Source organism: Uloborus diversus, unplaced genomic scaffold (assembly GCF_026930045.1).
Source record: "Uloborus diversus isolate 005 unplaced genomic scaffold, Udiv.v.3.1 scaffold_1194, whole genome shotgun sequence".
Classification (NCBI taxonomy): domain Eukaryota; kingdom Metazoa; phylum Arthropoda; class Arachnida; order Araneae; family Uloboridae; genus Uloborus; species Uloborus diversus.
This window is the reverse complement of record NW_026557870.1, coordinates 1-58,552: the sequence shown is the minus strand read 5'-3', so window position 1 is coordinate 58,552 and position 58,552 is coordinate 1. Positions and strand designations below refer to the sequence as shown.

At 34.9% G+C, this 58,552-nt stretch overlaps 1 long non-coding RNA gene across 1 annotated transcript; it reads left to right on the top strand.

Moving 5' to 3' along the window:
• Positions 1–16,782: 16,782 nt before the first annotated feature.
• On the top strand, positions 16,783–48,540 carry LOC129232355 (uncharacterized). The gene is made up of 3 exons (XR_008581341.1): positions 16,783–16,933; positions 17,069–17,165; positions 48,443–48,540. It is a non-coding gene; the product is annotated as an uncharacterized LOC129232355 (long non-coding RNA).
• The last annotated feature ends 10,012 nt before the right edge of the window (positions 48,541–58,552 follow it).

The following is a 58,552-nucleotide window of genomic DNA, read 5'->3' as shown; positions in this document are numbered from 1 at the left end:
TAGATGTTTAATGCAAGATTGCAAAGTGTAAAGGTAGATTACAATAATCACATAAAATTAACCAACCTGTGTGATGACTATTCCAGATTCCATAAACTGTAATCATACCTGAAAATTTTCTCACATATTCTGAATTATTGTGTGCAAAATTATTTTGTGACTTTATAGTTACTAATTTTAATATTTTATACAGTTCAAATTTTTATTTCCAACTTCTTGTGTGGAAGGATATATAAAATACTTGATATGATTCATGGTTATGGTTCATGCGGCTCTTTTTAACGCAAAATTTAGTCAGAGGTTTTTTTTTTTAAACAAACTGAAGAAATAAAATACTACTAAATGCCTTTTGGGACTAAAAGGAAGGCTTTTCTCAAAATGTGACATACTTGCTTCTGTATGGATGAATCTGTTTTCTTTTTATGGTGTGGTCATGTTTCAGAAAAATTAATTTTGATAATATTTCACCTAAATGCTAAATATTTTCAGTAAGTTTTTCAGAAGATAGCTAGCGGTGTATTTTATGTATTTTATGTAAATGCACATGGTTTTCAAATTCATTTTTTTCTTCAATTTTGACGATTTTTGTAATAAATTTGAGTAGAAATAAATTCAGGATTTAAAATTATTCATATCTCTATGAAAAAAAAAGTAACAAAGTAGTACAGTTTAAACAATGTTAAAATAGTGATCAAGATTAATTTTTTTTCTTGTCCGCAAAAGTCCGTAATTTTCAACAATGACCAGGGTACTTCATAAAAAAAAAATCCAGGGTAACTAAGGTTTTTTAAATTACCCCGGTTTTTCTTCAAACCCTGTTCATGTACTCATGGGGAAATTACTTTTAAAGTTATGTTGTAATACACCTTGAATAGGCCCAAGAGTCGAACCTCGAAATTGTGGTGTGGCTGCAAGACGCACTGCTATAAACTGCTCTAGGGAGTTGCATTTCAGGACAGTAAAGCCTCTACAAGTGTTCATTTCAACAAAATCTGTAAATTAATCGATATTTTTGTAAATTTTGTGTTATTATTTAGTCTGCAGAACAAAAAATATAAAACCCTAATTTACAAAAACTGTACACATTTAGCAGATATTGTAAACAAAAGGTTAAAAAAAAACTACTTTTAGTAAAAAGTGCACAAAATCTGAGTATTGTAATTCAAGGTAGTATTTACGGGAGGAATCGAAATACCTTGTCTCCTCTCAATGTGCCAAAATTTTGCAAAACGTTAAATTTATGTGTGCTAAATTTGGCTAAGCTTTGATATTACCTGGATTTTGTATAAGATATTTTTGCATTTTACTAGAGAAGCGAAAACTCCTCTACTTGAGTTTTCGAGCATCAAAACACTTATGTACTAAATTTGGAAAAGATCCGTCGTGAACTTGAATTGTCAGAGGAAAAACCCTTTATGAAGGGAGGCCAAACTCCCCCCCCCCCTTTGTAAATTTTTGCGCATCAAAGGAACTGTGCCAAATTTGGCAAAGATCATAAACTCGATTTATTAAAAGAATAACACTCTATGGGGTTTTTCTTCCCTCAGGGTTGGGGAGAAAACTCCCCTATGTGAATTCCTGAACATCAAAGGATCTCTTAAACGATCCAACATAAACTGAATTTTGCATAAGGGCAAATCTTCTTTGGGGGAATTTCCACCCCCATAGGGAGGCGAAAACTCCCCCATGTGGATTTTTCAGCATCAAAGAAAGTTATGTGCAAATTCTATCAAAGGCCCAGTGTAAACTAGATTTTTGTAAGAAGGAAAACCCTCTATGGAGAGTTTCGCCCCTATAGAGAGGGGCGAAAGCCTCTATGTGAATTATTGAGCATCAAAAGACCTATGAGCCAAATTTGGCAAAGATCCGACGTAAACTGAATGTGTACAAGGAAAAACCCCTCTATACATCGTTTCCCATTGGCAGGGGGCGAAAACCCCAAGGGAATTCTTGAACATCAAAGTATCTACGGGTCAGATTTGGTAAACTCACTTTGTAAAAGGAAAAGTCCTGAATGTGAGCATCTGCACACCATAGAAGGGGGGCGAAGACTCCCCTATGACACTTCTCGACCATCAAATGATTTAACAAAATTGACTGTGCCAAGTTTGTCAAACATCCCACATAAACTGGATTTATTTTTGTAAAGAAAAATCCTCATTGTGGTGTTCTTTGGAGGGGGGGGGGGTCTTTCTATGAGGAATTTTCGATCATCAAAAGGCTTCAGCTCGAAATTCGGCAGAGATCTGACGAAAACTGAATTTGTCAATGGAAAATCCTCTTATGAGGTACACAAGTATTTTTTTCAATTTTTTTTTACCTGTGAAAGCAGAATATTCAGTATTGTTTTGCTAACACCAAAATGAAACGTCATCCTACCACTTTAACATAACGTAATATTCCACGTTCAAAATTGGTGCAAAAGTGGTGGTACAACATCATATTTCGACGTGCTGTACGACATCGATCGACGAGACACATAGACGCTTTTTAGACCGTTCTGAGAGAACGTAATTTGAACGTGTCGGCTGGTGTGCTCTGAACGTGTTATAGAACGAGCTTTGAACTCCTTTGTGCTGCTTGGGTGGTTATTAAAGATAACAGATTTTACTTATTGTATTGAGGTAAATCAATGAAGTTTCGTCTTTTGAAATTCCTTTTTGATAAATTCTAGTGAAGCATATGGTCTTGAAGTCACTTTCTAACAACGCATAAAATATTCATCCTTTATACGTGTATTTTTCCCCTTAAAACACAGACAAGAAAGACAATATGGTGCACAATCATCCATAATTTGTATTGGACAATAAATGAGAGGATTCTATTGTACCTAAAAATCGCGAGTGGTGCGACAGTCAATTTCAATATTTTTCGTATTTTGCTCTTAATAATAATACAAAACCAATGAAGAACCTAGACGCAAAGGGGTGTAGGTGCCAGATTAAACAATTTGGAGGTAGTTAGTAGAAATAGTAAAAGAAACTCATATCTGTTTCGGGGCAAGATATACTAGCAACCCTGGTGCTGCTATACATGATATAAGAAAACACTTCAGTGAAAGCTTATCTAGGATTTAAACTTTGCATGCATTTTATTCAAAGCTTTAAGGTCCATTTACAAGGTGTCCTGAAAAAGACTGACTATTTTCAAAACATTTTAACAATAAAATGGTTAATGATACAAAAATAATTTTTGAAGAAAATTCATATGGTTGGACGTAAGTTTCGTCCCCCAAAGTTCCAAAATTTAGTTCAAGAATTTTCCAATAGATGGCGCTGCAGATTGTAAAACCGTAAATCAAAGAAAGACGGAAAATTACCATAGTTTTTCGAAAAAAAAAATTAATGAACAAAATTACGCAACAGAATTTTCAAAATGCCTGCCGCCGGATGTAACCACATGTTGCTATCGGAGGAAAAATTGGTGAAATCCAATAATTATTTTTTGACTTTAGAGGCCTACTATCTGCAACGCCATCTATTGAAAAAATTTTGAACTAAAATTTGGAACTCAGAGGGACAAAATTTACGGCCCACCACATGAATTTTCTGCAAAGATTATTTTTTTATCATTAACCATTTTCTTGTTATAAATTTTGGAAAACAGTCAGTCTTTTCAGGACACCCTGTACATTCCCTTTGCTCCTCACTGCCTCAAATGTATTGAACTTAATACTCACGTAATCTATGAATGCTTGCAACTGCTCAACAGTTGAAGAAGATAGGTCCCCACATGTGATGACATCTCTGATATTTTCAGCTGTAGCGGCGACTCCCGGTGTCTTGACGAAGAAGACAGCTTTCTGGTGTTTGGCAGGGAGGAATGGTAGGTTCGCTGACGATGTGTACAGTGCCAAGGAACCGCCGGTCAACTCAGCGACGAATATTGCTTCCGCCTCCGGATTGTCCAGGAAATTCGTGGTGAGCAGTGTCCGGTTGTCTTCGGATTGCAAAAGCTTCAGCCATTTCTCCTCCGACACGCGGAGAATGATTTGTGCGAGGCCACCCAGGTAATCCAGACGAGGATCCTTGATGGTCGTTGGCACGTGGTGCGGTTCTTCTGCTGACATTCTGGTGGGGATGGCATTGTGGTTAAGATTCTATTTTTGAAATTATGGATGTATACTTATACTGATGTTATACCCGCATGCTTTAATTAACTACCACCTGCAAAGTTACCTTTTTTTTTTTATTGACTACAAAACTTCTATTATTAACTACTGTTAAAAATTCTGTAAGTTTTTAAGGAAAATTACTACAAAATGGTACGTTTACGGTACAGAAAAATTTTACGGCAAATTTATCTGAAAAAAGTAACCGATAACAGCGCATATTGATACTCCACGGGCTTTTGGTGAGAAGCGCGTAATGGAATTGTTTCCGAAATTTTAAAACTGTTTTTTTCTGAAAGAGCACGCTTAAAACATAGGATTTAACCATTTTTAAAATAATTTTTCAAAGTTTAATATGTTTTAAAAATAAAATTAATCGGTGTTTAGGTTCAATTACATTTTACTCTTCTGCACATGACATCACAGATGATGAAATGCCACTCACTGATGCCATTAGCGCAGAGCGCAATATTAATTCCCTTCTTAACTCACATGTACTGGCAACGATATGGTTCATAGCAAGCGTAGAGCGCAATGCATAATTCGCTTTTTAATTATCATAAGTTGGAAACGCGGTAGATAGCAAAGGTAGGCATTCAGCGAGCTTATGGAGTAACGCGCTAAAGTACATCACATATGACGTCATAAAAAGAACGCCTTATTTCCAAAATCGGACAGTTAAAAAAAATAATTAAAATTAAATGTTTGAAAAAGAATTTTTTTTTCAACTTCAGTGACTAAAGAAGAAAACAACTCCATTCTATCTCTCTTCTTTCTCTTGAACAAAGGCTAGCGCGCAGCTCTGAAAACAATAAAATCAGCGCAAATTAATCAGAGCAACCAGCCACAGAGTTTTCATTTTTTCTAACTTAAAATTTTGTAGTAAAATTGGATCTAACGGTAAAACGTACTGGCTAGTGTAGCGTTACCCGTCATGGTTTTTCTAAAGGAAAACTTTAGCAGAAATTACTTGTGAACCTATTATCGTTGCACTCCCAGCGAGGGAAATGTTACATCATTTACTAGATAATAGACGTAAAGTCTAAAGCACAGAGCATAAAAAGTAAAGAATAAGATCAGCTAATAGCTTCCTAAACTGCAGTAGGTACAAAGAAGAAAACGGATAAAATCGAAACACAATTTAAATTTATAGCTGCTTTTTTTAATTATTTATTTATGTGTTTATTAATTAATTAGTATGTACGTATTTTTCATTAAATTCTAGTCAACAATTTATTGATAAAGAACAATTGCAGGAAGTAAAAAGATACAAAATATTTGTATTTGATCAAAAAAGTAAGGTAAAGATCGTTACTAAATACATTATCTTACTGCATAAAAGCTTAAAAGCAATGTATAACAAGAAAAATCTTTACGAAATAACATATTTTTTGTCATATGCAGTCTTGCAGGTTTTTTTCTTGTCTATTCCGTGATCAGAGCATGCGACGGAAATCTGAAATTTGATAGTGAGCTTCGTAAAAACAGGGGTTCCGGTTTTACCTGCAAGACCTTTATTTTCGCAACCGTTAGTTCTAGATGCATACTGCCAATGGGGTCGTTTCCGAAATTTTAAAAGTTTTTTTTTCTGAAAGAGCATGCTTAAAAACATAGGATCTGACCATTTTTTAAATAATTTTTTTAAGTTTAATATTTAAAAAAAAATACTTAAATCGGAGCGCTTTCATTGTTTACAGTTTCTGCCGATGACATCACAAATGATGAAATGCCATTTTTTTTTTGCCATTCACAGTGCAAAATATTTAATTCGCATCTTTACTCAAGTGTATTGGCAACGTTATGGTTGATAGCAAGCGTAGATCGCAATTTTAATTCGCTTCTTGATTATCATAAAGTGGAAACATGGTAGAAAGATGCGACAAAGTGCATCATTTGTGACGTCATCAAGATCACGCCTTGTTTGAAAAATCGGACATTTAAAAAAATTAATTTAAAAAAAGCTATTAGGAAAATGAAAGTATTTTCTGGGTCCACGTTATTTTTTTTGCTCATTCTATCCATTTCAGTGACGAAAAGCAGTACTTTTGACTGAAGGAAACCGCCCCATCGCAGAAATGTTCATAATCACGTGCAGAGTTAAGATATTGAAAGTTTGAAGCGAAAAAAAACTCGAAAAATACAAAATTTAACATATTATACAGGCCCTACGTCCCCTCACTTATATTTAGGGAAATATTCTCCATTGAAAAATATTACTGATAGAAAGAACTTGACATTTGAGCGATCAAAACTCAAGGAGATATTACTATTCAAAGTTTTAAGGGACCATGCAAAAAGACGAGATTGGAACTTATCGCACTTTCTGAAGAATGACGGTTGTCAAAGAAAAAAAACCAATTTTTATATTTTTGTCATTACTATTCAAAAATAAATGCAAATGGCATACCATGGTATGCCATTTGCATTTCCCTAAATATAAGTAAAGAGACCTAGGACCCGAATACAAAGTTACATTTTGTATTTTTTGCCTCTTTTTTTGTTTCGCTTAACTCTGCATCTGATTTTGAACATTTTGCAATGGGAAGTTATGTAGGATTAACAATTGCAAAAATCAAGTTCTTGTAGGTTAAACGGGAACACCCTGTATATTATATATATATATATATATATATATATATATATATATTAAAATGGACACAATATTGGTTCCAAAATCTTCAACGAAATTGGTACGCATAAGTACAGTGGCTCCCAAAAGTGTTCGTACACCTACGACTTTCAATGAAATAGGACCCTATCAGTTGGTTAGAATTAATATTTCGGGATAGGTATTTAATTATAAGATCTATGATCAATTTTCAACAAAATTACGTGATTTTTTTTAAATATTACAACTTCATTTTTTAAAAATAAAAAATCAAGAAGTGCCGGAAATTTTTTCTCACAAAAGTCTTCGTACACTTTAAAAAATGTCTATACATTATTGAATAATCTAACTTTTTATTAAGTTATTATTTAGTAGAATATCATGCAGTATCAACAACACCTTTTAAACGTCTGGGAATAGATTTCATTCTCTCTCTCTCTTTTTTTTTTTGCGTAATTTCTGAGTAAGTGCTGAACCACCACTTCGAATCTTACTGTTTCTAGCTCTATTTTCGTTTCACAGCCGTATTTTCGTAATCTAGCCTCCAGATATCTCTAAATATGTTACATTAAGTTCAAATCTGGTGATTGAAGGGGTATTTTCTAACTTTTTTTAGGATAATTTTTGAGGCACTAGACGACAACGTTGAAAACCGTGTGCTTCGTATCGATATCTTGATAAAAAACAAAGTTGTTTCCGATAACCAAATTGTTGGCTAAGAGTTTAAAATTGGTTTTTAAAATATTTAAATGAACAGCATGATTCATTATTTCATCAAAATGTTCCAAAGTACCAAGTTCTGATGCTGATATGCACTCTCACACAAGAACACCTTCACCGTCCTGATTAACTGGTCCAACTAAGTTCTTAAGATTAAGTTCCTATTTTTTTCTTCTATTTACAATTACACAACAATTTAAGCAAAAATGATGAATTTATTTTTATCAGTAATCAAGACGTAATTCCAAAACGTTTTGAGCTTATTTATCTTTGATTTTGCGACGAAAAGCGTAAGCTTTCTGTTTTTCGCACGGCCAAGAAAATTTCTGCGTGAAGAGGTCCCATTTAGTCCAGCTAATCAGAGAACTTGGTGAACAGTTTGAGGTAAAAATTAATTGAAAAAATTTTCATTTAACACTGCAGAAACTTTTACAGCACTCAAATGTGTATTTTTTATAATTTTTTTAACAGTAAATCTCCGATCACGCTTTGTCAACTTTGCCGGTTGACCTTTTCTTACCTTGTTTTCGGTCCGATTCTTCTCTTTAAAGCTTTTCATCAAGCATTTTACTATAGAATGGAATAAATTAACTAATTTAGAGACATTTCAAACCAATTTACCGCTATTGTGAAGAAAAAATTCCAATTCCAAATGGTGTTTGGGGGTTTTTACGAATACCGGCCATTTTAAAGTAATAAGCACAATATTAAGGAATGAATTAACAAAAAAATTAAAACCAAATGACTTTTAAGGGTCAATACAATGCAAAAATAATAAAAAAACGACATATGATAATTTTAATCATGAATTTATTCGAAAATATTTGAGTGTACAGTGACTTTTTTGGCGTATTATTTCTCTGTCTCTTCTTTTTTTGACCAATTTTAAAAAGAAGATCTTTCAATATTTTGAAAAAACTACAGGGTTTTATTTAGCACTAGTGGTACCCGCACGGCTTTGCCTGTAATAAAAAAATTAAAAGACCTTTTGGTTCGCCTGTACATTTACAAATAATGTATGGTGAATTTTCTCGCCAATTGGCTCGTACCCATGTTACGGTTCCACGTTATGATAATTTCGTGCCTCGCTAATTGGCTTGTGCCCATGTTACGGTTCCACATTATGATAATTTCGTAATTTACTCGTCCATCTTATGAAAATTTTGTTCTTAAAATTGGAATAGAAGAAGAACCACATCGAATTTTCGAAAAATCGCTTCGAGGAGCACACCCCCATGCTACAAACTAACTTTGTGCCAAATTTCATGAAAATCGGCAGAACGGCCTAGGCGCTATGCGCGTCACAGAGATCCTGACAGACAGACAGAGATCCGGACAGAGAGAGATCCTGACAGCCAGAGAGACTTTCAGCTTCATTATTAGTAAAGAAAAGATGACACAGGAATAATGTGAAAATATATTGGACTTCTTATTCAAATTCAGTTTCGCGTTATTTTAGTTTTACTAAAAAATTTCAAAGTGTACGAACACTTTTGGGAGCCCTGTATATGTTTCATATTAAAGAGCTCTTCTTGGAAATATAATGATTTTCCAGATTTTCAAAGTACCCTAATCTTGTTCACATGTGCCTCTTAAGAGAAACGTGTGAACAGTTAAGGGTTTTTAAATACCAATAAGTAAAGAAATGTGTTTTAAAACAATCTCAAAATCTTCATAGCACAAAGAAAAACTTTTCGATCATAAGTACATTTGTATCTCTGAGGAATTCATTACATGTTTTAAAATATAAGGTAATGAAAAAAATTGTTCACATGCACCTATTTCCACTGCCTAGTATTGATTAAACATATTTTTTAAAATTTTACTTACTTTTATGCCATTTTTAAGAAGTAAAAGAATGCCGAGAAAGGCAAAACGTTCCATTCATTGTCAGCATTATTTCAAAATCGTCTACGAAATATACGCAGGGCTTATGTGGGCTTTGTTACTATGGCAACGGAAATAAGCTTTTCACCTTAACTTGTTCTTTCAGAGGAAAAAGTTTTTCTTTTGTTTTAGGGCACAAAATTGGTTTTTAAGTAGTTTTATTACAATTCGATCATTTTCCTTTCGGTATTTGCAACGCTTAACGTCAAAATTGTTGTTAATCTTTTTTGAAGAGACGACAGAGTGGTGGTTTTCTGGTTAAAATAGAACTCAAGGTTAAAAAAGCTTTTTTTTTTCCTTTAAATACCTGGGCTACGCTCGTTAACGCTATTTGTAACTGGACTGTAGTTGTTTTAAAACTTTAAATTTACTGGTCAAAAACAACGAATTTCAATTCACTGTACTTAGCAACAACAACAACAGCAGCAAAAACTACTTTGGCCAGCTTTCGTATACTTTTTAAATAGAGTAGACCCTCGTTTTACGTGGGGGCTACGTTCCACGGAAATGCCGCGTAAATCGAAACCGCGTAAATTGAGACCTAATACCAATGTTAAAATAGGTGTTTAGTTCCGTACATCAGTGCTTCTCAACCTTTTTTACTTTGCGGCACACTTAAGAAACTTCTAGAACAACGGGGGTATATTGAGGTTGATAATGAACAACAAAACTCCCTATATCAGACTTAAAAGAAAATTATGCTTCATGTGTTTCAAAGCATTTCTGTCAAACATGTCCTTAAAGTGCACACTACAATTAAACGATTTATCAAATGTTTCAAGAAAAAAGCAAGCAAGAAATTAAAACCAAGCATCTATAACTTCCGTTTGAGACTAATAAGACATTCGCAAAGATATGTAGTTGAAAATGGTAGCAGCACATCAATAGCAAAAAAAGAGATGATGGGATACTCATTTATAACCAGCAACCAAAATTCGTCCTGAGCGGCACTTCGCTCAACATTAAGAGTACGGTCGCTCTTGAGGTCCATAAATTCTTCTCGCCGCTTTAAAGAAAGTTCTTTAACTGATGCATCCGCTGATAAAGGGAATGGAACGCGAATCCAATCATACTGTTCTATGTCAGTATTCTTGAAATAGTGCTTAAACTTGTTCTGAAGTATGACTAAATGCTCTGCCACCACATTCAGCAGCTTTTCTTTCATGCCTTTCCTTTCACATACCATGTTGACGGTCCGTTTGAACATCTACAATGAGCCACGATCTACTTCTTCTCTCCACAGCTGAATTTTTTATTTGAACCCGTTTTAGTTCGTCCATACGTTTAACCCAAACTCTCTCCTTGTCCTTGCTTTTCCGATTCAATTCGTTAAGGTGTTCAAAAATGTCAGCCAGTTTGCCAGCCAATATTTGTCTTGCAACAAACTGCCGTACTGCATTTCGTTTTTTAAAATCAAAAACTGTCGTACCTCGTCCCTCAATTCGAAAATTCTTGATAGTACCTTACCACATGAAAGCTAGCGAATCTCTGTATGAAGAAGTAGGGAGTGATGATCTGCCCTCAATTCTTCACAAAGTATACGGAAAAAGGCGAGAATTAAATGGCCTCGATTTTATGAAATTCGAGATTTTCACGACTTCAGCCAAAGCTGACTTCAGCTGATCTGGTAAGTTCTTTGCCATGAGAGCTTCACGATGGCGGAAAACAGTGGATGGTTTTAATTTCTAGTTTGCTAAGTTTCAGAATCGAGCTTTGAAAAACTATTATAAAATGAAAGTAGTATCGGAACTGGAAAAGAGGAAAACAAAAGTTAAAGCTGGGACTAAAATTCTGGGCGGGAGAGCACGATCCCTACCTGGAGGAGGCGGCGATATTCCCGTTTGCGAAAGATTTAGAAAAAATTCTGCATAATTAGTGCATTTCGTGGAAATTAGAATCCGTTTTCACAAACTGAAAGTAATAGGATCACAAGAAGTTTAAAAGAGGTAGGGCAGAAAATCCTGCCTCTCCGATTCTTCTGTATGTCATATTGCACATGATCGACAGGGTGAATTGAGAAATTACAGAAAGATACAAACGCTATTTTGTCGTAACTTTAAAATAAAATACATCAAGGCTCTTTCTTTTTTTAAAACTACGAAAATACCGCGACACACCGGGTTCCTTGTCGCGGCGCACCAGTGTGCCGCGGCACACCGGTTGCGAAGCCCTGCCGTAGATAACATTCATTCCAGTGATGACAAATTGTATAATAAGTTTAATGTGAAGTTATATCGACTTTTATGCACAACATGCATAAAGAACACAAAAATAAATTTCGCGTTCTGTTTATATAAAGAGGCGCTGGCTATGATAGTCTTTTGGCAGTCATTAAGAATTTTTCTCTGTAATTCTTTGCAGAGCATTAACGCATCCATGATCACTTGCGTTATTTCCATGATAGAATCTTCCTTCACTAACAAATCAGAAAGATCATATTTATTGTCTAGGAATGGCTCAATATTTTCAATGTGAACGTTTTTGGTTGTGCGTCTTCGACGTCGGTATCCTCAATGGTTTTGGCCTCCTTTGTCCACCACCGGCGATCGGTCTCTCCCGATGCTGCTCCTATAGCGAAAACCGTCTCCAGGTTACGTCCATATCCTACATACACAAACACGCATACATACACATACGCATGCCTACAAACATGAATGCCTAAATACACACACACATGCCTACACACATGAATGCCTAGGCATATATATACAGACACACGAACGCCTCAGGGGCGGATCTAGAGGGGGGCCATGGGGGACATGGCCCCTCCCAAAGCCTTGTGATTGTTGGAATTTTTTTTAACAAAAAAAAAAAAAAAGAAAAAATATTATGAGAAGATAACAAAATTTAGCACATGTGTTTTACTGAAAAAGAAGTGTAGGCCTTAACTGGGAGATAAATTATATCCCTATCCTCAAAACAAAACTTTTATTTCCAAAATTTTTCTCCATCTTTTACATCATTTCTCGATTCAAACTACAGACACTTGGACGATCTCTAAATGCTGCTGTTCTCAGAGTATACCTATTGTTCACAAGAACAAAGAAAGCCTAAATTTTCGTTTTTATGGCTTTAATTTCGAAACTAGGGAGAGAACTCCCTTTTCCTATGCCCTTTCACAAATGCAGCAAAAAATTGCATTTTAAGTCTTTTATTTGGAAAAAATGTCGACGGAAACTAGCTTATCCAGCCCTTATCACTTAACTTGCTTAAAAGCAACTTAAATGAATTTTTTTGGGACTTCAATTACAAACGATTTTTAATAGGACCCCCTCCCTCCTTAGTTTATATCGTGATGATAGCTTAAAAAGAAGGTTTTTGGAGGAGCTCACGAATCTTCCACCCCTTTCTAAAATATGTATAAATATAGCTAAAAATGGAATTTTTAGAGCCTCAAAGGCAAAATATTTCCAGGAAGGAAGGATTCTAAGAACCTTCACACTTCCTTTAATGTAAGCAAACATTACCTAAAGGTGCATTTTTAGGCTGGACAGCTGAAGAGCAAGAAGAGCACCCCTCCTCTTCTAACTTCTTAACGTATAATGACAGAATATTTTGGTTTCTAAGCTTTATTTTCAAAAAGTATTTTGAGGCCAACGCCCGAAACCTGACCTTTCTCCGTACATCATCAAAAATAGACAAAATGCGTTTTTAGTTTCCTAATTTTCAAAAATTACTCGGAAATTTAAATTTTGAAACATTTTCGAGGGAGATTCCTAAATCCACCCCCTCACCTAATGTCTCCATACTCCGAAAATCGAGTTTTTAAAACTTCATTTTAATAAAATTTCTGGGGAGTTCGGAGTTTGTTCAAAATTTTCGGATGGCCCCTCCCAAAGCAATCGGTTGGATCCGCCACTGGAACGCCTACACACACGCGCGCGTACATACACACACACGCACACGCCTACACTGTTAAGAATTCAGGAAGATTTTCTGGTAATTGTTACTGTAAAATGGCGGACTTACAGCACCGCTGATTTTTACGGTAATTTTTACCTGATAAATAAGCGATCCCAGCTCCAATTGGTTGTTGTGGGCTACCGAGGAAACCGTAAAATTTTACAGTAACATTTTATTTTTACGCTAATAGTTACTGGCATCATGGGTGCCAGTAACAATTACGGTAAATTTTCCGGAAAATTTTTAACAGTGTACACACACGCATATCGCACCCACCTACTTACACACACACGCTCGTGATTACGAAAAACAGAATTTGAATTTAAAATGCCAAAAATTCAAATTTTGTTTCTCTTTTTATTTATTTTTTTCAGCAATCAGGATTCTTATTGTTCTCACTTGACTGTTTTGATGTCGTATGATTTTATTTTCCTCCCGCCTCCCTCTGCAGCACCACCGTCAACCGGCCTCACGATGCTGCTCCTCTAGCGAAAACAGTCTTCAGGTTGCGTCCATATCCTACACACAGGCATACATACACACCTAAACACACGCACACATGCCTGCACACAGACACATACACATACATACACACAGACACAAACACACACGCACACAAACACATACACACACAAACACATACACACACACCCTCATACATACAGATACCTACATATACACAAAGACACAAACACACACGCACACAAACACATACACACACAAACACATACACACACACACTCATACATACAGATACCTACATATACACACATACACACAACTACCCACACACTCATCCCTGCACAGACACAAAAACACACACATACATATACACTCCCCCCCCCCCCCCACACACACAAACACACACTCGTGATTGCGAAAAACATAATAAGAATTCAAGATGTCAATTTTTTTTTGCCCTTAAACTTGTGCGCCTTTGGTGTTTTTTTTTTTTTTTTTTTTCCCCTGCGCTCGAGCGTGCGGATTTTTTTGTACACGCTCGATACTATTCGACTTTGTTTCTGTTTTCTTTTTTTTTTTTTTGCTCCCTCGAATTTTTTTTTTTTTTTTTTTTTTTTGTATTATTATTAATTTATTTTGATTCTGCTTCATTTGCGTCCTCGAGCATGCTCGTTTAATTAATTAATTTATTTTTTGAGCAATCACGATTGCTTATTGTTCTCACTTGACAGTCCTTGATGTTCCGGTTCCTTTTTCAGCTTGGACCAGACCTGCAGCACCACCGTCCACCGGCGGCGGCGCGGCTGGTCCTGAGTACTGTCCCCCGGAATCCACTTTTGCTGGGCTGGTGGCGTCCATGTCCTACACACGCATGCTCATACACAGTCGCCTACGCGCGCACGCCTTTTCACACATACACACGCCTACGTGCACACTCGTAAGCCTACACACACACGCACACAACTATATACACGTAAGCACCCAGGAGGAGGGACATGCTTGGGCGGGGGAGCCATTTCTAGAAACAATAACTCTAATCAGTAGGGTCTCTTGTCGCAACTCGTGATTGCGAAAAACATAATTTGAATTCAAAGTTTCCGAATTCAAATTGGAGTTATTTTTTTTTTTTTTTAGCTTCTCCAAACCTATGCGCCCTTTGGAAGTCTAGGTTGGAGCCCTCTTGCGAGAATCCATCTGCCCTTAGTTCCTGCCACACTGACTCTACTCAACATCAGTGGCGACGATTCAAGAGGGGAGGCAGGGGGGTGACTGCTCCCGCACTTTTTTCATCATCAAACATTGCCTCAGCGCTAAGATTTCAATTTCAAAACATTCTTGGTGAGATTACCTGAACATTAACGTCACCAAATATTGTTTAAAATTTCAGTTTTAAAACTTCAATTTTGAAAAATTTCCGGGAGAAAATCCCCGAGCGCACTATTTTCTCCCTTTAAATTTAAAGATGACCTAAATTTGCGTTCTAAAAACTCCAGTTTGAGGAAAAAAAAAATTCAGCGCCCGTGGACTTGAGCGTCTTAGGTTTTTTTTAATTATTACTATTGTACTCTGCACACCCGTTCGATTTTTTTTTTTTTTTTTTTCATTTGCACTTTTAAACTTGAGTTGCTTCGGTTTTTCTGTTACACACTCGAGCGCGTGCGCCATATTTTTTGGTTTTCTTTGCTCTGCCTATGTGCTTTCGTTTTTCTTTTCATTTCTTTTTTTTTTTTTCATTTTTGCCTTCGTTTTGTTGAGCAATCACGATTGTTTATTGTTTTCACTTGGCTGTTTTGATGTGCTATCATTTTATTTTCTCGCCAGCACCCTCTGCAGCATCACCGTCGACCGGATCCTCACGATGCTGCTCCTATAGCGAAAACGTCTCCAGGTTGCGTCAATATCCTACACTTACACGCATACATAGACGCACGTACACACACACAAACACATATACACAAACACATACACCTACACACATACACAAACACACATACACAAACACACACACACACACAAACACATACACACGTACACCTACACACATACACACAACTACCCACATATTCATGCATGCACACAGATACAAACACATATGTCTACACACACATACCCCGCCCTCACGCACACAAACACTCATACACGCAACTACCCACACATTCATGCCTGCATACAGACACAAACACACATGTCTACACACACATACACACACCCCCTACACACAAACACATATGCCCTCCACACACAAGCACACACGTCTACATACACACACACGCACACTCGTGGTTGCGAAAAACATAATTTGAATTCAAGATGTTAAAATTCAAATTACTTTTTTAATTCATATATTTTTTTCATTTCATCTTAATATTATTTTCATTTATTTATTTATTTTTTTTACCCCTTTCTGTTTTTATTATTTTTTTATAAATTCATTTTTGTTATTCATTTATTTATTTTTGTTGACTTTCGTGTTTTTTCTTCTTTTTTTGTGCCTTTCGATGTTTTTTTTTTTTTTTTGTGCGCCTTTGAGAGTCATTGGCGCCCTCTGGGGGAGACCCAGTCCGCACCCCCCCCCTTCCCTCCAAAGAACAACGACGTCTCGCCTCGTAACCTCCAAAAATCCAGAGCACCCTCCGAAAAAGAGGGAAAAAAAGGCCTGAAATCCCCCCCCCCCCCAGTTGTACGCGTTTTTTTAACGTTAAATGCTCACAGACGAAAAATTAAAGAACCGTGACCGTGCTGTGGATAAAGTCAGCAAGGTCCATTGAAATTAAAAGAATCCAAAAAACCAGCTAATAAAAGGGAGGCTTTATTTTTTTTTCTCAGAGGAAATGTTATTTAAAATGAATTTCCTACAGATTTTGTGAAGTTAGTAAAGAAGACAGCCTGCTGCACTCGTTGCTTACGTTTGACGAGCGAGCTTGATCGGTAGCGACCGGTTAGTTGATCATTTGACAGATAATGATCACCTGCTCATATCAACCAATCAACAGCTTAGAATGGTAACCGGTGCGGTAATTGGTTGATCATAAAACGCTGCGGTTAGTACCGGTTATTCATCGGTCTACCGGTTAAGTTTGTCAAACGCAACCGTTAAATCGCCACCATCATCACAACACGACATGCGATTACAAATTATCAGCTGTGTTTACTAGTTGTTGTCTTGCGGCAAGAATATCTGCGAGATTGTCAGCTTTAAATATAGGTTTTGAATTTCAACCTTAGTCATGATAATGTCAAAAGTAAGTTCAAAATCCTGTAACAATTTGTTTTTATTTCCTAAATTTCTGTTTGGTATTCATACGTAAATGTTTTGTTCCTACTCTTTCCTCCTTCCTTACAGATAAGCGTCTAATCCTCATTTGTCCGATTTTTAGATCATCCGCCCCACAAATTTGAAAAATTTTGCTCGATATTTGTCTTCTGTGCCGCAAGCTGCCACAAATGCCAAAACCAATGGAGGATATAACTTTGGTAAAATTGTTCTATATTCTGTTCGTTTAAAATCTTGTCATTTGTAGAGTTAAAAGTTATGTTATAGTTTAAATTTTATCTCTGAAATCTATGTAGTATTTTTGATGTATAACTGTAACAAGCTTTGGTTGTCAAAGGCAAGGGTTCTCAACATAAGTGGCATAGAGGAATTTCAAGGGAGGCATGAATGTATTCTAAAATTAAGGTAAAAAAGCAGAAGCAACAAAATTTGCCCAATTTAAAGGTCACATGCAAATATTTTCGACATTATCACTGTTTGGTTTTTAGTGCAGTTTATGTCCACATATCCCTGAGAATCTATTAGCTGTGTAGCGTATATCTGTGTTTAGCTGTTATCTGTATGAGCGGCCATTAATAAAAGTATTGAGCTAGGATATACATTAAAAGTGACCAGAGGAGCACTTTTCTCAAGTTAAAACGTAAAATTCAAAAACTTGTCAAGAAAAAATGTTGATCCTATTTTTGATGTTGTGAAAGTGACATATTATATAACATATCAAATTGGCCTAGATTCTAGATTACTTCAGATGCTCTCATAAAAATATGTTCAAAGTCATTTTATATGTCGTAATAGGGGCATTCCAAGGTATTTTTGACATTTATGTAGAGTCCGTAACGTGACCTTTTTTGCCATGACTTCTTAATTTACCGTTTGATTTGCAAATTATTTTAATTTGAGCTGGTGTGTTGATAGGAAAAGATCAAAATAAAATAATATGCTAATCAAACAGTAAATTAAAAAGCTATGGCAAAAAAGGTCATGTTACGGACTCTACATAAATGTGAAAAATACCGTGGAATGCCCCAATATTAAATTTTTTTTGAAATCATCTATATTTCTTTTTAATAACCAGCTTCAGCTATCCCAACTTGTTTCAGTCTTACTTTAGGGGAAGATTGGGGTTTGTTGGTCTTTTTGTCTACTTTTCATTTTTTATCTCATCAAAAAATTTAATTGACAGTTCAATTTATCTACAATGATTTCACTAAACATTTCTTGTCATCTTGGATTTTTTTGAAAATGTCAAATTTATTAGGTAACATATTTATATAATTAATTTTTTAACAAAACCTTGTAAAATGGACTAACGTGGCCCAGCTGCAGGGTACGTTGAACTGCATTACACAAACAACTTTGGTTGTAATTTTAGTGATAAGTTTTATCCAATACTGTAACTAACGAGTCATTCCGAGTTTACTCACAGATTTCCAATTTTTTTCTGTAAAATTTTTTTTTTCCATATTTTTGTCTTAAATAGTTTTATATTAATTTATAAGATTTCAACTTTAGGAAATGGATACCAGCAGAGCTAAATGCTTTGTAGTTAAAACAAAAAGTACGTTTGAAACGACATAAGTGCAAGAATTTGTAACCTCTGTTAGTGGACAAAATGTTGAATTTTAATATTTATAAAAGCAAGTGACAAAAGAAAACTTTTAATTTCTGAGTTAAAATGATGTCTTTAATTAAATTAAAACTGTAAATTTATTGAAATATATTAAAGGAGGAGAGAAAAAAATGAAACTAAGTAGCTCATATTGCTAAGATGCAGTTTTAGACACTAAACTTTTACACTAAATTAAAAAATATGAATTATATTCTAAAAATAATATTTACTCCTTGTCAAGACATTGATTAGGAATATAAATAACTCTATAGAATGCATAATAATCAATATGTAATTTTTTTGGATTTTTTTCCTGCATGGTAACAGGTTACATAAGGTAACAGAGGTTACACGAAGTAACGGACATTACACAGGAACTAAATCTAAGTTTGTTTCTTTTTTTTTTCTAAAGATTATCTAATCACTGTAGGGGGGAGGGGGGAACCTCCTTTTTCAAATTTAAACATATCTTTATCAAATTATTTTTCGAAAACATCAATTGCTTGAGGAAACTTGTACATTATCCGATTACCTTTTTGGAAAAGGGAAGGTGTGTGCAAAATTTTTTTATTTGGTTTAACTCTATAACTGAAACATCATTTTCATTCAATCTGTACAAAGATACAGAGTTTTTGGCTCTCCTCTGATATGCCCCCCTCTTGGCGAGATTTTAATTTTTCGCTCGATACGAAAATCGCCAATAAGGCGATAACTTGGCAACCCTGGTTTTGCAACTTGAACGCTGGAAAGTAGTTTCTCGAAGTTTGTCTTTTTGCACGTGTATGTGTGGTAGGAGGTAGGTGCTCATATGTTTCGCTCTTAGGGAGATTTTAAGTTGAATACTCTAAAATAAAGTTTCAATTCAAACTTTATTTTAGAGTATTCTTTTTCTTGTTGTTTTTTAATGTTAATTTAGTTGAATTTTCTATTTTAATTATGAGTTCGGTTTGTGATGTTGTCCAAATGTATCAATTGAAATTTTTGAATGAATCTTCTTTTTCTTTTTCGTCAGGTCGTCCAACGTTTGGACGTACCAGAGTCCTAAATAGATTTTTTATATTTAAACTAATTGAAAATAAAGAGGTTTTTTTAGAATTTTTAAGGGAAATTGGTTTACTTAAGAATGAAATGTTATGTTCTAGATGTAATTCTGTTATGAAAATTAAAAAAACTAAAAAATGTTCAGATGGGTTAATTTTTTTTTGTAGAAAGGTTATTGGGGGTGTTGTTTGTGGAAAAGAAGCAACGATCAGGAGTGGGTCATGGTTTAGTTCTAGCAAGTTGAAAATAGAGGAGATTTTTTTGATAACATATGAGATTTTAATTGGGACCAAAACTGCTGATATTGAAAGTCAATATTTTTTTTCATCAAACTTTAGCCGATTGGCGAAATTATATTAATGAAGAAATATTAAATTACATTGAATTAAAATCCGAACAAATATTCCTAAGAGCGGAACATATGTGCACTGCCTCACGTGAGGAAGTAAAAGAAAAGTAAAAAAGGTAAGTGAACATATTTTGAATTATTGTGTTTTTAGTGTGTTTCTGGTAGTTTGTATTTTGGTCTGGTTGGCATTTTTGTAGCACAAAAATGGTGTTAATTTCACATAAAATCTGTGACTTTATTGTATACTGAACGGAGGAGATCTGTGACTTATATCCGACTGTGATGTATATTAAAAGTCGGAGGGATAACGGACCGAGCGGCAGCGAGGTCCTGGCGAGCCCGAGGTCTCATAGTACTTTCGTAATGAGACCGAGGCAGGGGTCTCATTACGAAAGTACTATGAGACCGAGGGCTCGTATCCCGGAGAAACAACGGGAAAAAATTAATGTATTAATTTCATTAAATAATTAATGACATAATTTGAATTTTTCCTGTTGGCGCTAAAAAAGCATCGCTAAGAACGATGTATGACATATGACGTCATACATAGTTTTCTTGGCGACGCTTTTTTGGCGCCAACAGGAAAAAGTCGCCAAGAGGGGGGTATATCAGATTTGTTCCGAGTTTTTTTTTTATATATAATACTATTTAAAAAACTCCTTGTGTTCCACACAGTATGCCACGAGGCTTACAAGAGTAAGTATAAAAAAACATAAAAAGTTGAAACTTTAAAAGTTTAGACTGTTAACAAAATCAAACAAGATGACAAAAGTCTCAGATCTTTTAACAAGGTCAAAAGATCCGAGTTCCAAGATCCAAGTTCCAGAGTTGTCATTCACTTTTAAATACATGACCTGTACAAAGCCATCATCTAAATCTTCTTGTGGTACACCAACATATATATATATATATATATATATATACAGTTCCTTTTTTTTTACGAACTCCTCTCAAGAACTCTACTGATAAAAATTTTCCCTTTATAATTTCTGATGCTGTCACTTCAACATGTATTGGCACATTTTCATACAAGGAATTTTTGGCTCTTGTCATTTCACCTTCCGATTCATCTTTGCAAATCTCTTCCATATCCACATCATTACTTTCAGAATTTGAGGCGGATGCTCATTTTCTTTTGTTGTTTTTACGTTTGGGAAATATATTCTCGTGCTTTTGAGAAAAATCAGGGTACAGATGTGATATACCCCCCCATTTGGCGACATTCGATTTTTTTGCACAAAATTAAAATATTTTTCTCGCCAATGAGGCGATAATTTTTTATGCATGGCATCCCTGGCCAAACTAACCTGTGTTTAGCAACCCGAAGGCAATCTTACAGATCTGTTCAAACTTGTTTACTTGGGTTGTTTGGGTTTCACGCAGGAGAGATACGTGGTGTTGTTTCGTGCAATATACCTTACAGGAATGCTTATTTTGTGTTAGTTTAAATTCAGTAGTTGTGTTTTGAAGTAAAAACATTAGAAAATGCCAGTTTCTTCAAACTTGAAGGTTAATTAAAAGTTAACTCCAACGTGGTGTGTATCTGTAACGTGCCATTGTCATATGATGTATTGTTTTAGACTGAGTGTGAATATTTATACCATATAAAAAGGTAAGTTCTTTATTTTAGAATTCAAAAAAAATCTCTCACTTCCAAAATTCTTTGTTTTTACAAATCCTTGAGGGGTTCTTGTAGTTTTTAACTTTATTTTTACTGTATGTAAATTAATTTTACAGAAATAGTACGGTTATTTTGTTCTAAAAGTTAATTCTTATCGATGCCACAAATTATTTAGACATTCTATTAACATGCCTCCTTTAGGTACTGAATTTTATGTTAACAATTGAAAGTTCTTTCGGTTGTACTCTTAAAAATGCTGAATTTTATTAATAAATCTGCACAATAATGGTGCATATTTCACGCTTAAAACTGTGTCATTATTGTACACTGAACGGAAGGAGCCACCCTTGGGTGTCATGAAAATATACATAACTGTGACCATACTCCGACTGTAATGTATATTAACAGTCGGAGGGATAACGGACCGAGCGAAGCGAGGTCCTGGCGAGCCAGAGGTCTCATAGTACTTTCGTAATGAGACCGAGGCAGGGCCGGCGAGCCGAGGTCTCATTACGAAAGTACTATGAGACCGAGGGCTCGTATCCCGGAGAAATGATGAAAAAAAAATTAATGCATTAATTTCGACTTGTAATTAATACAATAATTTATTTCATTGTATTTAAATATGTTTACAAAAAAACCCCGGCCCTATACATTTTTGAAGCATATATTCGTGATGCTTTTTGTTGTGCTTTTATGTTGTTTTTATATATATTGTGTTCTGAAGTGCTTTGATCATGTTTTCTTATCTGATTTTTTCCTGTTGGCGCTAAAAAAGCATCGCTAAGATCGATGTATGACATATGTCGTCATACATCGTTTTCTTGGCGACGCTTTCTTGGCGCCAACAGGAAAAAGTCGCCAAGGGTGGGGTATATCACATCAGTTCCAAAATCAGAATATGGAATACAGTTTGAGTCCTCTTTGTGGAAGGCAAAAGCAACTTACATTACGGTATTTCAGTTGCCCTGAAAATTCAGTACATAGCTGATGCACTTGCAAAAACGGGAATTTTTTGAGCGGTGCAGACTCATCTTGTCAATTTCTTCCGTTGTAATATAGAACATCTTCACTTTTGAGTTGTCATTCTTTAATGATTCGCATAACTGTTTTGCATTCATAAAATCATTGCCATGAGTATTGAGCCTATCTGCGTTCCTTCTAATTGCAGCCGCTGCTCCATCTGCTGCTCCCTTTCCATGGCCAGCCTCAAAAAAAGACCACGTCCCTTATTTAAATTCATAATCAAGCAAGCGCTTGTTAAATAAAAAAAAATTCTTCTTCTCGATATTGGGTTACGGGTCCATCTGGAAAAAAAATGTAGAGTATCAATTGTTGGCATTTTCTCTTTTATTAATCTTAACATAGAATTCAAATGTGCCCATATGGCTGCTTTGTTATGTCTCTTATCGGAAGAAACCGAGCAGAAGGAAAAAGGTTCCTTATTGTGAGCACTATAGGCTACACCTGTGTAAAGAGTCACTTGGTTTCAGTGGCGGGTTGGTTAAAGAAATCGGCCCTTGCATAAAAGGAAAACTCAGCCCCATAGTTTCTATCGATACTATTTTTTACAAAAATGATTGGGAAACAGTATCACTTAAATATGAGGAAATTATTCAAAAAATAAATAATTAATTAAATAAATACTTTCTTTATAAAAAAAAAAACAAATGGGATTCCTTTCTGTGTTTTAATGGTGAACAATTGATACAAGATAAGCTAAACGTTTGTTTGTAAAACAAAACGGGGGTGTGGGGGGGAATTGTAATAATATATTTCAGTATTTTTAAGTGCCTGGTGCTGTATTGATTATTTCCGTAATGATATCTTCTAACATTACTTCAGTTAGAATAGGGAGGTTATTAGGGAGGCGACCCCTTAATTTTGTCAAACACATGTATCAATACAGAGAGAGAGAGATAGGGAGAAGATTGATTTTCTTGCATGTGGGAGTCATTAAATATTAGCATTAGAAAATTAATTGTAAGTTTAACATTGAGTCAGAAATATGGGGCCCTGGGGTCTCTCCCCCGGAAAAATTTTCAAACTGTAGTCCTAAAAACGCAATTTTAGATGATCTCTGTTGATGTTAGGGAGAGCAGAGGTTTGAGGGTCCTCCTCCGGCAATTTTTTGGAAGTGAAACTCCGAACTTGCATTTACACTATATTATCTTCAATTATGTTAGGAAGATGGAGTCTGGAAAATTTTTTAAATATTAGCTCTGAAAACGCAGTTTTAAAACATTTTGGGTGATGCTCGGGAAAGGAGAGATTCGAGCAACAGCCACCAATTTTTTTTTTAAATTGAAATCTTAAAAAGGTGATTGTAAGCTTTTTTTTTTTTGTATAAAAACTTGGACATCGACAGTTATTCAAAAGTTAAGTTCCAAACACAAAACTTTTACCGACCTTCGATGATTTTAGGAGGATGAGTTATGCCGAGGCTCTCCTTTGAATTTTTTCGAAATTGAAGCATTACAAACGAGATTTCTGACGTGCTTTACTGATGATTGCATAAGGGGAGGGAAGGGACAGGACTTTGACATTTTTCGATGATTAGATTCGAAAACATACTTATAAACGATCTTTCATAATGTTACTAAGAAGAGAGGATCGAGGGCTTTCACCCGGTAAACAATCGAACCTTCGGAAAGAGAAATAAGAGGGGTAATATTTAATGTGGAAAGATGAGGTTAGTGGACAATGGAAGATATAAAGGTGTGGTGTACCTGTTAGTCCATGACACCATGACATGGACTTTTACATGATACAGAATCTGAAAGTGAAAAAAGAAGTAGATCGATAGGGAAAGGACTATGGCCAGTTGTAAAAATTGCTTGGTGTGTGGTGTTCAGATATAAATTTGAGGTTCAAATTTAATTTTTTGAATAGGTCAAAAAATCTTCTGTCATGATTTTATGGGGATTTGGAGGTTTTCCTTTTTTTTTTTTTTTGAGATTGAAGTCGAAAAAAAGGTAATTTTAGACAATCTTCGATGATATTATGGGAGGGAGATGCTTCAGGGGCTTCTGAAATTTTTTGGACACTGATTTCTGACGCTCTTTAATGATGGGGTTTGGACGTTTCTAGGTCGATTGCGATGGAAATACTCTCCTCGAAGTTTTTCGAAGCTGAAATCCCAAATACGCTGTTGTAGGCCATCTTTAATGACGTTAAACTAAGGAATGGAATTTGACAATTTTTCCGAAGAATACCTTAAAAAGTTAAGTTTCAAAAACGCACTTTAGGCAAGCTTTGGTGACTAAAAAGGAAGATATAAGCTTTTAGATACCTCTCTTCCCACCTTTTGGCTACGTCCCAATCTTCTTTTATTTATTTTATTGATAAAAGATATGAAACACCCTCCAACAGTGTTCTCCTTCAAAAAAATTTACATTTGGATTTTCCAAAAATTTTTTTAAATTTCCAGCCTTGTATTTTTATTTGCTTGAAATGCAAGCTATCTGCGGAACCAGGTAAAAAAAACTTTCTTGAACTGATCTGGTCCTTTGGTGACCTTAAATACCCTTAATGATCTTTGGTCTTTTTTTCCCTCTATTTTATTTTAAATATCATTCCTTTTTTACCTCTTGATCAAGCTTTGTTTCAATTTTCAATTCATACACGATTTTTACATTGAAACATTTGAAACTACTGTTGTGACTATTAATTTCAATATTTTCAAACTCTCTCGCTATATTTTAATTTTTCTCCTAGTTAAACCATATTTCGGGGGCCTGTGTATTTTTCTATTTACATAACTCTGATTTTCAGGATGCTATTTTTCATTTTAAAAGAATGGAAAAGGTAAATGATAGAAAAGGTTGGTGTGTCGGTCGCCCCTAAGAATCATAGTTTTTATATGCTCATTTTTAAACTGAAGGGTCTTCAACCGTGGGTTTGAACTCTTTGGGGGATATTGAGTGAGAGAAACTGAATATTTTATTTTTCGCAAAAGAAGATGTTAGAAACGTATAGAAGGTCTTTACATAAATAATCTTTATAATACAGAATTTTGGATGCTCCAAATCGTGTTTCAAGATTGCATTTTCTGTTAAAGCTTTATTGAAAAAATACTTTTTGTCACTTTTATTGCAATTGTTATGAAATACAATTCATAACAATTGTGAATTGCCATTCATAAGTAAAGTAAATGTGAATTGCAATTCATAAATAAAAATGAAAAATAGACAAAAGTATTTTAACTTTTAAATACTGCCCTGGTTTTTCTGTTTTTTATTGCATTACTAAAATGAAATTGGTGACCCATTTCTGAAAAACTGGTAGCACCCCCCCCCCCCCCCGACTTTCTTAGCGACGACCTTGCACCTTGCATCCGCGGGCTTGAGCCCATGCGTAAAGAGGGATTGAAGCTGAAGAATTTACATAGCGGTATTTACATTTTACTGTTTGTAGACAGGGCAACTGATCGGCTCGATACATGACCGGCTCACCGGGCAAATGCCCGGTTGCTCGCCATTGCTTGGTTTCTATAGTCGCCGAAGTGAAAACTTTGAATTTCAGCACTCATCTTACAAGAATAATTTTCCAAAAAATCTACATGGATTAACACTTTGTTTTTCTTAAGACTCCCACAACAATCTTTATAAGCATGATACTGTTGATGTATAATAAAAATGTGCTTGCACAGCATCTTCATTTCTTTCTGAAAGCTATTTAAAAGTTCTTCTTTTTGCACCTTCACAGTTTTCTTGAAGTTCCTGGTCTCTTGCTTTTCATTAACAATGATAGTTTTTGTCGCTGAAGTTGTTGTCCACTCCCACTAAGTTGTTTGGGTGTCAGTAATCTGTAGTACGCTGCAAGAACTTACTTGGACTTCCGTGTTCTTGCATTGCATACATTTTACATACATGCACTTTATATTCAGTAAATTACCGCCCATTAACCAGGGCTAAAGCAAAAATACGTGAAATACACCGCCAGCTCAGTCATTTCCAGCCGAGGACTGCAGTTTCGTGCTTATTAGCACACATCAACCCGGCATAGGAAAGTGACTGAGCTGGAGATGGAAAACCTCTTAAGGAAGCCAAGAGTGCGAAACAAACAGGTAGCTAATATAGAATTAGCAGACCTAATTCTATATTAGTTGTGAGTGCTAATAAGCACGAAACTGCAGTCCTCGGCTGGAAATGACTGAGCTGGCGGTGTATTTCATGCACTTTATGTTCACAAACACTGGAATTTGCTAAATCAGTCAGGTTGCTGGAACTAATTAGTTTTAACTGTTTCAATTTATCAGCTTTAAATTGGACATTGGAATGAAGTTTACACATGCAGGTTTGTTTGTCCTTAACAGTAGGAATTACGACATGGAATGGTTGGCAGGATACAAATGAAGAGTACAATATAGTGTTACCTTCATTTATATATTTTTTGTATAAGTTTTTCATGGAATCGCAAAGAAATTGTTTCTGTTTCTTAAATTTACTTCTTGTAATAGTCTCTTTCTTTCATGCTATAGTAAAGCTATTATCATTCCTAAAATAAAATGATTTCACTGATTATTTTTTTCTAATCTCACTTAAATTTTTCGCAAGTGGAACATATTTTCTTACTCTAATTTTAGTACCTAAAAATGATGCTAATGCAGAATGACCAATTCGACTTCTGTTATATAACTTCTGTTACTATTTAATACTCAATGTCAACTTCTGTTACCATTCTGTAACTTCTGTAACCTCTGTTACCATTGTATGGTAACAAAGATTATATTTTTTGAATAAAAATTTAAATTTTTGAGAAATTTATTTTATTCATTTAACAACATATTTATCAGATGGTAGTACAAAATATTTCTTATTTCAATCAATCCTATTTATAAAAACTGTTTTAATAGTGTTTGAAAGTTGGTAACAGAAGTTACCGAGAGAAAAAAACACCCGCTTCTGAAAAATGTAAGAAATTTCACTACTGCTTATGTTTCCCTCTAACATTCCAAAATAGCTATTGAGACTTCTTCTTCACTTACTAACTATGCTTTAATGAGGTTTTGACATCTTTTGACAAATAAAAAAATATATACTTAGTAACAGGGGTTACAAAAACCCCATACAGACTTTTTTTTGCATATAATAATTGAAAAACATTTTCTTATAAATTTAAGCTGTGTTGTACCAAAAACAGTATGATTTACTATCCCAAAGCAATTTTATATGGTAATAAAATTATTAGATAGCTACAAGAACAGCAAGTATCGAAGAAACTTCATTCCGGACAGCCAAAAAGTTCAGTTTTAACTTTTATAATATTTTTTTTCTACCATTAATTTTTTTCAAACTAAGGTTAAATATAGTTTTTTTATGAGCAAATAAATCATATTCAAGCTCAGTAAAGTCACCAATTCAAAACACTTATTACTTTTTTCAAAAGAAAAATCATCATTTTCCGCACATCAACTCTGCGAGTAAATTTCGAATGACTCTAACCTATTTGCCTTTGAATGAAAAGCAAGTTTTTAAGGACAGGGTTGTTGGTTTAAACCCAATAGTTTAAAAAAAAAAAAACCTGTGGTTTTTTTGAAAAACTAACTTGTTTTCCCCCAAATGTTTCCATAAATCTTACATATGATTGGGAGATGTAAAATCCAACTTTTGCAAAGTTACGAGCAAAGCTTTAAAAATATATTACAGATTAATAAATTTGTTTTTTTTTTCTTTAATGTAACACAAATTTGCTAAAGTTTTTCTTTTTTTCTCAAATCAATGCAATACCGATTATATTTTTCTAAAATTGGATAGATCCAAGTTGTTTGTTCTTTTTATTTAATCATTTCTTTCATTTCTGTTTGACGTTTCAAAATATCCCAAAAAGTATATTTCAGCTAAAACTTTATTTTACTACCTAATTTGCTTAATTAATATGAAAGGATTCTTCTATTTATGACCAAAACTGGGTAAAATTGGCCACTTTTCTCAACATTTTTAGATTTTTCGACTTGTATTTTAGTAATGGGGTGACAAGGGCAAATCATTTTTGTGTCCAAAAACTGTTGCTATTAAAGTGAACTTTCAATAAGTACCCATATTAATCCTCAGAGTTATCAGATTTTTTTTTCTGAAAGCATAAATCATCAAAAGGTATTTTTGAAATATCTTAATTTTTTGCCACAGGTAAATAGAAAGGTATGAATTGACTGGGGAAAATATTGAAATCATAAGGCAAGTTTTTACCAGAGTTATTTTTCCAGAAATCACAGGTAGTCGATCCAGCTCGAAAGCTTCATTTTCCTTATTGCTGAGAAATTCCCCTAATCAATTATTTTGATATAAAAAATCTGCTTTCATTCTATGTGGAATCGAACAAGCCATCAGACTGGTTTTTTTTCTAAAGAACATAGATAGGAAGGAGTAAAGCAGGATTAGCCCTAAACCTACTCTTCAGACTGCATGGAACATAGTTTTAATTTTTTCCATGTCTGAGACAGAGGAGTCAATGAAGTCATTAAATCCATCGTACATTATGTCGATAATACGAGCACTTCACTATATTTAAAAGATGATGGGTTCTAGCTCCCCACTTTTTGGACACCAAGCCTTTTAAAACATTAGTGACTTTGAAGATTTTTTTAAAAAATAAATAGTTGAAATGGTACTTGAGCATAAGGTTTTTGTTGAAGTAAATTCAAAGAATTCTTATCTCATCCTTCCAGTTTTATCGGGGAACCTGAGAACTAAATTACTAACAGCACAAGACATTTGTTGTAAAAGTTCACTACGCCACACTTCCCAAAAAATTTTCCATATGCCAGGTTTCACACCACTTCTGGATATTCCCCTGATATACTTGCGAACTCTACTGTTTTTAACGGGAGACTCCCGTTTTTTGCTTCCATCTCCCGATTTCCCGTTTTTTTTTACCTTTTATCCCGTTTTTGCAGTGTTTCATTCAATCATCAAGAAGTTTCACTTTCTTATACAAATAAATACAAATACAAATGTGACGACCAGCAACAGGCTCTGGGCCCAGCTAGGCTGGTCCTAGTCAATTAATTAGTCCCCAATGAAGATCAATGGCCCTCTTAAAGCTATCCACTCCCTTGCACATTACCCGCCTTTTCCGGTAAGATATTACAAGTGCCCACGACCCTGCTAAAGTAGTAGTTTTTCCTGATTTCCAAGTTAGCCTGAGATTTAAATAGCTTAAAACAATGACCCCTTGTCCTGCTATCCCTGCAAAAATTCACTATTTCTTCTCACTAGATGGCGCCCTGTTCTAGTATACCAGAATAAGAATTTGTCCAGTAATATGTCATTTAGTAAATATTGTTAATATGTCATTTAGTAAATATTAATTTTTTGGCAGCTTTCCACATTGCATGTTCAACAAAGCACGTGCTTTGCCAAAAATTACAGCAGATTTCAATCCTTTTGCATCTTGAAAATATTTCAATTATTTTGAAAGTTTGAAGTTGTTTTAACATGTACTACCCTATACCTACTTATTTTATATTTCATTTTCACCATATATTGATTTTGGGGGGGGGGGGATTTTAATAATTAAATTTTCGTAGCTATACTTTTTTGGTAGAGACTGGGGAATGTATGAAACTTTAAGCAAATTCACTCCTTATTATTTGGTTTTTCCTTTGCACTATATTTTTCTTGCTGCTACCAATTTGCCTACATCTGTCAAAAATCCCTATTTCACTTTGTTGTTGTTGTTTACAATCCTTCATTGATCCAGCGGCAGCTAGATCAGATTCATGATGCCATGAACCCTAGCAAAGTCAAGCACCAGTAGTGGGCTAGCACAGACATCTGCCAGAGTGAACCCCAAACAATCAAGGATGTGGTCGGGGGATGCCGGTTTCAGATTGCATTTGCTGCACAAAGAGAAGATCTTACACACAGAGTCGAAAATCATGTAATCATGTTCTTCAGATGACCACTTATGTGTCTCGAGACGGCCGTTTGATCATGTCTGTCACCCTCGAAATCTAACGAACCTCCCGGGGTCTTCCTGCAGTACCAGGGATGGATGGGAGGGGTGATCCAGACTTGCCTGTCTCCTTGTTTCTTCATAGAGAAAATTTCCTTATAAGTTAATGTGAAGTCCTTGTTGGGCAACTCTGAACAACCTCTTTTAGCCAAGATGTCTGCGGCTTCATTGCCATGGATGTTTACATGAGAGGGAATCCACTGAAAGTGGACTTCCCTTCCCTTGGTTTGATTTTTGAGATGGGTGATAATCTGAATACCCACAAGGTCGCACACACTGCTCCAGCTCTGTAGGTATTGAATCGAGCTGGACTATCAGTAAGGATCCAAATGTCACCATATTTAGTGTCGTGAAGGATGGTATTTAATCTTTCATTTATGGCGATTAATTCACTTCTGAATACCGAACAGTTATCCGGGTTGCGTCTGGAAAGCTGAACAGAAAGACTTTCGATAAAGACACCACTCCCAGTGTTATTCAATTCATCTTTACTGCCATCTGTGTAAATCAAAATGGCATCACTCGGGATGCCATCTATAACTTCTAGAGCCAACTGTCTTAAATAATCTGGAGCATCTGTGTTTTTGTTAGTGACGGACATAAGTTCAGTATGGAAGTGAACTCCGGGTAGGCCCACAATCGGGCTCACACAAGGTCTTAGAGAGGACTGCTCTACTGATTTAGAAATTATCTTCATATTATCAGCCAAACTAAATGGGCTATATTTCTTTAATCTTTGATTATTTATCCAATTACACAAATATTCTGATATTCTATTATGGTTTCCATAGCTGCGTAATTTGTTAAAATGTTTAACCAAGTTTGAGTTTCTTTCAAGACCAAGTGGTGGAAGATTTGCCTCATAGAGTACAATGTCGTTCAGGCAGCTGCTTTTCAAACCTGTTATGATATGAGCTGCACATAACTGAACCCTCTCTAATTTGGAGAGATTCGTTAAAGAGGCACTGAAGTATACTGGGGACCCATACTCTAGGATAGGTCTAATAAGAGCAATATATGTTGCCCTGAGTGTTTTTGCATCAGCACCCCAATTTCTACCACAGATGTACTTAAGGATGTTCAGTCTCTTGCGACTCTTGTTGACCAAATGTAGTACTGCAGATGGACTGTTTTAAGCAGTATAGGAAGCGATCACAATCCTATCCTTATTGAAGTGGGCATAAAACAAAAGGCACTTACAGATAAAAGGAAACACTGGAATTTTAGAAAAGCGGATTGGAAGAAGTACGAAAGTCTCACAAACTCTGGAGTGGAAAATACTCCCTTATCTGATAACAACAATGAAAATTGGACCAACTTTGTAAAATTAGTAATTAATGCAGCAAAGCAATCGGTTCCTCGGGGTAAAGTCTCAAAGTACACCCCATTTTTCGCTCACAATCATGTTACTCTGAAATCCCTTTTGGAAAAGAGAGAAGAATTGTCAAATATATTGTCTGTCAATAATACAGAATCTAACAGGTTTGAATTAAATAAACTCAATGCACAGATTAAACGCAAGTATGCCCTTTTCAAGAGGCAGAAATGGAGCGAGTTGTGTGTTACTCTTGACTCTAGAACCCCCGACTCCAAACTGTGGAAGCTAGTAAAGAGTATTGACAAATGTCTACCTCAATCTGAGAAATGCAATACCATTCTGGCCATTTCACTTTAAATTTAGTATCATATTATTTAAAAGCATAATATAACTAGTATGTTGTGGCCATCACGAAACTTTCTTCTATATCTTTCTTATAATTCTGATCCCTCCTCATGCCTAACGAGGAAGCAATATTCCCAACGAAAACAAAATTACACATGTCAAAACTTGATGACCATCCCAATTCCTGATTTATCTCAAAAGCAAAGCAAAGAATGAAAATTGAAAATTATTTTTAAAGCCTTGCTGAAAATAATTACAAACATTTATCTGTTAGCAGACTCAAGATGGCAACAGTTAAAAGTTTTAAATCATTGAAATAATATTTCGGATCATTTCCATGCAATTAAAAGCACGAGCTGAACGCAGACGACAGTCTGTTACGATTTATCTTTCTTATTGTTGCAATTAAAAAGCTATTTTTATTCACATAAATAAAATAAAAAAATCAGCCCCCCCCCTGGAGCGATTGGCGCAAAAATTAAACCAACGCCTGTTTACATATGGATTCATATTTATTCCAAATTTCATCCAGAACGTAGCATTACTTCTTGAGATATGGCACTCACAATGGAAAAAAAAGAACATTCGATTGCGCCACCCCCTTTTTAGCTATTGACAACAAAATAGAATCATTTCTTATACCCTCTAAGGGCTACTTGTCGATAAATTTTTGTTAGATTACGTTCATTATTTATTGAGATACAGCAGTCACAATTGACGGCAAAAAACGTTCTATAGCTCAACCCCCGTTTGAGCTATTGACACCAAAATTGAATCAGGATCTGTATTTGTTAGGGACAACATATGGATCAAATTTTGTCTGATTCCGCCAGTTACTTCCTGGGGAATAGTAATCGAGCAAAACTCAAAAAACGTCCCATTGCTCCACCCCCCTTGGAGGAATTCGCGCCAAAAACCAATGGGCACAAGTTCACATAGGGGCACATATGTGTACCAAATTTCGTTCGATTTCATGCGGTAGTTTTTGCTGTAGAGCGGCCACAAAAAACTGGTCACACACAGACGTGACACACATACACACACATACACACACACACACACACATACACACAGACAGACAGACATTTTCCAAAAATAGTCGAAATGGACTCAGCACACCTCAAAACGTTCGAATCTGTCAAAATTCGAAATTCGAAAATTTGCACGAATCCAATACTTTCTTCTATATATTAGATATAGAAGAAAGTAAAAATTCTGTTGTGAAGATATGTCGCTGGTGAATCATCTATATACCTCTAGTGGAATCTCCGGTTTTCATTCCTTCGAAGATTGGCAAGTATGCCCTGAGGACTTCTGAATATTTTTTGAGTCTCTTTCAAAACATTAGATAAATTGTACACAGAGCTAATTATCCTTTTAACCACTTTGGCGGCTCTAATTCAAGGAAAAATTGTAGCCATATTGCAGCAGGTTTTCGCACGTTAGTTTCACTGCAGCACATATTGGAACTCTGCTTCTCCCCCTGGAAAGTCTCAAGATTATCTTCGACCACGCCTGCCTTTTAGTTCGCACGAGTGACTTCCAATGCTCCCCATTCCTGGGCGTGTTCGACGGTCAGTTGTAGAAAAGTGTACAGAGAAGGAATTTGAAAAGCATTGAAAACAGATACCTAAACGCTTGGCTTCGTTCTTCTGAAACAACATCGTGTTACTATGCTTTTCAACACAATGTGTGTATAATATTACACATCAACACTTCGACACGTGCATACACTATATGACTAAAATTAGTAATTTGGTATTAGGAAACTTTGAAAAATTCAGTTTTACGGATTTCTCCAGAAATGAGAAGCTAATTTTGTGTAATTTTTTTCAAATAAAAAGTATACTCCAGTTATCATTTTCCAATAAAAAATAAGTCTATTCAGTTAGGGGACTAGCAACAACATGAGGAAACAAAAAAAGGTTTTTGATCTTCTTTTACTGTAAATAGCATAGAATACGCTACAACTTTCAGAAATAAGTTAAAGAACTATGTAGAATTTATTTTTATATTTTGGTGAAAATATCACTTAAAACTACGGAGATATAAGCATTTCTTTGAAAAATACAAATTGTTTTTGATGGTTTTCGGCTCATAACACGCAGTTTTCCGTCAAAGGTTACTAAACTTTCAGAATATTTCACAGCATACTTGAGAAATATAGTAATAAAATTTGAAGTAAAAGTATTGAAAATTTGATGAAATATGAACGTTTAAAGCAATTATTTTTTCACTGTGCATGCGCGAACTATAAGAAAATTATAACTTTCATAATCCAAATTCCAGATAGATCCTTCAACTATTGAAAAAATTCTACTCGATATCTTTAAAATTTGAAAAGTTGTCAGCGATCTAATAAGCCGAATTCTTGGATAGGCGACGAAGCGTGAGGGATCGTTCGCAAATAATCCGTTTTTATTATGAATCATTTTGCACGATAAGAGGAAAGTTTTGCCAGTTTGAGAACGACCCCTTATCATTCGTTGCCTAGCCAAAAAATTAATTTTTTTCAAATTAATGATTTGCCTTGAAAACATCAAAAACCATTCACAATTATCGGTCAATCACAATAGTTTTCTATCACTTTGTTCAATAAATTTAGGTCTCTGTGTCATATGTATTTGAAAGTACAAACCAGTTAGAAATGACTTTAGACCATTGAGACAAGGTCTCCTGCTAAACACACGTGAGGTAGAAGATCCCCCAGGAACGACCCCCCATTGATAAGAGCTATTGTGCATTGTAAATGTGCTCGCTCTTTCTACTCATGCCTTTCTTTCAAACTAGAATAAGTAGAAACTGAATTCCTTATCGATTTCAACATCGAGTGCAACAAGGTGCTTTTCATGTTTTCTCGAAAGATCCTACATCCCACCCTTCACCAAGAATGCTATAGAAAAAATGCTAAAGAAAAAAGCTGTCTCCTTTAGAACAGAATTATTTCTATACTAATTTCACAAGAGCAAAAAAAATATTTTCTCTTAAAATTTGTTGGTTCTTAACCAACTAATTAATTTATAAATGAATTTCATATTTTTTATATTCCTCATTTAAGATCTTTGTAAAAGCCCAGGGATATATTAATAAGATATATTTACACTCTCATAAATAATGAATAGTCTGCTTATGATTATGCCTTTATGTTACGACAACCTTCCAAACCAAAAACATAATTCTTGTAACGTTACACCTATTAATACAGGTAACCTTACACATTTCTTTTTACAGAGCACATATACTTCACGGGCCGTAGATCAAGGGAGGATGCAGACAAGCATTTTAGGGGGGAGGGGTAATCATGCTGAAAAATATTCAGTTTTGGTTACGAAAAATTTCTGACACTGTTTGTGTGTCAATAAAATGTATCGAATCGGCAAAGAACATGGCACTTAGAGCTGCACATTTTTTTTTAAATTAATATCAGAAGCAATGAAAGGAAGAATTATTTCAAGTATTTACTTAAACAAATAATTAATAGACTAAAAATTATTACAGATGACAACTTTATTCATGAAGCATCTGAACACAATGAGTATTGATATATTTTCATGATATGCTACATTCGTCCATCTAACTCGTATGCAATTATTAAATTATGATCACGTAAAATAATGATGAATGGATAATAGTGTCGATGGTTTAGGGGGGGGGAGGGTCATACCCCCATGACCATCTCCCTGAAATCCGCCCTTGCCGTAGGCTGGGCACCACCACTGCGCTAACTTCTGAAGAAGATGAAGAAAAATAAAATAGATTTTGAATAAAATATTAAAATAAATTTGGGTTTCCCCGAACAGGTTCTAATGTTTCTGTGATACCTTTCCGTCTTGTAAAATAATAGCAAATGAACCGATTTTAAAAAGCTCACAGACATGTTATCATCAGACTCAAAACTCCAGTTAAAGATACAATTCCCATCAGGAAATCAGACAAATGATAATATGTGTACAATCTAAAGGACAATAAATCCTCTGCTTTGGATGATGCGTTACAAGTTTTCAAACACACATATAGAAATAAATATGCGATATATGTGTGTGTAAATGTACAAGTTATCATCTCTTAGTCAGAGCTTAGGAAGAGTTATAAGTATATTATCAAACTTTGCCGCATTCAGTAGTTGTAAATTCACCCTATTTGGGATCGTCAGTCTAGAATAGTTATAACAAAACTGGATGCAGTAAATATCTCATATAAGCCGGCATTTCCTTCACATTGGTATCTAAAATTGGTTACCACGCCAGTGAAATGTACTTGTGTCCCGGCTAAATGGCGGTTGAGCTGTGATTCGTCCACCTCGGCCATAAGCAAATTATGTTGCAAATTTTCTTTTGCAATTTGATATTTTTTTTTATTCAAAATTGTACCTTTTGATACATTATAACAGAAATGTATGTTTGATTTTAAAATTTGTGTATTGATCCCTTCCCTTGGATCCGGAATTCATTCAACAATCAATAAAAAGTTTATTTGCAATGTATTCTATTGAAAGTTACATTACATTACATTAAGTTTAGTTTTTTTAAAAACTTTTTCAGATTTAAAATGAAGCTATATAAATGTACTGCATTAAACATTCTTCAATGATTTTTAGTTTTTAAACTTATAACAATAGTGATGTTATTTATACATGAAAGGGCGGATAATGCGGTTAATGGGCATCAATAAAGAAAATTGTTTTCAAATTATATTTTATTTAATAGGTATGCACGCTTTTTCTTGGGTCGCATCCATAAGCACACTTTTTTCCTGGGTCGCATCCATAAGCACACTTTTTTTCTGGGGGTCGCATCCACCTGCACGCCTTTTTTTGGGTCGCATCCAGGAGCACGCTTTTTTTCTGGGGGTCGCATCCACCTGCACGCTTTTTCTTGGGTCACATCCATAAGCACGCCTTGAAAAACGATATTCTTGTAAAAGTCAGTTATTCCTTGGTGTGGTAAATCCTAAAGCAAGGCGCTGCGCAAAGTCCAACGTCACAGACATCGCAGAAATACCGGGTTTCACGACGAATTCTCTTTCCATTATCATTGGTTTTACTAGAGCAAACAACGCATCTTCTGGATGGATCTTTTTTCTTCTGTGTCGGTGGTATATAAGATGGAAAATGATTCCCCATGAATCTGGTAGGGCTATTAATTTGGAGCTTTGTTTTTGTATTTTTGTTTTCTGTCAGCTTTCCATATTCTTCAATGATTCGTTCAACCAACCTTTTTCTAAAATGAAGATGATTTTCAACGCCTCCAGACTTCTTATATAACACGAAAGCATTCCATACAGATAAATCCAGAAAATGTCAAAATATTTTCTTATAATACTTATTTATAATTTTGGCGCGAACGCTTAGCTCCATAATTTGATATGCATGCATCCATCCTATAGACGCCACCCATAGTGATGTTATAGTCCAGTACAGCTTCTGGTTTTTTAACTGTTTTGTTTCGTTTTTCAAATTCTTGAAATTTAACAGCATGAACCGTACTAAGCATGGTAACCGGTTTTTTGTCTTGCCACTTCATCACCATAATTTTTCCTCTGTGAAATGCTGTTATATTTTCTTCCTTGGAATTCTTATCACGTATTTCTTTTGGAAGGTCCTTCCTATTAGTCTTCATCGTGCCGTATGTGTCGGTCTTGTGCTTTATCAGTATTTCTGCCAATTCTGGGGAAGTGTAAAAATTGTCAGTGATTAAGCAATGTCCTTTGTTTAAGTGCTCTTCAATAAGACTCAAAACGCATCTTGTTGCCACATTGTATTCTGCAAATTTTAGGTTGAATTCTGTGTCTTTGCCTGTGTATATAATTAGGTTTGATGCATAGCCAGATGCGGATTCACAAATAACAAAAAACTTGACCCCAAATCTAGCTCTTTTTGTTGGTTGCTTCCAAGCCAATCTACCTTTAAATAACAGTAATGACTCATCGATGCATATATCACGTTCAAGACTATAGCTTGAACAAAATCTTGTCGTCAACATCTGAACTACAGGCCATATCTTTTTCAATTTGACCTGCTCTTCATTTTCTGTATTTTTGTCTTCAAAATGAAGAAACTTCATTAGTAAACTAAATCGTTTTTCGGTCATAATTTTTCCAAAAAATGGCGTTTCTAAAACTTCAGTTTTCGTCCAATACATTTTTTTCTGAGGTTTCTTGATTATTCCTTGCAAAATGATTAATGCAAAGAAAACTAGCAATTCTTCTATCGTTGTCTCGCGCCATTGCAAGCTTCTTGAGTGAGGAGTGACATCATTCGTCAAAAAATATTCATCGGCAAAACTATTCGTTTCATCAACGATGAACTTCAAAATTTCATCATCGAAAAATCTCCGAAAAAATTCTAAGGGGTCACTTGGATCTTGAACATGAAATGTAAGTCCTGGAATGTTGGTAAAAGGGAATCTCGGATGAGGTGGTGGTGGGTTCTCAATGTCGATTTTGCACCATATACGGACATCTTCTAAATCAATTTCTTCGTCTTCAGAGGAATCACTAATAAAGACATCAGAAGGTAGATTCCAATCTGAGTCGCAGCTGTCAAAAGAGTCATCCATACTGGATAATAACAATCAAATATGCTTTCAGCGAAACTTGTACTCTTAATAAGAAACGTGTTGAACAGTCAGAGAAATTTCCTCACGAATGCAATGAAACTGGAAATGGATTCTAAAAGCAACATACGTCACGTTATCTATCTTCTCCGCCCTGCTGTCAGTCAAATTCAGGGGGCTTACACAAGTGCTTCAGTACTCAAGAGATAGAAAGTAGACAAACTGCTTTTGTGAGTGTACATGTACAAGAATGATTTTTACACTTTCACTTATTTCTTTCTTTTGCTTATTTTCTTCAACGCTTTTAACAAAATTTCATAAAATTATCTGAACTTGTTCATTAAATGAGTTCTCCAAGATGAATCACTTAATAAACTAAAAATATGCTTTGCTCTGAACTATCATCTGAAGCTCATAGATTATACTTGATTTATTTGTGTATTTTTAACATTGTTATCAGTGGCGCCGACTCCATGGGGCCTGAGGGGGCCCGAGCCCCCTCAAAAATATTTTTGAAGGGCAGAGCCCCCTCAATAAATCAAGAAAATTATTAATTATATTATGCTTTCTAAACTCATCCCAAAATCTCAAAGGAGTGCTACAATGCATTTTATATTGAGGTTTGTGAAATGGTGCAATCGTGCATTATTGTGCGGTTTACATCAACTGGATTCACACAGGTCATTGCAGTTGAACAAGAGTGCTTGCTTTTATTAAACAGAGATGAAACAAATTTTGAAAAATCAACTGAGTTTTTCAAAAAGGACCTAGACATTGAGAGACTGTGTTTACACTTGAATACGTTAGCTAGCCGATATCACTAATGAAAAAACAACTGGTCTTAAAAGACATGCGTAAATTAAATTACCTTTTTACGAAAATACTGTGCGTGTTTGTATTTATTTATTCTTTTTGCAAAGCCAAAAAATATGTGTCAGGCTCGTCGAGTTTTCGGGGTTGTAATGTTGATTATATGACTTTAAAAGTCACTATTTTTCATCTAAAATTTAGAAAATTTCCCGTGGCAACCCCCCCCCCCCCCCCCCACATATATTTTTTTTTAAGTCGGCGTCTCTGGGAGTGCCTTTCCATTCAAGTCAAGTGTCCTACCTTATATCAATGCCTAGCTACGGCACTGCACGGCTCCCCATAAAATAGAACAAAAAATATCTTACTAAGAAGAATGACATGATTTAGTTGAACCAGAAAATTTGTAAACCAATTTTTAGATTGCTTTACTTCGAAAACGCCATGTAACATACTGTTTGTTTGTTAAAATTATGCACACCAGAAAATATGGCATTTTCAAGGTACAAAAATCTTTATTTGGGGTGGGGGGACCTCCGAGAGATTCCATAATCCCCTAAACCCCCGGTGAAGTCCCCCCCCCCAATAATTTTTGCAAGTCGGCGCCCCTGATTGTTATTATCTTTCACCCTCTTTTATCGACCTAAAAATTGATCTGTTTCGGATATGTGAAGTATTTTCATTAAAAAATAAATTTAAAAAATTAAATTAATTTTACATGAAGGCCGCCGTAGCAAAAGAAAAAATAGCGAGACAGAGACTTATCCAACTTTTGGATAAGTCTCTGTTTCGAAAACTATTGTCTGTAGAGAAAAAAAAAATCATTTATGCATCATTCCATATCAGTCGCTTGAAAAACGCATCAACGGTCATTATATTATATTCTATCATATACTTTTTTGTTTTGCAGCTGGTTTAAAAAATTATGATTTTTTTTTACATTTACTTATAGCTCACCGCCAATCTCTGATACAAATGTACTTCCATTACGATTAGTATTTAAATGTGGCATTAAATACTTTTCTATCATCTGGCTCCCCCCCCCCAGTAGTGACAAAGAAAGGGATGATCTCACAAGTGCGCCAAGATGTGCTCAAAATCTGTTCTCAAATTTGTCCCCAATCTATTCTCAAATGTGCTTCCAATCTCTGTTCAAATGAGTTTCCAAGTTTTAACTAAGCGAATATCTTGAGCAGAACACAATGGTTGCATTTTCTTTGTAACATAACATAATTCGGAACATATTTTAGTTTACTTCCAGTACACCGGATCCCATTTGAACCACATTTTAGTACACATTTATGCAACTGAAGCATCTTTTTATTATCTGTATTGAAGTACAGTATAACTTCGATTTAAGATTTCCCCAATTTAACGACGAATTTCACTGGTCCGGATTCGACTGCATTGAAAATCCATGCTCCTCGGTTTAACGATATCCTTGAATTATATTAACGATAACTTTTTTCAGTCCCTTGAAAATCGCGTACGTTTGGGGTTAAACATGAGTGCGTCGCTGACGCGAAACCAAAGCCTTCCCCCCCTCCCCCCCCCAAAAATGCTCAACTTGATACTTTTTTCTACCTCAATACGGGCGTTAAGTCAGTCTACGCAATTGGGGCGAGGTGGCGAATAAAAGGTACATAATATTAGCATGTCTTTAAAATTTTATTATTTAGGAAAAAAGTTTGCAAGCTTTAACTCTACAATATTAGTTTCCGCCAAAAAACGAACTAATTATCATAATATAAAATATAATTTTGTTTTACTTTTTGAACACATTGCATTATAAGTGCAATTAATTTGAAAATTAGTATAACTTGAAACCTGAATTTCTCCAATATTTTTACTAAAATTGTTTATATTATTATTATTATTATCATTATCATATACAATGTTTCTCAAACGCTTTTTTCTTTTCGGTGGGAACGCCATAACTTCCTCAATACTTTATCAAATCAATTGAGGCATCATCTAAAAGATTTTACATCCCCTTCCCACGAAAACTTAAGAAACAACTCAAATTTTGGTTCTTTGTCCAAAAACACCAATTTTTTTTTTATTATTACGCACTAGTCTACTTTTCAACGCGCCAGAGCAAATGCTATAATTTAAAGCACCTATGAAGAGAGGAGAAAAGTGGAAATAGCTTCTTCATTGTAAGAAAATTCCTGAACGTCACAGGTTATTTCCGAGCAACATTTTAGAATTTAACGGGTTTCCACCAGTTTTCTGCGAAAATCAAGTTGTTCGGCGAAAAGGTTTCCAGAATTGCTTCAAGTTGCAGGAATGCAAGCTTCTTGCTGTTTTGAAAAAAATATCTTTAGCTACCAGTATCAAAATATACTCAGCGTTTTTATTAAGTTCTTATTGAGCTTGATTATTGAGCCTTAAGCTCAACTATACGATTTATCCAGATTGAGGGGATAAATCAGGGAGCTAACAAGCTAACATAAATAAGTTTTCTTAGAGAGTACCTGATTTCTTCCAAAAACGTCATTGTCTTCTATTGAGAAGGTTTCTGAATACTTCAGAAAGATTCCATGTTAATTTCGGAAAGGGTTACTGACTTTTAGCGGGAAACTGTTGTGCTTTTTTTTTCTTGATATGTTACTGCCAGAATTTAAGCACATTAGTTGAGCATTATTTTGTTTGAACGTTTCGGAATATTCTTCACGGTTTTAAAGTGCATAAATATTGAGAAGAAATCATAGGTTCTGATTTTTTTAATCTAAATTTGAGCTTCAAAACATTAAAAATAATAAAATCATTTCTAATCATATATATAACTGTAAATTTGATATCGTCAAGCTTTCAAACTTTTTATTGCTCAAAAACGTAATACCTCATAAGCGAAAACCAATGCAACAAAATAAGGGTTTAGTTTCGTGAAAAATGCTATTACATTGCTTGAACTCCATTGCAGCTACATTTCCGTTACTACGAATAAAACTTTCGGTCCATTGAACTCTTTATATAAGTAATTGTAAAATGTTTATTTACTTTTATTCACAATTTTGCAAGCATAAAAAACTATAAATTCCACATTGTATAAGTATTTCAAAAGAAACATGACAGTTGAAAATCATGCTCAAGTGATTCCTGACTGGGGAGAAATTGACACGGAGGGTGGACAAAGGAGCGGTAGATGCCTTTAACGCCCCTACTGTTCGTCAATTCCTTCACACTTCACTTCCCGCGAGGGGAAAAACTGCTGGTGTTCTGCAGGAAAGCCGAACGCTTCGAACGTAATATTACGTCGCTGCCGCTTGAGTGGTTAAGCAGCCTCAATGCAAAATTATGCTCTTAGATGTGTCACTGGGTGAAGAAATTTTATATAAATATCATGATCAATAAATACACTCCGTGATGGTATTGAGGTTCAGCAGAATGAAATATGGGCATTACTATCAACATTTAAGTTATTTTTTCATGTATCAAATTTAAATCCATTACTATTACTGGCATTTAGCCCACTAAGATTACTTAGGTATTCCAATCCAACTAGAATGTAAGGCACATTTTTGAATACAAATACTAATGTAAGTAATGTCTTACCTTCTTTTTCAGAAGAGACATGAGAATCATAGTAAAACTTTTCATCCATTTTTCTCTTTCTCCTTCCCATTAATCTCTCTCATTCAAAAACTTCTCCCGGAACCCAGACAAGTTCCTCACTAATTCACTTCCCCCGCAGTAGAACAAACCATGCCAAAAGTGCCAACACCCTCATTTCCCTCTGCTCCTCATCAAGACAAGTTACCAGCATATGAAGGGCCAACATACGTAAAAAATATAATGTCGACCTTACAATTATCAAAGAATATCTTTGACTTTAAACACACAACAAATGTAACAAGCCTATTTAAAATCATTCTCACCATCGTTTTCAAAATTACAGAAATTAAAGAAATTGGGCTGTCGAAATTGATGTCACGCACTTTACCAATTGTATGATTAGGGATAATAAGCGCTGCACTTGTTTAAATGCATCAGGTTTGTCTCCGTTTAACCACAATTTGTTCAAAATATTTAAAAGCTTAGATAAATTGATGAAATTAATACTTTTGAATGCTTTAGCAGAAATGTTATCTGGTCCTGGAGAAGTCTTCCTGATTACGGTAGACCTCATCTTGAAGTTCTTTGATGGTTAAGGGTTTGTTAATTTCACTATTGGCCTCTAAAATCAAAAGAAATGAACTCCTTAACTATCAATCTCTGGAAGGACATAGGTATAGCAAAAGCATTGGTTTGAGCTGAAGGGGAAAAAATTCCCTAGTGGTAGAGGAGAGGAAAAATTTTGAGTCTGGACTATCAGTACCAATTCATCACCAATTCTTCAATTTTTTAAGGATTATAAAAATCGAGTTGTATTTTCTGCTATTTAAATAGTTTTTTTTTTTCCAGATTTTTCTCTAAGTTTGTTGCATACCTTTTTGACTTCAATGCATTCCTCTTATAATTTAGCCACACATTTCTATCCATAATCTTTTGACAATACGAAAGTACTTTCTTTTATACCTAAGCAACAAACTGCAGATACTATCCCACCACAGACTCCCTTTATTCTGACTGATCTTAACCGTTCTGCTGTAATTCTCTAGACCTTTTGCCATAATAATGGTAAAATGAATCAAGTACTCATGCTCCATCATAGTGTGTAAATTATGATTTAAATTTACTTCTTTCAAACCCCAAACAGTTTTTCATCTATTGCCATACTGTACACCAGAAAACATGACTTTCACAGGGAGATGATCACTGCCACGGGGATCAGGATAGACTTCAAAAGTAACTTCAAATTAAAAAGTTCAAATGATACATTAGTAAGGTCCAGGAGATTAGGATTCTGAAAATCAGCCACATGGGTGGGGATATTGAGCAGGAACATATTATGAGCTAGTATTCATTCTTAAAAAAATCCAGCGTCCTTCGAATTGTCTTGACTGTCTAGAACACTATGGTGGACATTAAATCCCCTATAAATGTAAAGAAGGAATAAGATATGTGTTTTATCCAATAACATGCCCAAGATATTCGGTTTTGTCTTAAAAAATAAACACTTTTGTTTATTAATGTGCAGGTAAAAATCGTGAAGTCTTTGAAACAATGTTCCGAATTTTGAGTACATTCTGCAAGTGTTTCTCCATGTATAATGATATCATCAAACTAGGATTCTGTTTTTGGTAAACCCTTGAGCATTTGAGAAAGAATGGGATTGAATTCTAAAGGAGTTGTCTTTATCCCGAAACTGAGCTTTGTGCTTGCGATACGTTTCGCGATGCGTTGAGATGGTTTGTATAATGCTACTTTCCTGATCGACAGAAAGATGGAGGTAAGCTTTGAAAAAATCCAATTTACAGCAGTATCTGGAATTACAAAGACTATAGAGTACATTATCTATTCTTCATACTGAATGATTCGATTGAATTAGGCATTCATTAACACTACATTTGTAGTCAACACATTACCAGACACTGCCATTTGGTTTTGGAATTACCACCAATGGTGACCCTCAGTATCTTGCAGGAATTACGGAGGTTATTCCATCTGCTTCAAGAGAATCTTACTCTTTGTTGTCGTGATCTCAAAGGTCCTAAAGAATGTCACCCTTATAAAAAAACAGGTTTTACTCGAAGTTGAAGCAAAACCTTTAAATTTGGAATCACAACCATTTCTTCCAACAAGTGGTGCAAATTTATCCAAAAGTGAGTTGAGAGTACCGACTTGATGCACTGGTGATAAATCAATAAAAGTTTTTGCTTCAGCGTCTATCTGTTGAAGGTCAATTCTTAACCCTTGAATTCATTGACGTCCAAGAAGAGCAGCACATCCCACTGGATCAATATGAAGTTTGCCGAAAATATTTTTGCCTTAGAATGCTACATTTACTTGTACTTTCCCTTTGGATTGAATAACTTTTCCAGAATATGTGCGGAAAATGATATTTGAGTTTTCTAGAGGCTGACAACAAAAAATATTTTTCCTGAATCAACTTCAAAGCATTGCAATTTTTTGTTGAGGTGAACAGGGACAATGTTCTTCTCATAATCATGAGAATTGCGTTGAAGAACCATATATGGATTTAACACCTAATGTCATATTTTTATCATAAGTTTCAGGCATAACGGCATGCAGAGAAGGATTAGAACTGGGATTTAAATGAGAGATGAAATACGGACCTTAGTAATATACCCAATTCTTTTAATGAATCACATTTTAAATTTTGTTTGTTCTGCCTTTAACTTTTATTTCTGTCACATCGAATGCAAAGTGTTGGCAAATAGCTAATGAGGAATGGATATCTTTTCTGCGTTAAATGCATGCAAAACTTAATTTGATTTTGAGAGTCGGATAAAATACGGACATGCAACAAATATTAGAGTTTATTGTTATATGCAGAAAACTCTTAAGCATTTGTAAATTACAAACTGCATCCTTGAATAGAAACAAAAACAAATACTTATAAACTTGAAGACGTTCATGTCAGCACTAATTGAATATCTTAAGTCCAGTTACACAAAATTTCTAATTCTTTTCATTAGTAATATTTTCTTTAAGGCCCCTGGGGCCCAGGAAACATCCTTCAATTATTTGCATAGTAACTATCCTTCAAATGTTGTAACATGGTTGACTGGAGACACATTTCTCGGTCCACGCGAAACACAACCGCGAACAGCCATCTCAAACAGGCAAAACAGTTAAAAAAACCTCCACGAGTTTCCTTCATTTCAGTTTGTCAGGTTACGAGTTGCATCACACTTAATATTTGCATACTAAATATAAAGAAGTATTGCATTAGTGAATTAAATAAAGGCATGCAGCTAGAAAAAATGTATGTCGTTAAATTCTGTTTTTCGAATTACCCAGCCACAACCAGACCACCGGGGATAAATTTAAAATTGAAATAAACTGGCTTTTTTTTCTCGTGCGCTGGAGGGGCAAGAGCCAAATATTTGTTAACACAAAGATTATCTCTATCGAGTGCTCTGTAGTAGGGCTTCTGGCCCCTTTCTGGTTGGAAGCTAGATCTGAATTAGAACAATGTTTTTGACATGAGAAAACCTGGAAACTTTATTGGTCTCACTTGTATAAGACTGAGTTCTTTATTTTCAATTTTCGATCCTTCTACAGAAATAGCTTTTGATAAAATACAGTGAAGCACCGTTTATACGTTTTTGAAGGGACTGTATGAAAAAAGCATATGATATAATGTATAATAGGTGTACGTTAATGTGTATTAGACTCTGCAGCCACCATTGTAAAAAACGTATAATTGATAAAAACGTATAAAAGAGAAACGTATAAACAGTGCTTCACTGTATCATCAAAAGTCGTTATTTCGGACTGTAAAATTTGTTCTCATAACCAATAATCAGGTAACCCATGAATGAATTGTGCACGCAAGAAAACATCGACAATGGAGACTGTTTTATCATATTTGCATTTGACAGTGAATTCACATTCAACTAAATCACGCTGTAGCTCAGCTACAAATTTGGAAATTTACTGGCATTCTTCTTGATAAATATTAAAAAAGTAACATTGAGAGACAACTACATTTTTCTTAGGCATCAACTTCTGTTTGAATGCTTTCATTAAATTTTCATATGAAAGTTGCTTGACTGATTTTTCTGCTCCTAGGCAAGCTGCCAAAATATTATAGTGTAGCGACACGCATAGAAGTTGCTCAATTTTTTCACTATCAGTAACACCCTTCATGATGCAGTAATTGTCAAGTTGTTCCAAGTAACAAGAAAATTTTTCACGTTTAGAATCAAAGTTTTCAAAAGGAGATACATTCACTGAAGTATTACAATGTTCTTTAAAATGTTTTTTTTTTCAATTTGATATCATCGCTTGTTGTTGCTGATTAAATGCAGCCATGAACATGTTGAATTGTTCAGCATCTATTTCAATTTTGAAGTAACAGTTTAAAAACAAAAATAAATTGCAGTATCTGGATAACTTGGAAGTTGGTTGGTTTTGATTTTGGCAAACTCGTAGGTTTCTTTTTTTGAAAGATAATTCATGATTTGGTTCAACCAATTTGTGTTCTTTCTGGAGAGTAAATATTGAAAATTCAAATGTTTTTTTAAACGAGCACTAAGATAGATCCCCATGACTTCAATATTACTGGGAGGTTAACTTTAATTTCGGTGGCAGACATAGCGTCGTTGATGACAATTAAAAAGCCCTCCACCGTGGCGGTCTTTCCTGAGGCCAGGAAAAATATCCTTGGAGTGCCACGATCTATGCCAGACACATTAAATCAGTCCCTACGACTCGGGAGTAGAGTTTTTGACACCTTATGCTTTTTAACCTGCTTCTTATTCCTTTTATTATCAGAGTCCTCCTCGTACCCATTGACTTTACCATTAATCATAAAAGTAATGAATATAGTAGCATATTCATTCACTTTGCTTAAACCAGCTTCTTTGCCTTTAGCAAGTTGATTGCAAAAAATAAATAAAACAAAAACAACAGTATTTCAATTTAAAATTTTTTGACAAAAAATAGCAATTGGTATTTGATTTTTGTTGCGAAAATACGTGTTTGTGATTGTTGATTAACTCGCTCATAGTCCACCCTGCAGACAAGCTGCTCGGGGATAATCGGGGTTTACTGTAAAAATTTCGTTACAATTGTTATAAGTTAAGTAACACACATTAAAATGTGAAGGGGCATTGAAGCCCCCATTATTATTGACAAAAATTCACTAATATGTGATTTCGCCAAAAAAATGGGACTACTGTAATTGTAAATGATAGATGTAACTGCCATTTGGCAAAATAATCTTTAAAATATTTTTGTCATTCTAGCATTCTAAAATATTTTTAACATGCCATTAACTTCTATTTTTTTTATTCAATAGAGCTTAGTCCGGAGCAGAAAGAAATTCAGCAAATGGCCCGGAAATTTGCAAGAGAAGAAGTACTGCCAAAAGCTGCTGAACATGACAAAACTGGAAAAGTATGATTTCACGTTCTTAGATTTTTCTCTTATGTCAAGAGTAGATATTCAGTATATATCAGACATTCTAGATAGCAGGTGTCTTTTGTCTGCTGGATGTGGATATCATGCTCTAGATCAGCAGTTCCCAACGTTTTTTCCTCCTGTGAACCCCTTTCAAAATAAAAGTCATTGGCTAACCCCCTTGTACAGTAATTATTAAGCAGCAAGCCAAAAAAAAGCGCCCGCACACACCCACAAAATTTCAGAGAATTTTATTGTTTGATGTTGCTCAGTAGTTCATGAGTGAAAACATAATTGCAAAAGTACAAGCATTGCTACAAAATGAAATGATAGCTAGAAAATTAATGCAAAACAAATTCCATAAAAAAACAAACCTGCTGGTTATTCTTTGTTAAACATCAGTCAACTTTTAAGACTCAAAATGCAGCAGTTGTGGAATCAAGAAGCCCTAAGTTCAGCTCAAATATCCAAATTTTAGACTTTCACTAGGTTTAGCATTTTATTTGCTTTCTGTATTTATCTCCGTATATCTTAAAAATCCTTTTTCACTTACAAACATTGTCCGAAAGAATTTAAAAAAAAAAAATTTTTTTCTGACACTACAGTTCATTTATTTCTAAAACAGAAAACAGAAATAAATCAAATAATGATCTTCAAAAATACTTTTCAGACAATCTTGTTACTAACCTATCAGTGCCCAGTGTCGTGCTCTTTTGCAAGTACAGCTAAAAATAAAAATATTTTCCTTTTTTTGCTTATTGTGCTTCGAAAATAATTCTCTAACCTCCTGAGACATTAAAAAAAGAATCTTTCTTGACTAGCTGAGCTGATTGTAACAGTTAAAAAATAATTGAAGTAACGAAAATAAGTGTGAGAACACTTTTTAGGTATTGCTCTTAAAATCAACCTGGCAACTTCAAAAATTTCTGGATGTGAAAACTGGTCTGTTGGTATTTTGTATGTTTGTAATGTTTCTTGTTTAGTGGCAAAAATTTTACTCGTCTAGTGGCAAAAATTTTACTCATAATTGAAACATATCATTTTTCGTTTTCAAAATTCAATCCAGATAATATCGAGCCAACTATACACGGAAACATATTTATCATCAAATCTTTTGTTAATTTCATGAGAAACTGAATCGATTATTTCCATACAAAGTATTAAATCAATGTTATGACTTTACATCATTGTGGAAATTTTGTCTCCTCTTTTTTTTTTCTTTTTGTTCCTTTTTAAAATTGAGTTGGAATAAGATTTCTTTTTTTTTTTTTTTTTTGAAAACTTTCACGCTTGGTTGAAATATACATCTGTGTCAAATTTATTTTCAGTTTCAATTGTAGATTGAACTGCAGCTTGAATAGTCCAAAAATTTCAGTTTGCGTATTGGAGATGTTTTGATAGAGTAAAATATTTTTCAAAAACTCTCCACAATACCATCAAAGAGAATACAAGTGAAGCCATACATGTTAAAGGGCATGAACTTTTTTACCATTGAAAGAATCGTTTTGTAATAATTCTTTCAGTCGTCAAATCACAGCTTTGAAATTATTGAGAAAGGTTTTTATGACTTTAACAATTGAAGACCATCTTGTGTTACTCTGAGATTGCATAGTTATCGAGCCCCAGAAAAGGTATTTGTTGATGTGCTTAATTAATTTTTTTTTTCAATAATAGCATGCATTTGTAAGATGTTTCTATGAAACATAGTATGGCATTGAGTAGCTGAAACATATGTTTCTAGCAGGAGAAAGTGATAAACAGTCAACACTTATTAAACATGCTCTTAAAATGTGAGCGTAAAAGTGAATGTAAAATATCAAGGCATTTTCTTTTTAAGACCATGCAGCCGTACTACTTGCACAGGCCTCTCATACTGGACATACCATCGTTATACTGAGCACACACACACACGTATGAAATATTTAGCCTACATGAGGAAATTTTGTCTTTAGTTCAAATTAACCATGGTTCCCCATCAGTTTTTTCTGTTCTTGAAACGTTGGAAAGTGCTTCATGAATTTCTAAGTAATCATCCAAATAATGGAAAACACTTGCTCTTGTATGGGAATGTATCAAGTTTCATCAAATAGTTACTGATAACCAGTGAGATTTTGAAAATGAACATTGATTTTCGATTTACATAAATTGAATTCAGCCATTTTCCATCATTATGCTCAAACAATTTGGGAGTGTGACCCTCTCGACCCCCCTATTTGCCGCCCTTGGATTTTTCAATATCTATGAAGTTTCTCCATTGATATAGTTCTAAATATTTAGAATTTCCTTGCATTCAAAGGCTCTTATAGTTTTATTTCTTTTGATTTTGTTATAGTTTCTATTTCTTCTAAAAGCAATGAAACTACAAAAACAAAAACTGAACCTAATAACAATTCAGAAGTGGAAAATGGAAATTACTTGTTTGGTTCTTTGCTTTAATTTTAAATAACTTCTAATTATGACTGCCATTTCGTGGATTGTAAAAGGAAAAAATAATAAATTTTGAACTCTCTCTTTCCAATCAAATACAACAAACAGTTAATTTTATTGTAAACAGAAAGGGGTGGATTTTTTCTTAATCTGCTTGCTTCTCCAACATGGTACAACTTTTTTTAAGCTCCTTCTTTTTCATTCTTCAGCAATGAAACTTGACTTTCTTAGTCTTCTACTGCTTCGTAGCTCACTTTTAATTTCCCTGCATAAGAAGATGAAAATGTCAAAATCATGTTTTCATAGAGCTGTATGAATCTCGTTGATATCTAATGAAGTGCTGCTTTATATTTATCTGCTTCCTTGCAGAACAGACATCCTAATAAATTAAATAAACTGATTAATTACTGAAACAGTACTGCAAGCCTGACAACAAACCATTATTCTCTAGAAAGTTCATCATCTTCAGTTTTATCAAAGTTACAAAACTATTACTAACTGAAGTTAGACCTACAGGTCTTACTTTTGTTTGAGGCTCTTTAAATTGTAAAATTAAAGGGCTTTCATCAGTTTCTTTATTTTCATCTGCTTATTTTTCCTACATAGCTATAGCTCATCTTTGTTTCAAACTAATTTTTTTATTCTTCAGCGATGAAACTTTGCTTTTTAGCCTACATTCCCAGTAAAAGTTAGAGAAAGCAGAAAAAAGCATGAAAGAAGGCTTAATCATAGGCGGATTTATGGGGGGGGGGGGGGGCGAGGGAGGGCAATGCTCCCCCAGTCTTGGTAGAACTTTATACATAGTAACAAGCATCTTCCAAAACCTTAAAAGAAAAATTCAAAATTTTTTTTCTTTTGTGAATAGTTCAGAAGAGAAAATGAAGATAATAGCGACTGTCCTTTTCTGGCGGGGGGGGGGGGGGGGGGGCACCGTACATTGTATTACAAATAGTAACTGGGATGCAGAAATGTGTTAAAAACGACTACTTTGAACTGAAAGCTATTAAGGCAAATATATTAATGAAAATATCCACTGAACGAGCTATGTATTCAGCTGCAAAACTTTAACCAATAATTATTTCAACAAATTAGAAACTGAAACAGATTTAAAAAAAAAAAAAAACGAATTTACCTATAAACTAAACAAACCATAGCTTAGGGTGAAACTGTACAATCTAGTACAAAATTTTACAGACTGGAAAGGACAAATGAAGTGCCTTAAATAATTTTAATTGTTCTCGAGTCCTTGAAACGGACCAGATGAGTCTTTTAAATTCCTAAGCAAAAGGGTGCTTCAATTTTATTTCTTAGCAAGTGTATAAATTATGAATTGTCCAAATGGGCAGTTCCTTCGTTTTTTCTCTCAGAGGACTGCTGTCACTGTTTTGTCAACCCGAAGACAATTTTTGTTGTTTATTATCGTAGTTCACAAAACAGTATTTTGCTATTTTTTCTGAGATTTTGGTAGTTCTAACTACCCCTGATTAGACTTAGATAAAATGAAAAGCTTTCTGCGAACATAAATCCTAACTGGTAAATTTTCTGCAAAAAATTATTTTGCCTAACTCACCCTTGAACAAAGAATTAAATTTATATTCAAATATGAAAGAGACATAAAAAAAGTACTTTAAATCGTTTTTTTTTTTTTTTTTTTGCAATAACATATATAGTTTGTGCTTATTTTTCACCAACTGAAGAAAACTGCCAAAATCATTATTTTTTTTCACGCATGTGCTTTGAAAGGCTTTTGGAGAAAGGATTTAATAGAAATAAACTGGGATTATTTTTGACGTTCCCTTTAAAAAAAAAAGCGTTAGCAGTTGAAAAAAATTTCTGCAGAGCCAAAAATTTTCTACGAACGCCGTTTGCCTATTTTATGCAAGACTGCCCCTTATAAGGCTTCAAGATGCAGAATTTTATATCTATTTTACAAAAATTCCTCCAGGAGAGAAACCCCCCGGACCCCTTAAAATTGGGTAGGTTGTTGGTAGGTAAAAGTTGTGCGGGCTACAAAAGAGATTCAAAACTGGAAAAAGCTTAGGACCACGGAAAATAAATCAGTCTTATTACAACTAATATTGCTATAAAAAAAATCCTGCCCCCCCCCCCCCCCAGGAACTCAGTCCTAAATCCGCCTATGGGCTTAATGCATCTTAAAAATATCCCGAAAAACAAAAAAAATTCAAAAATAAATAAAATAGTTAGATAAATATTGAAAAATTAAAAATTGGAAAGTAGGGTATTGAGATGGGGAAAAATGTCTGTCGGTCTGTCTGTCCCCCCCTAATAAGTTTTGAATGAATAATCCGATTCGAACAAACTTTTTTTTTTGTTCGAAAGATCTCAACGAGGACACCTCATTCCCATAGTTCACTTTTTGATTTGAACTATTTTTTGTTCAATTTTGAACAGTTCAAAAAAACTTAACATTAGCGCCTACGGGGAAATTCAAGGCAATTCCGAACTGTGAGGCGAATTTGCTTCAAACAAACATTGTAGGAAAAAAACTTTTGATGAAAAAACTTGTATATAAAATATCTTTTTGATTTGAACAATTTTTCCGTTCAATTTTGAACAGTTCAAATCCCTTAACATTAGCGCCTACGGGGGAAACTGAAAGTCAATGTAGATTCTGTACTTGAAGGCGGATGTACTTCAAACAAATTTTGTTGGAAATAGCTCTTGACGCCAAACTCCAGACTCTGATTCCGAGAATTTAGGGGCACCTGACTCCGACTCCTGTGCCCGATAATTAATCAGACTCCGACTCCCCAAATTCGACTCTGACTTCTTAGCTTTAGCAAAAATTTATACACGGAGGACAGATGACTGACTCCGATTCTTGGATATTCGACACCGACTCCTTTATCCCAAAATGAGATTGACTCTGACTCCGCAGATATGGTTTTAACTATGAAATAATTATTGTTGATCTGACTTGTTTTTTATTTTCACGCTAAAGTTTTAATTTAGGCATATTTAGTTTTCGGCGAATAAACTTTTAAGTCATTCATGTTTCTACATAAAGATTATGAGCAGACGATTTTTTTTTTTTGACAATGAAAATTATTTCTTTAAGTTGACATTTTATTGTTTTTATTTATTTTGGTAATTGCATTAATTCAGTTAAAAAATTATTTTTGGCAACAGGGGAAAAAGAAACGATTTTTTTTTTTTTTTTTGATATGAGGTATTTATTTTAATAAACTTATTAATTTTAATTTATTATTTTTTCGTTTTGAAAGCTGTTGAAGAATTTTTATTGGAAAAAAAGTGTATAAGCTGCTTTGTTTAAAAGGTGCTGCTATTTTTTTTTTTTTAAAGATGAGTGAGGAATATTTTATTCCTAGAAATCAGCTTAAAATATTAAAAAAATATTTTTGAAACAATTTCCAATTTTAGCTATTTTTGAGAATATTGATCAGGTACTTTTCTCCGCACACACCCCACCTCTTAGCCGTAGGCCTTAGGTTCTGGAAAGTACAGTGATCTCTCGCTTATAGGCGACCTCTGTTATACACGTTTTTTTATTTATGCGCGTTTTTCTCACGGGCCCGGCCAGCGATATAGGAAAACAATGTTAATTCTTGTTCATTTATATGCCGAAACCTAAAAAGCACCTTTCACTTATGCGCGATAAAATTTTTTCAAGTTTTAGTTAAATCGCCTGTTCACCGCTTTGTTTTTCGGAAGATTTGTACCATTCTTGATGTCTCTTGGAATGCTTTCACACACCTTTATTCCAATGTTCAAAATGTTTCCAATAACGCCTTTTTTACGCGCAAGAGTGTGCGATTGGGGGTGCAGTTAGTCTTGTGATTGACATCGAGAGGGGACAACGGGTTACATGCAAAAAGGTTGACCTTCCTAAAAGTCGTGGTGAAGCGGAAAGCATTGACATAGCCTATCGAGGATCTTTTGTATCCTCACAGACTATGACACTGATCACGCGACAGTTTTTAGGTTTTGTGGAATTCACTTACATACTGTACAGTGTATAAAAAATGACAAATCGTGCAACTTCAAATTTTACATTTTTATTAAATTACAATGCATAAATGGAAATTATGTGTGTATTTATTCATAAGTATCAGTAGTGTACTATTAGTATTACTATAACTGTTGATAACTTACTGTATTTAAGCTTATTTTTTGGGGATTTCACTTATGCGCGAAAATTTCGTTGTCCCCTTTGGTCGCGTATAAGTAAGATCACTGTAGTATGGGTATATGGGAAAGTAGGCTCATTTAAAGCCCCTTTCGTAGGCCCCTTTTCTCGGATGACCTTTTCATCCAGAAGCTCACATTTCTTTGCATTGAAAAAGGTGTTCCTTGTAACACCGAAACACGTGTCTGCAATATTTGTGCTTTCTGACGTTGGATTACTGATTTTTTGCATTTTCAGCACAAAGGTATTTATTCGTTATTTAGGCTCATTTAGTTCTAGACAGAACTTCTTGTTAAGTATTCTACTCGGGCTTCTAGTGCTTTGTTGCCCACTTTTAATTTCCCTGTCTGAGAAAATGAAAATGTTGAAGTCATGATATCCTAATAAATTATACCTACAGATCTTACTTATGTTTGAGGCCCGATAAATAGTAAAAACTATAGGGCTTTCAGGGGTTCGTTTTCCCTCATCTGCTTGTTTTTCCAGTGTAGTTCATCTTTGTTTTAAGCTTTTTTTTTCATTCTTCAGCGATGAAACTTGAATTTCTAAGTATTGTACTCAGGCTTCTACTGCTTCGTAGCAACTTCTAATAATCCAAGAATGCCATAAAGCATTATGTAGGTTTAATTTTGGAAGTTGGTGATACAAAATTAAAAAAAGATACTTGTTGAGTTTGCAAGAATGAATAGAAATAGTTATGGGGAAGTTGTAGTAGAATTTTAAATGTAATTGTTAGAGGACTTAGATTTTTGCGTTGTGTGAAATATGTATGTATAACCCATTCGTATCACGATCCTCCCCAGTTTGTGCACGTGCATAGAAAAAGGTAATGTATCCATGGTGACTTATCATCTGGGATTGGAGATATAAAAATGGTACCTGGAGAAATGAGGACACAAATTGTAGATAAAAAGACGATTCATTTACTGTTACTTTGGGGACTTGACTGGCTGGTGCGGATGCCGGCGATCTCCTTCCATTAACTCCACATATATCCGGACTCCAGAAAAAAAATGGACGATCACACAATGGAACGCTTCATATACATCACTTTGGGCATGGTTCAGTTCGTATGACACTGTTCGGATCCCGGTGAGCAGCGGGCAGCCCTGCCCTAACCATTCCTAGAGGACATCTTTCTCATTCACGAAGCGCAGTTGAAGAGTCCATGCGAAATTCCACGCTCTCGGAGCATTTTTATCACTATTCAGGACCGTAGTGGAGCGTGTTGGGCTTAAAAGCCTTTATTCAGTATCTTGGAGCGCTTTTAATTTAATTACAAATGTTAAAGTATTTTTTGAAACTTACCTCCGATATGTTTTTGCCACTCCGCGTCTTGTGTCCCAGCGGCGGATAACTGAAATTGATTCGGGCATGATCGTGCAACATAGGAATCATCCTATGACGTAACACCCGATGGTTGAGATGTTTTTGGCTACTTTGAGCCGAAAAAACGAATAGAAAGATTGTTAAATCACTCAATCAGGAATAGTTGAGATGTATATCTCCAATGCAAAGTAGGGTGTGTCATGGGATGACGTATCGCGGTCATAGAACGTATAAATAGGTTGATTGAAATATTTTCGGTGCTCACTTTTGTTTGTGTTTACTCCCCATTGGCATCTTGCCATTTTTTTTGTTGACCAATCAGGGATTGGTCTTTGAAGGTTTGGCAACCGTGCTAGGTTGTTGATTGAAGTTGCGGCGCGCTCGAGTCGTTGATGATGCAACGTTTTTGAATTCAAGCTGGGCTTGAGATAAGTTTTATTCAGTGTTAATTGTTGTTTAAGAATGTTCTAAATTACTCCAGTATATGGAGGGAAAAATGTCAACATTGCTGAAGAGGTTCGCTGGAGATGAAGTTCATTGCAGTTAGGCCTAACACTTAAACTTGGCCAATACCTGGATTGATTTACCGTGCTCCTGTGGTGGTGTGGGACTGTCATCAGTTTGAAATCATCGATGTCCTTCAGAGTGACCTTCATGATTGGATTTCCTAGACGTTCCTACCAGAGTTCCAGAAAGTTCCGGTGTGATTCCTGTGGATGCCCAAGTTTGCTTTCCGGTATTTGAAGAGGTTCTTCTAGAACTAAGCAAGCCTATCGGCCGGTGCATGATGGAACAGTTTTCTTTGATTACACTTGGTCAAGAAGTCTTCAGCAATGTAAACCTGCGCATTTAGCGCTGGAAGGTGACATTTTTACAATTTTTTCTAAAATGTTTCGCGTTTTTCTAAAAGTGTTTATTTAGTAATTTAACTTTGAAATTTCTGTGATTATTGGGGGGTTTTGTACACTCTAAATTATTTTTGGTATTTAACAAATGTTTATTGTTGTATACTGTGATATTTTAATAAATGTTATTTATTTAAAATTACTTTGAGTATGTTTTATTTCTTACTGGCAGACTGCACGGCTTTTGATGTTGGGGTTCTGTAAACCTTTTATTTAGTTCTATGAACTTAAGGTAAAGACACATTTCCCAACAAGTGGTAGCAGAGTGCGTGGTTTGGTCTGCCCGTGGGAAATAAAATATTTTTTGATAATGGATAAAGATTATAGAAATATAGAAAAGTTGGGATCCCATAATTGGGCCACCTGGTCCAGAGATATTAAGATTATCCTTATTGAAAGAGACCTATGGGAAGTAACCCAAAAGAAATTAGAGGGGGAAAACATTCCTGCACTTGACCGGAAGAAATGTGGTCAAGCTTGGCAATAATTTATTTAAACTTAGAAGGCGACGTAAAAAGGCTGATAGACGATATAGAAGACCCAAGCGAAGCTTGGAATACACTGAAAGGTAATTTTGAACCCCCATCTCTGGCCAGGATGACGACATTGTGGGAGTCCTACTTTTCATGTAAACTAAATGAAAACGAATCAATTGGGTTATTCGCTGCCAGGTTGGGGGGAATCCATAAACAACTTGTTGATAATGGTTATGTAATGGAAGAAAAGATTCGGACTTTTCAATTGATTAGGTATCTGCCCTCCAACTTTGACAGTATTGTCCAGGCTATTTACCGTGGGACGCAGGTATGTTTACCTTCTCCAAAGTAAAAGATGAGTTATTAGCCGAGGAGGGTAGAATCAAATATTTGACTAAAGAACCTGATACATCAAATTCAGCAATGAATGTTATTTCTAAACCCAACAGACACGGAGTGGCAAATGAAAGGAGTAAACCTTTTTCTAAAAACAAAATTTGTCATTATTGTAAGAAAAAGGGTCATATTGCCTCGCGGTGTTGGAGCAGGAATAAAGATAGTCAAAATAAAAATGTGAATAATAAATCTAAATCAGACGCTCAAGCTGCTGGCATGTTTTGTTCAGTGGAAGAATCTGACGAAATCTCGGCTAACTCTACTATTCCAAAATGTGAAAATTCCTGGCTTTTTGATTCAGGAAGTAC